The 72,089-nt window shown below is 40.3% G+C and overlaps 1 protein-coding gene across 1 annotated transcript; it reads left to right on the forward strand.

Moving 5' to 3' along the window:
- Nucleotides 1-10,564: 10,564 nt before the first annotated feature.
- On the forward strand, nucleotides 10,565-54,617 carry LOC125467218 (vacuolar protein sorting-associated protein 4B). The gene is made up of 11 exons (XM_048562756.1): nucleotides 10,565-10,716; nucleotides 15,600-15,711; nucleotides 21,638-21,785; nucleotides 26,219-26,280; nucleotides 28,465-28,584; nucleotides 29,506-29,662; nucleotides 30,469-30,617; nucleotides 33,780-33,861; nucleotides 39,769-39,988; nucleotides 45,255-45,395; nucleotides 53,851-54,617. The coding sequence occupies exons 1-11, from the start codon at nucleotides 10,690-10,692 to the stop codon at nucleotides 53,950-53,952; spliced, it is 1,320 nt and encodes a 439-aa protein (XP_048418713.1). The 5' UTR covers nucleotides 10,565-10,689; the 3' UTR covers nucleotides 53,953-54,617.
- The last annotated feature ends 17,472 nt before the right edge of the window (nucleotides 54,618-72,089 follow it).

Raw genomic sequence — 72,089 nt, forward strand, 5'->3', positions numbered from 1 at the left:
TTCCTAGCCTGTATCCCTCAAAACCTATCCCATTCATGTACTTATCCAAATGTCTCTTAAATATTGTAACTGTATCTGCATCCACCACTTCCTCAGGAAGTTCATTCCACACACGAATCATCTTTCTTGTAAAAAAATTTACCCTTCATGTTCTTTTTAATTTTCTCCCTTCACCTTAAAACTGTGTCCCCTAGTCTTGAAATCCTCCATCCTAGGTGCAGGAGCAAAACCACTGTCTTGGGACAAAGAGGCAGGCAGAATTCAGGCATGAGACAGTCTCTATTCTTATTTGAGCCACAACCAGTTAATGCAGGGAGAGGACCAAAGACATCCCCACATCTGGCATCAATGTGAGAACCTAGTCATTCTCTTAATTTTTGGCTCAGATCAGAAGACAGATCAATGACAGAGTTTGGTTTTTACAGTGAATTGCAATATTTTTATACAAATTGTGTTACAATAATCACATACAACATTGTCACTGTGCCCTTCCCATTATTCCATACATCCAATCCTGTGAAACACCTAATCAACGATGGCAATCCTGTGGACAGACCTAGGTTCCCATGGTCTCATGATGTTTAAAGATATTGTAATCGCCAGGTTTTGGGATCTTTCTATTCATCTTACAAATTCAAATTCCAAAGTTACTGGTTACACTCCTTCGAACACTTCCTAAACTTGCTTATCTCTAAGGACTGCTTAAATTCTATTGCCCATTGTATTCCTCACTGTTTCTATCAAATTCTGTTACTCCTCATATTTTCTCACTACTAACTGCTGTAAGATTCGCAATATTAATTTATACTGTAAAGTTAGTTGTATGTAAGGTTTTATAATTACATCTACTGTTAGCAATTTTTAGCTAATAGGTTGCAAGCAATTTGTTTCTTGCAGGGGATAGTAGGAACTGCAGATGCTGGAGAATGAGATAACAAGGTATGGAGCTGGTTGAACACAGCAGGCCAAGCAGCATCAGAGGAGCAGGAAAGCTGACGTTTCGGGCCTAGACTCTTCATCAGAAATGGGGGTGGGGGGAGGGGGGAAGGAGGTTCTGAAATAAATAGGGAGAGAACGAGAGGCAGATCAAAGATGGATAGAGGAGAAGATAGGTGGAGACGAGACAGACAAGTCAAAGAGGCAAGGATGGAGCTGGTAAAGGTGACTATAGGTGGGGAGGAGATAGGTCAGTCCAGGGTGAACGGACAGGTCAAGGGGCTGGGATGAGGTTAGTAGATAGGAAATGGGGGTGCGGCTTGAGGTGGGAGGAGGGGTTAGGTGAGACGAAGAACAGGTTAGGGAGACAGGGATGAACTGGGCAGGTTTTGGGATGCGGTGGGGGAAAGGGGAGATTTTGAAGCTTGTGAAGTCCATATTGCTACCATTGGGCTGCAGGGTTCCCATGTGGACTTCACAAGCTTCAAAATCCTCATCCTGTCCCCTTGACCTGTCCATCCTCCCTGGACTGACCAATCTCCTCCCTACCTACACTCACCTTTACTGACTCCATCCCCGTCTCTTTGACTTATCTGTCTCCTGTCCACCTACCTTCTCCTCTATCCATCTTCGATCCGCCTCCCCTTCTATCCCTATTTATTTCAGAAACCCCTTCCCCTCCCCCATTTCTGATGAAGGGTCTAGGCCCGAAATGTCAGCTTTCCTGCTCCTCTGATGCTGCTTGGCCTACTGTTTCTTACAGGACGTGCTTAAGGTATTCTGTCTCTGTGATTACCTGAAGAATCTTTAAGTAGAACTGATGTTTTAAAATCGTGACTAATTTTAAGAAAGAATCTAATTACTGCAAAATAAGTTCAGCTGCTATTTCCACATCTGCATGATGATTTAGGCTAACTGCCTTATACACTGTGATTTATTGTCCTTATTCTGACTAATTCTTTTCACCTAATGAGACAACATTCTTTCATTATTGAGGCTGGAATCAATCACTTGTCGTAGATTAATAAACTTGTTTAACCTTACAGATTTTTACAAGCCACAGTCTCGTGAGTTCATCAGTGTTTGTTACAAATTTTCAAACTGCCTGCCCTTGAACATCCTCTTATCAAACTGCCTCTGATTGCTGTCTGTGCAAGGAGCACAGACCTCACCTTTCGCCTCGAAATAACCACTTCTCGAAGACACTATTGTTTCACTTAAATGCTGGAGCAGGCACTTAATTCTGTTTTAATCACTTGTCTGCTATTTTGTGCCTAAATGTTGGAGCAGGCATTTAATTCTGTTTATCCCCTTGTTGACCATTTTGTGTCTTTCAATTATAGGCAGCTCGAATGCTGGGGAAAAGACAACTACCATTAACTCTATCTATTACCCTGGTTATTTTATAAACTTTGATCAAGTCACCTCTCAACCTCCCAAACTCCAGTGGAAAAAGTCACAGCCTATGCAGCCTTTTTTATAGCTCAAATCTTCCATACCCGGCAACATCCGGGTGAATCTCTTCTGAACCCGCTGCAGCTTGATAATATCCTTCCTATAACTGGTCAACCATCACTGGCCACAGTATTCCTGAAAATGTCCTGTACAACCTCAGGATGACTCTCCAACTCCCATACTTAAAGGACTGAGCAATGAAGGCAAGCATGCCAAACACCTTTTTAAGCACCCTATCGATGTGTAATGCAAATTTCAAATCAGAACTAACCAAGGCCCTATCATTAATCGCATAAGCCCTATCCTTGTTTGCTGCACCAAAATGCAATACTTCACATTTATCCAGATTCAACTCAATCTGGCATTTCTCAGCCTGTTGAAACATTTGATCAAGGGGCCCTTGTAATCTTAGAAAACCTTCTTCACTGTCCACTATAACACAAACTTACTAACCATGCCTCCTGTATTCTCATCCACATCACTTATATAAATCACAAATAAAAAAGGACCCAGAACCAATCCCTGTGGAACACTGCTGGTGACAAGCCTCCAGTCCAAAGAGCAACCCTCCACCGTCACTCTCTGTCTCCTGCCATTATGCATCCAATTGGCAATTGCACCCTGAAACCCATGTGACCTAATTTTACTGATTAGTCTACTACATGGAGCCTTGTCAAAGGTTTTACATGTAAACAATGTCTACAGCTCTGCCCTCATCAATCTTTTTGGTAACTTGCTCAAAAAACTCAATCAAATTTGTGATACACAATTTTCCACGCACAAATACTCCATCAGAAAATCAGCAAGACCTGACTTCTAAACTAGCAACTGAACTTCAGTTTGCCTTCCCCAATGACAACTCTGTCAATACGGTCAACTATAAGAGCTTCCACACTCATTGGCTACTACAATAATAATAATAGCAAAAACAGTATGACTTGCAAGTTCTTGAGAAATTATGTCAACAGAATAGAAAAATTGCTGCAATTTATTAGAGCAAACGGGGTAACTCTTGATTCTTTGCTTATGATCAAGTTAATGATGCCAGATATCTTTGAGCATATTGGCTTGAGATGTGCAACTTGAAGAAAATATCCTAGTATTAGTAAAGAATTACTGGTTATTGACCAGTAACAACAAGAATATTGTTTCTTTCAGACTGTACTTGACTAGTTACTGAACAGAAGGTTCACCGTAACTTTCTCTTATTCATTCATGGAATGTGGACATTACTGTCTAGGCCAGCATTTATTGCCCAGAGCATAGTTAAGACTCAAACACATCACTGTGGGTCTGGAGTCATGTGTACCAGACCAAGTACGGAAGGCAGTGTCCTTCCCCAAAGGACATTAGTGAACCAGATGAGTTTTTCCTACAATTGACAATGGTTTTATGGTCATCACCATACTCTTTATCCAAATTTTTATTGAATTCAAGTTCCAGCATCTGCCACAGCAGGACTGTGGTCCTGACATGAAACATCAGCTTTCCTGCTGCTCTGATGCTGCCTGGTCTGCTGTGTTCCTCCAGCTCCACACTGTGTATCTCTGACTCCAGTATTGGCAGTTCTTACTGTCTCCCAGTGTCTAAAACTCACTTTGAATTTGACATGTGATAATGGGAACTGCAGATGCTGGAGAATCCAAGATAACGAAGTGTGGAGCGGGATGAACACAGCAGGCCAAGCAGCATCTCAGGAGCACAAAAGCTGACGTTTCGGGCCTAGACCCTTCATCAAAGCTTTTGTGCTCCTGAGATGCTGCTTGGCCTGCTGTGTTCATCCAGCTCCACACTTTGAATTTGACATAGTAACTAGTAACTAATTCAACGGTCCACTTCTCTCTGAAGCTCTGAAACTAGAGGCTTGAGCTGCAAGTTTATCAATGCATCTGTATAACACCTTTGACATAGTAAAACAACCAAGGTGTTTCACAGGAGCTTTATCAAATAAATCTCATAAAATCTGACACCAAGCCCCTGGAAGAGATTTTGTGCGGGTTTCCTCTCACAGTCCAAATATGTGCAGATTAGGTGGATTGGCCGTGCCAAAATTATTCATTGTGTTCAGAGATGTGTTGGGTAGGTGGATCGACCATCGGAAATATGGGGTCATGAAGTTTTTTTGGGGGCTGGGTATGATTTGGAAGGGTCAGCATGGACTTGTTAGGCTGAATGACCTACTCCCTCACTGTAAAGATTCTATGACCGCTGTTGTTGAGTGGGAGCGCACCAGGGATCTTAATTGTGCAAACTGGAGCTGGGATGTGGAGGAGATAACAGTTGTGAAGTGGAGGACAAATAAATGTGTAGGGATGGGAGAGATGACTTGCATGGAAGGGAAAGGGGTGACGGATGTAGGGTCATTGACAGTCAGGCATACCATGGCTTTCACAGGGAGACAGTGCACTGATATTTCTAGCATCTTGACTCAATATGGAGTTGAAGTTTTAAATAGATAGGTTCCTAGGAAACATGAGGAAATTCAAAGCTGATAGGGAGGGCTACCAAGAAAAGATTATGTACATTTTCAAGCTGAATAAAGGTAAGAGGTGTGAACTTGAGAGTCTCTGCATAAAATAGAGTTGTTATTTCCCCTCATCATGATGCAAAAACAAGTGCATAGTGGAATTGAAAATGGGTGCCACCACCCCCACACAAAAAAGAGACAAGGTAACTGCCTTGTTCTGTGAGGGAATGAGCTTCATGTTTAAGCAATGTGAAGCCAATCAAAGAGCAACGGCATTACACAGAAAGCCAAACAGTAGAGCTGAAAGATACCCATCAAACTACAAGCTATGTGAACTTGAGATGATAACTTCTACAAATCCTGTCCCCAAACACTCTTAACCACACTGTGCAGCATCAGGACTCAGTCCCACTAATGACCTGAATCACAGGCAATGTACTGCAGCGCTGAAAAATGCACTGTCATTGCAATCACCTTCCATGTTCCCATAGCCTGCACCTGGTACATGAGCTGCTTACTTTACACCTTGGAGTATAAATCTCTCATGTAGTCCATTGATCACTAAGCTCTGCTACTTCATTCTTGTATTTGCAGCAAAGTAGACATTTGGTCACACAGCTGATGATTAAAACTGAACATTGATTGATTGATTTATTGTTGTCACATGTACCAAGGTGAAGTAAAAAGTGTTGTTTTGAGTACTATACAGGCAGAATGTATCGTACAAAGTGCATCATTGTAGCAGAACAGACTGCTGAATACAGTGTTACAGTCACAGAGAACGTGCAGGGAGAGAGACATCAGAGTTATGAAATGATAGGTCTATTCAAAAGTCTGATAACAGCAGAGAAGAAGCTTTTCTTGAATTTCTTGATACACATTTTCAAACTTTTGTATTGTCTGCCTGATGGAAGGAGGTGAAAGAGAGTATAACTAGGTTGGGTGGGGTCCTTGATTATGTTGGCTGCTTTCCCAAGGCAGTGGGAAATGTAAACGGAGTCAACGGAATGAAGGCTAGTTTTCATAATGGACTGGGCTGGTTCGTAATTCTTTGTAATTTCTTGCAGTCTTGGGCAGCGCTGTTGACATACCAAGCTGTGATGCATCCGGATCAAATGCTTTCTATGGTGCATCTATAAAAATTGGTCTGAGTAATTGTGTATGTGCCAAATTTCCTTAGCTTTCTGAAGAAGTAGGGGCATTGGTGTGCAAGATTGTTGGTGATATTTACTTCTAGGAACTTATAGCTCTTGATTACCTCAGCACCGTTGATACAGATGAGGATGTGCCCTCCACTCCAGTTCATGAAGTTGATGACCAGCTCCTTTGTTTTACAGACATTGAGAGAGAGATTGTTGACTTGATACCATGCCACAGAGCTGTCTTTTTCCTGTACTCTGTTTCATTGCCGTTTGATATCCAAACCACTACAATGGTGTCAATGGTTGTAAATGGAGTTAACACTGAATTTGGCCACACAGTCATGAATATATAAGGAGTATAGTAAGGAGCTGAGTAGGAGCCTTGCAAGGCACTGGTGTTGAAAATTATTGTGGAGGAAACATTGTCACCCATCATTACTGATTGCAGTCTGCATGTGTTCATCTAAACATTTTCAAAGCAATTGAAGTTTTCCTCTTCTACCCTCAACTTTATCCAGGATAGTGGTAATGACAGGGTAGGCAGCGTTCTGACACCTGAGCCGGTTTGTTTTTTCCTTTCTTTTTACTTTTCTTTCTTCTTTACTCTTCAGTCTTCATTTTTTCCTTCTTTTTGGCATGATGGCTGCACGCAACCTGGGGCAGCAGCAGGGTCAAGGTTGAGCCCAAAGCAGGGGATATTGAGCCCTTGTGAGGTATCTGAGTCCAACCTGTCTGGGCATTTATGGACTGTGGTCTTGAACTGTTAACTGTGTTTCTTTATTTTTCTACTTTTTAACTTTGTTTTCCTTATTTTCTGCTTTATGACTAAGTGGCGACTTATAAACTTTTCTCTGTACTCATGTGAATATATGTGACAATAAACCTAATTCAAATTACTCTTTTAGGCAGTGATTTCCAGATATACATAATGTTTTGGGTGAAAAGAAATTCTTCAAATCCCCTGTAAACCTCCTGCTCCTTACCTTGACCCCTGTTTCCTGCCCCTCTGAATGAGTTTTTTTCATTTCTACCTTGTGTATGCCCCTCAGAACTTTCCACCCCTCAATCAGATTTCCCTTCTGCCTCTCTGCTCTAAAGTAAGTGACCACAGCCTATTAAATCTATCTTCATAGCTGAATCATTCCAGCCCAGGCAATATCTTAGTGAATTTCTTCTTCACTCTCTCCAGTGCTATCACATTCTTTCTATGTTATGATGACCAGAACTGCACCAACCATGGCCTAACTAATGTTATATACAGCTCCTTCATTACCTCCTTGATCTTTTATCCAATGCCTTAATTAGTTAAGGCAAGTATACAATATGTCTTCTTAACCACCTTATCTACCTGACCTTCAAAGATCTATGGACATGCATACCAAGGTCCCTCTGATTCTTTGTACTTCCTAGGGTCCTACCACTTGATGTATACTCCCTAGCCATGGGTTCTAAAGTGAACAGAAGCCATGCATAGCTTTAATTTAATTAAAATTGCTATATTGTGTGTGAAGAAGGAAGAAAACAGTTTTAGCTTCATTAGCAAATTTGGTAAGAATCAGTTTGTTTCTTCTTCCAAGTCACTAATATTGATTGTAAATAGTTGAGGCCCCAGCACTGATTCCTACAAAATTCCAAAGTAACAGTTTGTTAGCCAGAAATGACTTTTTTATCCTATCTCTGTGTTCCCTGTTAGCCACATTAACATATTACCCCTCCACAGCCCAAACGCTTAACTTGTGTGAAAGCACCTTATCAATAAGTGTTGGAAACCAAACTACATTATACTTATTGATTCCTCTATATCCACCCTCACTTATTACATCCTCATCAACTATTGTAAATTTATCAAACACAGTTTCTTCTTCATAAAAACATACAGAGTCTGCTTGATTGAACAGACCAACAAAACCCATTTGTTCTAAACGGGTTAAAGGAAAATTTATTGCAAGTTATTACTGCAGGTTCCTGAGGGATAGAGTTATTAACAACAAAGTTTAGGAGCCTAGGGTTCAAGACTCATCTGCCCTAGGAGTGTATTTCCGACCAAATTGATTCAAAAAGATTTAAAACAAGTACAGATAAAGCAGAAGAATATGCAAGAGTCTAAATAAGTCGCTGTAATATAATATGGCTTGTTTCTGAAGTTGGGATTACTGCTTGATATATAATCCAGCAGTGTAATAGCTGCTGTTATTGAATAGGTTGTGTTAACTTGAACAGGTCATTTTTTCAGAACAGTATATTTATGAGAAGAATGAATCCTAGATTCCAGGGTGGGCATGGCAGTTTTAGCAGACTACCAGATGTTTCAGCATCTCTCTTTCTCCTTCACAATCTCCTGGAGAGGTTTGTGAATGGCACTTTTATCTCGCTCATTCAAAAATCCCCTGCCTCGTTATCAAAGTTGCTGCAAGAACTCTTGAACAATGGCTGTTCTTGGCTGGGTTTCTTTATACAGCCAGCAGAAGAAAGGAACAACAGTAGACCATTCAGCTCTTTGACCCATTTTCACCATTTAATACGATCACGCTGATCATCCAACTCAATATCTTGTTCCCACTTTCTCCCTATGCTTTTTGATACCTTTAGTCCTAAAATTTGTATCACCATATTTCTTGGAAGTTTTCAATTTTTTGGCCCCAGCTGCTTTCTGCAGCAGAAAATTCCTAAGGCTCACCACTCTCTAACTTAAGAAATTTCTCCTCATCTCTGTCTTAAATGGAGCACCCCATATCCTTGAACTGTGACCCCTGGTTCTGGACTCTCCCATCATTGGAGACATCCTCCATGCATTTAGGTTACTGACATTCTACACCCGCCCCCCTCAAATGCTTCAAAACTCCATGAATATAGTTCTATCTGATCCAGTCTCTCACCATACGTTAGTCCCACCATTGCAGGAATCCCAGGAAGGTAAACCTTTTTTGCAAAGACTTAATAACCAGAATATCCTTCCTGAAATAAGACCTAAACTGAACACCCTACTCCAGGTATGGTCTGACCTCGGCAAAGACATCTTTGCTTCATGCCCTAATTCCCTTCCTCTGAAGGTTAACATTCTATTTTGCCTTTTTCACCAACTGCTGCAGCTACATACTTATTTTGAGTTACTGGTATACAAGGACACAGTGGTCTCATTCTGCATCTGTCACGAATTTGCCCACTTGTGCAAATCGCACTGAAACCTCTTCACATTTTTCTAACGGCATACCCTCCCATGGAGCTTTGTGTTAGCTGCAAATTTTGAGATATTACAATTAGTTCCCTCATCTAAATCATATGTATATTGTGAACGGTTTCCTGTCTGCCAACCAGTTCTTAATCTATTTCAGAACATGACCCCCAATCCCATGTGCTTCAATTTTGTCTGCTAATCTCTTACGTGGAGTCTTATCAAAAGCCTTCTGAAAATCCAAGCAAATCACATCCACTGGCTACTCCTTATCTATGCCACTAGTTACATCCTCAAAAAATTCCTGCAGCTTTATTAAGCACAGCTTCCTTAAGCTAAGCTGACTCTGTCTCATTCTGTTACAATCTTGCAGTTCAAAAATGCAAAATGGAAAATTTTGGGCAATCAAGTTTTCTGCAAAGAATTCACTTCTGCTGAGTCCCCGTGAAATTCTTCCTCCCACCTACTGTTTGTTTCTGAGGCTGGAGTTCTTGCATTTCCATTGTCTGTTTGCAAACCTTGGGAGTTCAAGAATCTTTATGTCATTTTTATGTTATCTGGGCAACCAGTAGGAGAGACAAGGACTCAAGGTCAAGGTCTCAGTGAACCTTTTAGAACTGACATGGCATTTCTTCAGCCAGAATCATAGAATCCCTAGTGTGGAAGCAGCTTTTTTGGTCCATTGAGTTCACAGTGACCCTGCAAAGAGGGTCCTACCAGACCCACCAACTTCCCCTATCCAGGAGAAAACCAGAGCACTTGTGGAAACCCAAGCAGACATGTGGAGAATACACAAACTCCAGAGTCACCTAAGGGTGGAATCAAACCCAGGTCCCTGATGTCCCTGGCACTATAAGGCTGCAATGCTAACCACTGAACCACTGTGCAGCCCTAAAGGGTGGTGAATCTGTCGAATACATTGCTGCAGCAGGCTGTGGAGGCAATGTCAGAGTTTAACACAGAGTTAGTTAAGTTCATTATTAGTAAGGGGATCTGAGGTTACTGGGAGATGGCAGGAGAATAGGGCTAAGAAACATATCAGCCATAATCGAATGGCAGAGTAAACTCCTTGGGCTGAATGGCCTAATTCTGATCCTATATCTTGTGGTCCTATCAGAAATGTTTAAATGTGCTGCTCTTGTTTCTTTGGTAGCAACCTTTTCCCAAAGGTGAGATAACAAGGTGTACAGCAGCATCAGAGGAGCAGGAAAGCTGATGTTTCGGGCTTAGACCCTTCTTCAGAAAAGGTGCCTGGTTTACCAACAGGAGGCACTGCTGCTGCAGTTTTGGAGACAATAGGAGTTCAGGCACGGGAAAGGGAGCGGGACAAAACACCGGAAGTGTGCCGCCGTCATGGCATCTTGTGCTCGAGTCTATCGGAAGTGACGGAGGTGCGTTTTGGCCGGCCGCTCGGAGGCGGAAGTAGGGTCGTGTTTGTTTTAGCAAGTTCGGAGTCGGGGCATCGGCGTTTTTTCTGTCACCTCCTGGTCAACACAGTCAGCGTAAGGACAGGGCAGATGGCCGCTCACAGTAACAACCTGCAGGTAATCACTGCCGCTGAGGGTGGGCGGCGGGAGCGATATCCTCCCTTTGGGGCTCTCACATCAACTGCTTCTTATCCAGGGCTGGGTCCAGAATTCGGGGGCGAGAGTGGGATAAGAGCCCGAAATTAAGGTTCAAACACAGGGGAGAGGGGAAGGTGCCCTACAGCTAGGACAGGCTGAGTTTCTAGTTCCCTACATGACGTGACTGTTAAAGGGCAGTAGCCGGAAGAAGGCAAGGCGAAAAGCAGCATCAGCCAGCCCCTCCTTTAAACCTCTGAAGCATTCACCAATAGAACTTTGTAATACATAAGCAACATCTCCTCGACAAGCAATCAGCTGCTGTTCTCTGTTTTGTTTCTTAGCTTCTCACATTGGGACTGGGAAAGAAAATATTTGCTTTAAAACAGGACACTGTTCATGAAAAAAGCGCGACTTTGGAGAGTGTACACAAATTTGCAGAACTGTGACAATCAGTGTTTATCGCAGATGCAAATAATCCCTGGTACTGAGCAAAATCATTTTAGATATAAATGGCTAACTGCCTAACAAGACTTTATAAATTGCTAGGACTGTAAAAACAAGCCAGGAGTCATAACGATGAAATCCTTTCAATTATTGCAAAATCTTCACAACAGACTAATCAGTTTTTCAGTCCAACAGGTTATGCTTTGTCTATGTGAGTCTTCTCCCAGCCTAATCTAAATCCTTTCTCACTTGTACTTATTCTACTTCCTCTTACATTTCTGCTGTTTTCCTCAATGCCCTTGTTCCACATTGTAACTGCTTGCCACTGACTTCTGTATAACTGTCTTGATCATGATGTTTTTCTTAAATTCCTCTTTTGGTTTTGATTTTCTTGTCATGTGTACTGAAATACAGTGCAAGGCTTTGTTTATGAGCGGTACAGGCAAATCACAGCAAGCAAAGGATGTACAGATCAAAAAGACTTACAGGCATAAAGGTTACATTGCAAGTTACATTATTTGAGGCTAGATTCCATTCGGTCTGTTAATGGCCAGAAAGAAGCTCCAGAACCTGCTTGTGCATATGTTCAGGCTTCTGTATCTTCTGTCAGATGGAAGAGGTTGTAGGAGGCCATTGTCAGGTCTGATGGGTCATTGACGATGTTGGCCACCTTTCAGCAGCAGTAAGTAGAGTCCATGGATGGAAGGTTGGCTTCTGCGATGGTCTGGTTGTTGATGCCCATTTTGTACTTGTGCCATCGCTCTGCTGTTGCCTACAGGTTGAAGCATCATCTTTGTCTAACTTATCAATTTCTTTCATAACGTCTTATCAGTTGTTTCTCAGTCTGTTCTAGAAAAAAGAGCCCTCACCTGTTCAATGTTTGTAAAGCCACAGTCCCCAAAAAGTTGCAAATTTATAACAGGACGTGGCCAGCTGGTCCAAGATGCCTGTGCTGGTGAAATGCATAATTTCATTATTCCCAATCATATAGTTTGCTTTTATCGGTTTACCTTTTTAAAATTCCTATCCGATAAACCTCTCTTCCTTACCGTTATAAAGTCTACAGCCTCCCAAATTCACAGATTATATCGGCTGTAAATGCTCATCACAGAAACGGAAGCCAATTATCCCATCAACCCCTCCACCCCGATCATATCCTGTATCGCTGAAATTTTTCCATAAGTATTTATCCAAGTTACTTTTAAAAATTACCATATCATCTTCTAGCACCTTTTCAGGCAGTGCATTCTAGGTCCTCTTCAGATTAATGTAAATGACTGGTGGATATTCAATTCTAACTTAAATCATAAAAATTGCTGTCTATTGGAAATGCCATTTGGAAAGTGGCTGCCATATCTGTTTAAAAGCAACTACACTTAAAAGTAATTCATTTGTAGGAAAATGTTTTGGAATTACCTGAAAGCTAGTATAGAATGGATGGAAGTGTATTATTTTCTTTCCAAACTAGTTCTCATTCAGCTACTAACAGTTCAACTGTTACAATTAACTGACACAAACTTAACGTTTTTTTACCTCCGACAGTGGCTGTTCCACAGACCCCTTATTTGAGTTCAGTGAAGGAATGGACCTTCCACCCTCATCACATTTAATATTGTTGTTGAGATGAAAATTTGAGTTTCTTGTTTAGAACTTTGGTTTCCATCTGTTTGGCAACCAATATTTCATGTGAAGGGTGACATTCATTATAAAAGTGTATCGAATATAATGCAAATATAAATGATTAACATATGGTGGCAAGATGGTCCACTGGTTAACACTGTTGTCTCTCAGCAGCAGGGAGCCAGGTTCAATTCCAGTGTTGGGTGTTTGTGTGGAGTCTGCACATTCTGCCCTTGCCTGTATGGGTTTCTGCTAGGTGCTCCAGGTTCTTTGCATAGTCCAAAAATGTGCAGGTTAGGTGGATTGGCCATGCTGAATTGACCGTAATGTCCAGGAATACGTGGGCTGGTTGGATTAGCTATGTTAAATATGGGATTGTGGGGGTAAATTGACGGGCTGGGTCTGGGTGGGATGATCTTCAGGGAGTTGGTGCAGGCTCGATAGGCTGAATGCTGTAGGGATTCTATGATATGTAGTAAGTTAGTTATTGATTGCTTAACATGTCCAATCACATTGGAACCACAATCAATGGGCAGTCAATATTTTGCTGTACAAATCTGAGTTTCCAGCTAAAACTGCGATATTCTGAACGTCTTTGGTCACTGATTCTCAAGGGAGACATTCACCTTCTGGAGATTCATTTCTGCAACAGAGAACAACATTGTGTAGGACTATTTGAAAAAGTAATCTTTTGATCAGGAAAGGTGGCAGCTAAATAGGCTTTCAATAAGTATCTATATGATAAAAGAAAAACCAGAAAATTAGTGAATAAAACCATTATAGTGAAACAGAATTGATGTTCAAATTTAGGCATGAAATACACTTCATACATCTGAACAATACATTTAACAATGGAATTCCAGTTGGTTAGTAAAGACCTAAATTGTGAATGCACACCTATATTTTTGATAGGACTTGGCCGTCTCATTATTCAGGCTATGATGTTTTAAGCCTTGACAATCACTTGATTATTTATGTAAGAAAAGAGGATAGGTTAAATACATTTCTGGCTCCATTGATCCCCTCTCTACATAATTATTTTATCCCAATGTTCAGGGATAACATTAATGATTTCTCCGCAACTTTCCCCCCACGGTGATCGAGAACGCCCTTGACCGCGTCTCCCGCATTTCCCGCGACACATCCCTCACACCCCGCCCCCGCCACAACCGCCCCAAGAGGATCCCCCTCGTTCTCACACACCACCCTACCAACCTCCGGATACAACGCATTATCCTCCGATACTTCCGCCATTTACAATCCGACCCCACCACCCAAGACATTTTTCCATCCCCTCCCCTGTCTGCTTTCCGGAGAGACCACTCTCTCCATGACTCCCTTGTTCGCTCCACACTGCCCTCCAACCCCACCACACCCGGCACCTTCCCCTGCAACCGCAGGAAATGCTACACTTGTCCCCACACCTCCTCACTCACCCCCATCCCAGGCCCCAAGATGACATTCCACATTAAGCAGAGGTTCACCTGCACATCTGCCAATGTGGTATACTGCATCCACTGTACCCGGTGTGGCTTCCTCTACATTGGGGAAACCAAGCGGAGGCTTGGGGACCGCTTTGCAGAACACCTCCGCTCAGTTCGCAACAAACAACTGCACCTCCCAGTCGCAAACCATTTCCACTCCCCCTCCCATTCTCTTGATGACATGTCCATCATGGGCCTCCTGCACTGCCACAATGATGCCACCCGAAGGTTGCAGGAACAGCAACTCATATTCCGCCTGGGAACCCTGCAGCCATATGGTATCAATGTGGACTTCACCAGTTTCAAAATCTCCCCTTCCCCTACTGCATCCCTCAACCAGCCCAGTTCATCCCCTCCCCCCACTGCACCACACAACCAGCCCAGCTCTTCCCCCCCCACCCACTGCATCCCAAAACTAGTCCAACCTGTCTCTGCCTCCCTAACCGGTTCTTCCTCTCACCCATCCCTTCCTCCCACCCCAAGCCGCACCCCCAGCTACCTACTAACCTCATCCCACCTCCTTGACCTGTCCGTCTTCCCTGGACTGACCTATCCCCTCCCTACCTCCCCACCTACACTCTCTCCACCTATCTTCTTTACTCTCCATCTTCGGTCCGCCTCCCTCTCTCTCCCTATTTATTCCAGTTCCCTCCCCCCATCCCCCTCTCTGATGAAGGGTCTAGGCCCGAAACGTCAGCTTTTGTGCTCCTGAGATGCTGCTTGGCCTGCTGTGTTCATCCAGCCTCACATTTTATTATCTTGGAATCTCCTATGTGGTAACAGCTTTGAACCCAGCTTGGTCAATATCAGAAATGATATCTTCAATGATTCTTTATTCTTAACTAAATATCCCGTCTCATTTAGTGATTATTATTGAGGATAGAAAATCTACATGATGCTGGATATTATTCTTAAAACTGAAGTACAACAGAAAGAGTTGACTGTCCAATCCCAAGACTTTCTACATTGATATAATACAGCATAAACAAAGACCCAACCCCTCAGGTCAAAAGGACTGAGTGCTCAATTCTCAAAGTGGTCTTCCCTGACAACAAAGGAAATACTTTTTTGCACTTGTATAAAATATAACGTGTTCAGAAAGACTGCTCAAAAAGCTGGTGCTTCTTAATTTGTCAGTTGTTCTTTCTTGAGTACAGAAGAGGATGCTGCAATGGAGAACTTTGAGGAATAACCATTCTGAAAGAACTAACCGAGATGGTTAAAATAACAGATTTCATGAAATTGTGACTCAAGCTAATCAGCTAAGATAAAGCCTAAATATGTGATGATTACTTGCTGTTCTCCTGTTTACAGAAAGGTATAGATCTTGCAAGCAAAGCAGCTCAAGAAGATAAAGGAGGAAACTATGAAGAAGCCCTACGGTTATACCAATGTGCCGTGCAGTACTTTTTACATGTTGTTAAATGTAAGCAATTTAAAAGGTCCTCTGCTCATTACATTTACTACAAATTTTACTATATTATTTTTTCTAACAGCATATCTGCAAAGCTCCAAAACAGTGATATAATTTTTAAAAAGAAAAGATTAATGTTATCTTGATTTTCAAGAATAGTTACTAGGCCATTGCGCACATTGTTCTTGCGTACCACTTGTTTAAAGATCTTTCGGTTTGAATGGACAATGTGAAACAGATTATGAATTTCATATGAATGTATTCGGAATTCACTTTAAAGAAAACAAAGATGCAATTTGGAGGAATTAACCTGGTCTTTAATAATTAATACTCCATTTACGTGTACACGATTGTCGCCATCTGGAAATAAACTTACCTGGTTTTGCTATCACCATTGTTCAGGAAGGCCTATCTTTTGAACAGGTCAAATTGGTACCTGACTTTATCCAAGCAGCTAACTAATAAATCTAACACCCTTACCATCAGGTTATGGTCAACTACATAACTTTTGTTTTGAAAGCTGATGGTGAGAGCAACAATTTTCTTTGATATAAAACTGCCTTAATTTGGAGAGTGACTTTAAATAATGCGACTAAGCTGCCTTATTAGTGAGAGGTCGAATGATTTATGAAATGGAAGTGACTCAGAGTAAGAGATGCAGGATCACTTCAGAAATAGCATTGACAGTGAAGCGAGATTTAAATTTTATTCAGAAATACATAAAGCCAAAGCGCCTGTCTGCAAATAAGCTTATTATAAGAAAATAAACGTAGACTAGTGAAACAAGAACAAGAGTCATGGGAAGTTTTTTAATGATCAGTTGACTGCAGAAGGAATATATTCTGCTAATAAACAAGAATTGCCTAGCCAATAATGAAATACTATGAACAGGCAAAACCAAAGAAAAATGAGCACCCTGATGATTCCTGTTGACTAGAAACCCTGAACTGGGCCATTTGTGTAGATACCGCACCAATAAGAGCAGGTCACACTTTGAATTCAGTGGTGAGTAATTTGCCTCATCACATTCCAAAGCCTGTCCACAAGTACAAGGCACAAGTTGAGAATATGATGGGATATTCACTATTTCCCCGGATGAGTGCAGCTCCAACAGTGTTGAGGTGTTGAATATCATTTTGGACAAAGAAGCCATTTGGTTGGGAAGCCATCCATCATCTGAATTTTTCACTCCCTCTACCACAGGTGCATAGTGGCAGATGTGAACTGCAATGCAGAGACTGTCTACATCTCTTTCAGCAGCATCTTTGAACCTTATCCTTTGAGATGGCAGTGGTCATAAGGGCCCAAGTTACATGGGAACACACCACTTGCAAGCTCCCCTCAAAGCTACACATCATCCTGACTTGGAAATTTATCACCATCCTTTCACTGTTGTTGGGAGACAATTTTGGTGTTCCCCTTCCTAATGGTATACTTCCACCCAATCTGGGTGTACAGTATGTTCACTACATGTAATGCAGTGGTTGAAGAAGGGGCCTCATCTTTACGTTATTGAGGGCAAAATGAACAACAAATGTTGATCTTGTCAGGAACACTGATCCAGTGGAAGATCTTATTTTAAAGAAGCTGACATTGAATATGCAGTCAGTAAAGGATGGGGTGAAGAAGTCCAGAAGTTATAAAATTAACTGATTGAGAAAGGAAAAGGAAATTGGAGTACTGTACAGACTGTCTAGGGATAGGATGACTGAAGATAAGCCCATAGGAGCTTGCAGCAAAATGGCAGAAATACTGCAAAAATGAAAACAAAAAGAGCTGCAGATGCTGTAAATCAGGAACAAAAACAGAAGTTCCTGGAAAAGCTCAGCAGGAACTGCGAAGAGAAATCAGTTAATGTTTTGGATCCAGTGACCCTTCCTTAGAACAGTAACTGCATATTTTCTTTATTTACCAAGCAACCAAACAAGGTGACTGGGACATTGCAAGAAGTGCCCAATAGAGATATTAAACATTTAAATTAGAAAGCTAGGGAGTAATTGATAAACTGATTAAATTTCGAGAAGAGAAAATTCATAGATTTAATGGATCTGTGTATTAAAATGAATTAAGGTAGCGTAGATGTTAGTAAAAGGAATAGTGCCAGAGAATGGATGGTCACCAAATGCAATTTGTATGTTTTCAAAGAGGACATGGAACAAGTCCAAGGAATTATTAGACAATTAATTTTATGTAGTAGAAAAAATTACGGAAGAATGGGTATCAGAATGGAGAGCAGGTTCTCTTTCTAAAAACAGAGGGCAGGTATTAAAGATGGTTACTCATTGGGAAATCAATGCAAGGGCCACAGTTATTCACAATTTATTTAAATTAATTTAACAATAAAACTAATAATTTGCGGATGACACCAGCTTGCAGGGGGAGTTGGGTTGATTGGCATCCTGTTAATATGTCAGTTGTCTAGGTAGCTCAGGTTGGGCATTTATGACACCACTGTACAACAGATTCTGAGATCAAAGGCAAGGAGAGACACAGGTTGTCCAGAGATTCTGAGGAATTGAACTTGACCATTACCAAAGGGGAGCATGAAGTGGAAGTAAGAGCTATAATCAAAGGATGAACGAGCAGAGAGATCTTGGTGTCCATGTGCATGGATCTCTGCAAGTTGCCACCCAGGTTGATTGGGTTGTTAAGGCGTGCGATGTGTTAGGTTTTATTGGAAGAGGGATTGAGTTTCGGAGCCATGAGGTCATGTTGCAGCTGTAAAAAAAACTCTGGTGCAGCCGCACTTGGTGTATTGCGTACAGTTCTGGTCGCCGCGTTATAGGAAGGATGTGGAAGCATTGGAAAGGGTGCAGAGGAGATTTACCAGGATGTTGCCTGGTATGGAGGGAAGGTCTTGTGAGGAAAGGCTGAGGGACTTGAGGCTGTTTTCATTAGAGAGAAGTAGGTTGAGGTGAATTAATAGACACATACAAGATGATCAGAGGATTAGATAGGGTGGACAGTGAGAGCCTTTTTCCTCAGATGGTGATGGCTAGCACGAGGGGACATAGCTTTAAATTGAGGGGTCATAGATATAGGACAGATGTCAGAGGTAGGCTCATTACTCAGAGCAGTATGGGTGTGGAATGCCCTGGCTGCAACAGTAGTAGACTTGCCAAATACAAGGGCATTTAAATGGTCATTGGATAAACATGTGGATGATAATGGAATAGTGTAGGTTAGATGGGCTACAGGTTGGTTTCACAGGTTGGTGCAACATCGAGGGCCAAAGGGCCTGTACTGCGCTGTAATGTTCTATGTTCAATGACATCTGACAAAATATAAAGATGTGACTAAAATTTGTAAAATGAGAAAGTCTGGAACGACCTCCAGATTTCTGGTGTGGGTTTCCAATTTTCAAGCACTAGTTTGAATCTAGTCTCCAGGCATTTCGCAACAGTGATGATTTAAACAGCCAATTGCATAGCTGATATCTCTGAAACCTCTCTGTCCTTCCTCGACACCTGTTTCCATCTCTGGCAACCACCTGGAAACTGATCCATTTCAAGCCCACCGACTCCCACAGATACCTAAAAAAAAAACCTCTTCCCACCCACATTCCTGCAAAAATGCCATCCTCTATTCCCAATTCCTTCGCCTCCGCCACATCTGCTCCCAGGATGAGGCATTCTACTCCTAACATCTCAGATGTCCTCGTTTTTAAAGGACCGCAACTTCCCAACTTCAGTGGTCGAGAACGTCCTCGACCATGTCTCCCGCATTTTCTGCAACTTATCCCCCACACCCCGTCCCCGCGATAACAACTAAAACAGAAACCCCTCATCCTCGTTTACCACCGCACCAAACTCCAGATCCAACGCATCATTGTCCGACACTTGCACCATCTACAATCCGACCCCACCACCAAAGACATTTTTCTTTCCTCACCCTTATCTGCTTTCCGGAGAGACCACTCTCTCTGTGACGTCCTTGTCCGCTCCATACTCCCCATCACACCTGGCACCAGTCTGTCTCCTCTCCATCTATTTTCTCCTCTCTCTATCTTCCATCCACCTCCCCCTCTCTCGCTATCCTTTACAGAACTCCCTTTCCCCTCTCCCATTTATGAAGAAGGCTCAAAACATTAGCGTTTCTGCTCCTCTGATGCTGCTTGGCTGCTCTGTTCATTCAGCTCTGCACCTTATCTCAATTAGATAGCTTTGCTGTTCTAGGCAGTAAAGCAGGAAGTAAAATGCACTGATTCCTTCTTGTTAAATTATATAGTGAATTGAGCAATTTGAGCATGCATATCAAATCAAAAAAACTGAAACATAATAAATTTCAAAAATTGTTTAAGTTTTTCGTGACAAAGTATTTGGAATTTGAGATGTGCCATTCCATAAATATAAAGTTGATTTTTCAACAGATAATTTGGACTTCATATACAGTTAAAAATGCAATTATACCTCAAAATAAAACGCAACTTTTCCAGGATTTTATAGCAAGGACAGTAATATAAAAGGGCACGTTCTTATCAATTTGGGTATTTCTAATCAATGTAGTTGGCATGAATCAGCAACATATTCGTTATGGAAGTGTAGAATTACTTGTCGATTTCCACATTTACCTGTATAAGTAGACAGTTTTTCTGTAGTTATTCTGTCTACAGATAGTTATTCTAGACAGTTTTGGTTTCAGAGGAGTAGTGACAGCAAAAGCTGACAATTTCTTTGCCATTTCTGCTGAAAAATCTAGATTGTAATATATCATTGTGATATACAAACACAAGTTGCTTTGGTTGGTAGGAAGGAATAAGAAGGCCACATGCTGTTCGAAAATTAAGAGGTACTAAACCAAATGGATATCAAAGTACAGGTACACATTACTAGTTGCAATAAAATAAAAAAGATAGATTTCTGGTATCATAGAATTGGAAAGCCTGGTAGATTAAAACTGTGCAGAACCTTGGTTAAATCAACTTGCTGCTTTGTGTATAATTCTTGTCTAAAATACTATAAAAATGATAGAGGCATCGGAGTAGGTGCAAAACAGATCCACAAAGATAATGTCAGAACTGAGAGGTTATACTTTTGAAAAAGGACCGAAAAGGGTTGGTGTTCTCTCCAAAAGGCTGAGGTGTGATTTGACACGCAGTCAAGATTTTTAAAGGGTTAGTCAGGGTTGCCATTCATTTTTGGGAAATCAAAATTAGAAAATGTGACGTGAAGGTGGTTATTAATAATTCCAATGGAAAATGCAAGCAAAACCTCTACCCAGTGTGTTAGAACTTTTGATTTACTGTCACATGGAATATTTTGAAGTGAGTAGCTTGGTTGCATTTGAAAAGAACCTGAATAATTATGTGAAGAAAAGATAGGATTACACATTGAATAGATTCAGGTGAAGTGGAGTCAAGTGGCTCATGTGCGGTGCTCCCTTAGCTGCCTTTATTTTGTTGCACAGCAATTGGAAACACTAGACAGAATGAACGCTCATATAAACAGTGATCCCTTTAAGATATGTAGTCACATGTCAATCTTAAAAGAGCCACACTCTGCAACAAACTAGTTGCAATTAACCAACAGAATTCAGAGGAATCTTTGCTGTTGAGAACCATAAACATTGGCAGGATCATTTGGATTGAAATAACTTTTTTTGCTATAAATTCCAAGTAATACTGAATATCCAATTTTGTATTGATTGGACGCATTTTTTACGTGTTTTTTCCTCTTGCCTAATCCCAGTATCTCAACAAAACTGAGATTTGTTTCAAAGAATAGTGGTAATTATTTAAATTTGCTTCAAGATTAGTCGAGAAGTGTTATTCTGTTTAGTGAATATTCTCGCATTCTTAACAATATGTATATTTATTTAAACAGGTTTACAGGATTGAATCAATCATTGTAGTGGAAGGAGTATTTATTTATTGTAGTAAAGCATATAATTTTGCTTTGTTTTCAGTAGATGGGAATTTAATGTTATATTTGCTTGTTAGATGAAGCTCAAGGTGTTAAAGCGAAAGAAAGCCTTCGAGCGAAATGTACAGAGTACCTGGATCGAGCTGAAAAACTAAAAGAATATCTGCAGAAAAAGCAAAATGTTAAAAAGCCAATTGAAGAGTCAAACACAGGCGATGAGAAAGGGTACGTACAACAGTGGCTGTTCTGAAATGTTTCTAATTGCATAACAAATTGATGTTGGAAGCCATGCGAGCTTGAAGAATATAAAATGTGAGGCTGGATGAACACAGCAGGCCAAGCAGCATCTCAGGAGCACAAAAGCTGACGTTTCTGGCCTAGACCCTTCATCATAGAGGTCTCTGATGAAGGGTCTAGGCCCGAAACGTCAGCTTTTGTGCTCCTGAGATGCTGCTTGGCCTGCTGTGTTCATCCAGCCTCACATTTTATTATCTTGGAATTCTCCAGCATCTGCAGTTCCCATTATCTCCAAGCTTGAAGAATAACAGGTTTCTAATTTTTAAAAATTCCTTCTTGAGATCCGGCAATTTCTGGCTGGGCCAGCATTTATTGCCCAGAGAGGATTAAGTGTCAACCACATTGTTGTACATCTGGAATTGCACGTAGGCCAGACCAGGTAAGGACGGCAGCTTCCCTCCCTAAAGGACTTTAGCGAACCAGATGGGATTTTCTGACAATTGACAGAATTGTCATCATTAGACTCTTAATTCAAGATTTTTAGTGAAATCAAATTTTCACCATCTGCTATGGTGGGATGCAAGCCTGGGTCCCCAGAAAAATTGTTCTGGATTAACAGTCCAGTGATGAAAACCACTAGACCACTCCTGCCCTCCCCGTCCACCAACATATGCATGCCATGGCTAGAAGTTCCAAATGGTAAGCTCTGCCTCCATGCTGCCAGTATTAAGGTCTTTGTGCTGGAGTTTGACTTTGAATGACAGCCATATTAAAACTGCAAAGTAAATAAAATGAGGAATGATGTTCTCCTGAGAGAGCTGAAATACAGAGCCCATAGGAGATTTGATTCCTGGTACACTGGCAGCAGCACAGAGGAAAGTTCTGTTGGTGTGAATGCCGCTTAAAATGGCTTAGGTTCAATATACTGATTATTTGAATGATTAGAGTTGTGGATAAAGCTTGAAATTACCAAATGTGAAATTACATGTGACAATTAACAAAATAGTTGCCCATAAAAAATCTAGACAGATAAAGCTATATCTAACTCATAGATAGTGATATAACCAAGCCCTGCCTCCCCAAAAAGCAATCCTCTCTAAATATTTCAGTGCTCCAATCCTGTTCTCAATGGTCCTCTAACCTCTTATCGCTTCTAATACTTGTAATCTCTCAAGATTGCCAATCCAAAGTTGATTTGTTACTTCCGTAAGATTCAGGCCATAGAGATCTACAGCACAGGAAAGGGTCCTTCAGCCCATCATGTCCACACTTGTCAAAAACAACCACGTAACTATACTAATCCCACTTACCTGCACTTTGCCAAGGTGCACAAACCAATGGGCTTTGTGACTGCACATCTAAATATTTCTTACAAGTTGAGGGTTTCTGCATCGACCATCCTTACAAGTGGTGAGTTCCAGATTCCCACAACATTGTGGGTGAAAAGGTGTTTCTTTCATATCCCATGTAAACCTCCTGTCCTTTTCCTTAAGTCTCTGCCCCTGGTCATTGATCCCTCTATTAAAGTAAACATTTATTCCTGTCTTTTCTTTTAAACACACTTTGTCTGTTTAAACTCTCTTCTAAGCTGAAACTCTCCAGCCCAGCAATATCCTGGTAAATTTCCATCCATTCTTTCCAGTGCAGCCACATCCCTCCTATAATATGGATTTCAGAACAGCAAACAATACTCAGCTGTGACCTAACCACTGTTTTTATACAGTTCCAGCATAACCTCTTAAACTCTTTATATCTTGACTAATACAGGCACATATGCCATATACAGGCTTAACCAATTTGTTCACCTATCCTGATACCTTAAGGGACCAGTGTACATGCACACCAAGCTCCCTCAAATCCTTGGTGCTTCTCAGGATTCTACCATTCATGTATTCCCTCACCTTGTTTGTCCTGCTGAATTCTATTTGTGACTCCTCAGCCCATATGGCCAACTTCTCTATACCCCCTGGTAATCTAGGGCTGTCCTTAGTATTTGCAATTTGACCAATTATTGTGCTCTCTGGAAACTTGCTGATCAACCCTCCTACATTAAAGTCTAAATCATTTATGTAAATCACCAGCTGCAAGAGCTCGAACACTGATCCTTTTGGACCTCACTGGATGTAGAATTTCAGAGAGAAAAGCACCCCTAACCCCTAAACCATCACCCTGTGCTTCCTAACTCGGCAAACTGTGTAGCCAATTTGTCAAATCTCCTTGCATCCCATGGGCTGCTTGCTTTGCTGTCAGCCTTCAATCCAGGACTTTATCAAAAGCCTTGCTGAAATCCAAGTAGATTACATCAAATGCATTTCCCTCTTTTACACATCTGGTGACGTCTTTGAAAAATCAAACAAGTTGGTCAGACATGACCCCTTAACAAAGCCATGCTGACTGTCCTTGATTAATCCCTGTCACCAAGTGCAGGTTAATTTTTTACCCCTCAGAATTGATTCCAGTAATTTCCCTACCACTGAGATTAGACTGACTGGACTCTAGTTTCCAGTTTATACCTTACTACTTGTTTTGAATAATGGTACCACATTAGCTGTACTCCAGTTCTCCGACACCTCTCCTGCGCAGAGAGGAATTGGACATTTTTGCAAGCACCCCCTGCTATTTCTTCCCTTGCCTCACTGAACAACCTGGGATACATTTCACCCAGCCCTGAAGTTTTAACTACTTCTAAGCCTGCCTCTCTCTTTATGCTAAGTCATTTAATTATACCATTGACTTTCTGCTGATTTCTAAATCCACGTCCTCACTCTCTTGTGAACGCTGACGTAATATATTCATTTTAGAACCATTCCTATATCATTTCCATCTACGTAATACCAATCATTGTATCCATTTGATTTGAGCCAAAAAGCAAGGGACATAAGGTAATACTGGGATTAGTTTATAAATCCCCAAACATTGGTGCCAAGTGGGGTGGAGTATGATTCAGTGAATTAGCAGCGCATGTAAAACTGGTAATATGGTAATTCTGAGGAATTTAATCTTATCGATTGGACAAACCATATTTGCCAAAATAATGTGGAGTAAGAATGCATTCAAGATGATATTCTAGGTTAAGGGTCCAGCTAAGGAACATTGTCTGCTTTCCAAGATGCTGCTTAAACTTCTGTGTTTCCAGATCATCTGTTCTGGTTTTGGGTTAGCAACAAGTGCTTTTCAATTTACCTAATTCTATAATCTTTCAGTGAGATCATCTGTCATTTTTCTAAGGTCCAGTGAGAAGAGTCTTAACCCGTTTAGCCTTTGCTCATAAGACAGTCCCTCCGTTCCAGAGACTATTCCTGTGAACCTCCTTTGAATTGCTTCCAATGAAATATCTTCCATTAAACAGGGGGACCAAAATTGTTCACACTATGCCGGATGTGGTCACACCAGCACTTTGTACTGTTGCAGGGAGACTCCATACTCTTATACTCCTATCGTCTTGAAATAGGGATACAAGTCTATTAGCCTTCCTGATTACCTGCTGCACCTGTATGCTAGCTTAGTGTGTTTTGTGCATAAGTACTCGCAGGTCCCTTTGTATTTCAGCTTTCTGCAGTTTTACTCCCTTTAAATGATATACTTGTTCTTTAGTTCTCCTTTCCAAACTGACCAACTTCACTTTTTGCAGAATATACACCATTTGTCAACGTTTTCCCCTCTTAATTAACATGTTAATATCTCTCTGTAAATTGTTTGTAACATCTTCATAACTTCTTTTCACCTTTATTAAAGAAGCCTTGTCGATGGATCTTCTTGTTCAAATCTAGTGTAGAGGAAGCATACATTTGTATCAGAAACTGGGTGACATCAGTGGAGTTGTCACATTTGGAATGATGAAATTAGAGAGTGCACTCCTCTTGACTGAACCATAAAATGTCCATACAAGGTATCTTGAGAACCCCAAGATACTGGTATTAAGTTACTCAGTTCTGTACAGGTGATTAGGTACCAACTAGGCACAAAAAGAAAATTTAGTTTTGGTTCAGTTGGACATCGGATTTGAATATTCAGACCAAAGTCATAACAATATAGTTGGCTTTCTATTTTTAAGTATTTAATGGCTTTCTAGTCTTTATAGTCAAGTCTTAACCAGTGGTTATGAAACATGCCATTTGTATCTGTAAATTAGATGGATTTGTCGTGTCATTTGCTGTTTTCTCCCTCATCAAAAGAAGCTACTTGATTGCTTACAAATGCTTCCCTACCACTTACAACATTACCTGTTAAACAAAATGGGCAATTGAGCCTGGATCACACTTTGTGGCAATATTACTTCTGGGATTTTTCATGTCAACACTTCCTATTAATTGATGTTTGTTTGTTTTAAAATATATTGTTGTATTGTTTATTGCATACTTTAATGTGAGCCATAACCTTTTGGGCTTTCAGTGGGTTTTATTTGCTGCTTTTTTTTGTAGGAATGACAGTGATGGAGAGGTTGATAATTCAGAGAAGAAGAAATTACAGAGTCAGCTCCAAGGTAACTGGCAAAATGATTTTTATACTTAGAAATCTGTTTGGTTGTAACTTGCTTGGATCTTCTTGTTCAAATCTAGTGTAGAGGAAGCATACATTAGAGTGTATAGAATAATAGAATTAAGTAGGTGGTAGATTCAGCTTTTTATGATCTAACAGTTTCTCAGTAACTATCAAGGTAAGTTGCTTGGATCTGTCCCAAGAATTCAATTCTTGTTAAATTCTCATATAGGTAGACATGAATGTCAGGGCTTCCTCTAGGAGCCTGTTGTACATCCAGTGTCAATATGTATGTATTCCTTCATATATCTGACGATTTGCACACCATCAATTTAAGCCATGGTGTTTTTATTTCATTGTTATTCTGTTCCCACTATTCCAAGTCCAATCTCCCTGAGAGCACATTACCCTTTTGTTGATTTGAATGAGGCCAGATAATTTGGTTTACTTTAGGGATGCTTGCAAGCTACCTGGTTTTGGTCTGAGTCATTCAGGTGGGGCAGATTTGCCTTCATTTCAGATCTTATTATGTGCCTAAAGGCTTACACAGCCTGACTTGAACCACACAGCATATGTTTAACTGAAACTACACACAGAATTGGACAACTGTATCAAACTCATTCGGAAGAGCCTGAAATCTCTAATTTAAAAAAAAATCTATGAAGAAACCATTTGAAAAGATAGCAATTTTTTGGTTTAAGCACATCATTAAAAATGTAACTTTGTGTATTGTACATAAACATTGTGACAGAAATTTCATTTGGGGGTGTTAAAAAGGGACATGTCAAAAGAATTTTCAAAAACTACTTTACACCTTGGTGCCACAAACTGTAATGGTTCTCCCCCCCCCCTCCCCCCCCCCCCCACCCGCCAATCAAAGACTAAATAAGTTATTAACTTATATAATGTTGTGCTGTCACAGGCATAACATAACTGCAGCAACAACAAAATTTAAATGAAATGTACCTTTGTTTTCAGCCGTACATATTATAAATGTTTACAATTTGCATGGCACCGGAACAAATGGGTGGTAATTATAAACTTCAGTTTATAAAGGACTGATTGCAGATGATTTTATTTTTGCTCCTCTTAAAATTGACACTCAAGTGCTTTCTCCCACTCAAAACCTAACCCTTCAGATGAAACAGGAATTATTTTTCTCATCAGACTTCCAAACAGGGCTCAGTTTTATTCCTCAGTTCTGTTATAAATGGCTGGAAATTGAAAGAAAAATTGACTTTTGTCAACTGTTCTGACTTTATCAATTCCTTATCTATTTATGATTATTAATATTACGGCATCATGTAAATTCTTGATAAAGTTACTTAGTGGGTAGAGCTCCACATGTGCCTTTTTTTGAGAAGAAAACTAACTAGTGAATAAGTCTGGATCAGTTTTAGTTCCTAACTGAATTTTAGCCTTTCTTCCATTGACATCTTCACCTATGCTTCATGCATGTAGTTTTTTACTGGACTGTATTACTCACTAGATTACCTACAACATCCACTGTCCTAACCCAAGCTGTGCAAAACACATCGTTCCGAACATTCACCAAGACCCAATCTCCCATCACCCCTTCCTTGGCCTAAATTGCTCAAAACTAATAAGTGTTAAGTTTGAAATTTATGTCTCAAACTTTAATTCTTTTCATGCCTTATGCTTCTCAATTTCTGTGACTTCCTGCTACCCTATTTATATTTTCTCCTTATTGTACCTCCATCCATTCATTCTGTCCTTTTAATTCCCTCTATCCTTTGTCCCACTATTGGTGGTCATGTAAATCTCACTACCAGTTTCTTTCTTGCTTTTCTTCCCTTTTTTTGATATTGTTTAAAAAGCATTGCTTAGCCAAGCCTCTTAACCTCTAATTTCTATTTCGACGGAACAATTTAGGGAAACCCGTGTACATTAAAGACACTGTAAGCCAAACTTTTTTGTTTCAGTCCTGTTTGATTTAACTTATTGAATAAGCACAACAATTCCATGTCAGCTTCCTAAAAGAATGAGGATCCTAAATTCTCAAAATTTGGAGCTATTGATGGCATTGAAGCTGGTAATCTAACCGTCAATATCCAAAGTGAAACAGGTGAAGGAAGAAATTAATTATTTCAACATTTTTATGATTACTAATATGCAACTACTGAACTTCTGCTCCTTGTATCTTTATAAATACCTTTTTATTGTTTAGGTGCCATTGTTATGGAGAAGCCAAATGTGGGTTGGAATGACATTGCTGGTCTGGAAGGTGCCAAAGAAGCTCTTAAAGAGGCTGTGATTTTGCCCATCAAGTTTCCTCATCTCTTCACAGGTTGACAACTACTTAAGTCTCTTACTGAAAATCTTGTAGAAGGCCTGAATTCTCTTGAAATTTGCTGTATAAATGTTTTTTATTGGCAATTCCATTGTCAACTTGGATCTCTGTTACTAATACTCAAAGTACTCAGGTAGTGGTTACATTCACCTTCGCACGTGAAAGAAGACCCAGGCATAACCAATCACAGGGGTACCCAACTGGGAAAAAGGAGAAAGAGAGACGTACAGAATCTGTAAGGAGCTAGTCCTCCAATCATAGCATGTCTTTCTCATGCCCACCCAGTCACCAATTAATGTGAACAGTGCGTGAGAAACAGTCTGGAGCAATGTGGGAGAGGAGCAGCAGCAGCTGGGAAAGTAATTAGCCGTGTGCATGTTGGCAGACTGCCATTAGCTGGTTTGGCTAGTGCTGTTAGCTGTGGGGAGAAGGGTGAAATGAAGTTACAAAAAAGGAGGCTGCAGGAGATGATCAGTGAGAAAGAGGCTGCAAAGAGACTGAGAAAGAAATTTTTGAAACGTGGGGAAGAAGGAGGTTGTAACATAAAGAATGTGGAAGGTTGCTGAGGGAAGTAGAAGGTTGTAAGTATGAAAAAAGGAGAAGGTTGCAAAGGATGTGAAGGAGGAAGAAGAGGTTTCAAGGATCAGGGGAGAAAAGGAGGAGATGGCTTCAGGGGTTGGGGAGAGATGAAGTAGGTGGGTCAGATAAAGACCATGGTTTCACTCTTGATTATTTTTTTAAAAGGCAACTTGGAATATTGTTCTTTTGAGTCTGAGTAATTTCACCCAGTGAAGTGACATTATTTTGTTCTTTGATTAGTATCTGATGTAGCTTCCATTTATTTTATTTGGTTTTGATTGTAAAGGTTTTTTTTAAGCAGGGTTTGAATTTGAACTTTTAAGATATTTATCTCTCCAGGCAAAAGAACGCCGTGGAGAGGAATCCTTCTGTTTGGTCCTCCTGGAACCGGCAAGTCCTACCTGGCAAAAGCTGTGGCAAAGGAAGCAAACAACTCAACATTTTTCTCAATCTCCTCCTCTGACCTAGTTTCAAAATGGCTTGGAGAAAGTGAAAAGTGAGTTTCTATCATGCTGACTTTATGGAACTTTAATATTATCTTGCACGGCTGTCTGTTTGTAGGAAACAAATGTTTCCTGCCTGTTCTTTTTAAGAGCTTTTTCTGAAAAATATTGCACTTGATGTTTTCTGTATGATTTCAGTCCAGGTCAAAGTGTTAACCTATATAAAGTACAATTAATGTTGTAAGATTGTTAATGCCACTTGGGTTTATGCGAATCTGTACAAAGTAACTGCCTTGATGATATTTCAGTCAACAGTCTGATGAAGATGGATGTTGATCAATAAATGGCATAAATGAAATTGAGTCCACTCAAGTTTCCAAAAATGCTGCGCTCCATGTCCATTAGTTAAGTCTTAATAAAGCTTGAGTGATATATCTGTGCATGCATGCGTGCATGTATATGGACAGTGCTGTGAGCCAGTGATTCCTGGGCTCAAGTCCCAACTGCTGTAAATCTGTGCAATAACATCTCTGAGCAGGTTGGTTCGAAAATATCTGTAATGTAATTGGACAAAAGTCTTTAGTAGCTCACCCTACAAAGTTGAGCCATAATCTGCAACTACATTGTGGGCATTGAGGGTAAAAAAATAGTGAGGAAAGGTTACTGGTAAATCGTAATCCAGAAATGTGATGATAAAATCTTTGAAAAAATGAAGTAAGATTTATGAATGTGAATTGGTTTCCAATATTTTTCAGATGTAAAATCTGTCTTAAACATTTGGTAGCTATATCACAGGAATGTTGTCACTATAAATACATGCATTTAATCACTTCTGTATTTCTACTTTTGATTTATTCAGGTTGGTAAAGAATTTATTTCAGCTTGCCCGAGAGCACAAGCCTTCAATTATCTTCATTGATGAGGTTGATTCTCTTTGTGGTTCAAGGAGTGAAAATGAAAGTGAAGCTGCAAGGCGTATTAAAACGGAATTCTTGGTCCAGATGCAGGGTAAGTATCATTGTTATGGCTAGTCAAATAAACAGTCTTATTTATGATTTGTATGGAAAGTTTTATTAAGAATCTAAGAAGCTGAAGAATGGAGTCATACAAATTCATACAGGTCACCAGACCAAATACCTCAGTGTAGTTGGCTAGTTCTTTAACTGGGAGCATTATCCAACCAAGTAGTCTTCTACAAAGAGGCTTTTGAAATTCTCTGGCTCCTTGCTTAGCAGCAAATGAAGTTGCGGAATATTATATCATTTGTTCTTTGGTTGTTTCCTATGACATGATGTTTCAGTGGTGTTAAAAAAAATATTGTGCATCACAGAACTATGATCCCTTTTTTATTTAACAAACTTCAAAATTGTTCCAAATATTTATGTAATTCTTATTGTAAAAGCTGTTGATCAACACAGCATAATAAAATGTGAGGCTGGATGAACACAGCAGGCCAAGCAGCATCTCAGGAGCACAAAAGCTGACGTTTCGGGCCTAGACCCTTCATCAGAGGTCTAGGCCCGAAACGTCAGCTTTTGTGCTCCTGAGATGCTGCTTGGCCTGCTGTGTTCATCCAGCCTCACATTTTATTATCTTGGAATCTCCAGCATCTGCAGTTCCCATTATCTCTGATCAACACAGCATAAACAGATTTTGCTGGGTGTCTGTTCCTCCCTGCCACTGTAATAGAGAGAGGCAACAAAATCCTAAATTTATTTGAGGCTCAATTTTGTCTTGACAAGTTCCAAATTCACAATTGAAGCCCACACCTGTATCATGCAAAAACAGAGAATTTTCATTTCTGTGAACTCTGAGCTGCAGAAAGTGTCCTAATGCATGAATATCAAAAGGTTTGTAGGTTTTGCAAGTACGGTGAGTAAATAGGAAAGCTAATAGAATATTGCTTAATAGGAGGATAATTGAATACAAAAATGAGCATATTATATTTAAATTGTACATGGCATTGATGAGATGACACCTGTTTCTACTTAAGGAAGGATGTAAATCTATTGGAAACCCTTCAGAGAAGGGTTATTAGACTGTTACCTGGAATGGATGGGTGCCTTATGAGGGAATGTTCGATGGGTTAGGCTTGTATTCACAGTTTAGACTAAAAGATGACTTGTTTAAAATGTGTGATCCTGAGGGGTCTTGACAGTGCATGTGGAAAGGATGTTCCTTCTTTTAAGAAAATCTACAAGTGTGGATCATTGTTTGAAAAAGAAGGTTGACCATTGAAGAGGGATAAGGATTTATTTTTCTCACAAAAGGTAATGAGTCTTTGGAAATCTCTGCTTCTACCACCTTCAAAGAGTCCTTTAATATTTTTATGGCAGAGCTAGTTAGATTCTTGTAAGGGGGGGAAATATTGCAAATATGTGGGCATGTTGAGTAACTGGATCAGTCATAATCTTGCTGAAGGATGCAGCAGGCTTGAGTGTCCTAGTCCAAATTCGTATGCTTGTGTTCAGATCTAAATTGATTTCTCTTTTTTTTGTGATGACCATTTATTTTAAAGTATGGATTTGAACTAATGGCATGAGAGTTTTGGTCTGTGTATGAAAGGATTTATTTATTACCTTCTGGGTACTTCTTTAGCCACAGTGATTTCTTTTAAAATAACAAGTCTGAGAGATTTCTTGAAAGCTAACGGGAGTTTGTTTTCATTGGGATATTTTTCACCAGCAAACAAAGTAAACAGTAGTACATTAGGAGATCAATTTGGAAGTTCCTGGAAATTATTTTTCTTTTGATTGGGGGAACACCCATAATGAGGGGCAAAAATGCTTTAGGGTTTTCAAATGTCTTAACAAAATCTGGATGTGCACAATGAATGCTCCTGAGAAAGGGTAATAGTTTAGGACAGTTAAGAAATTACTTACCTCAGTGTAATGAGTATAGTTTTAAAGTTCGATAACATTTTTTTGGTTAAGCCCTGAAAGGATTGTTTGAAGAATCTAAGTTCAATTGCATGAAGGCTCCAGGAAGATGTGATAAGATTCTTGTGACTGACTAAGTCAAACCTTGTATTTAATTGAAAGAAGATTCTCTCTCTAGTGTTGGGATTGTAGTTTGCCATTTGTTCCAAAATCTTTAAATGCATATTATATGTAAGTAGTTTGGTTTATTCTATTGTTTTCATATCTTTTGCATTATAAACTTCAGTTTCATTGTTAAACTCAAACATGCAGCACCACATGCTTGTGTTTCAATAAAAGACCACCTCATTAAAAACAAACAAAATCAAAATATGATCTATCAAGCCAGATTTCAGTCTGGGATTTGACTTGTCCAGTAAAAAAAACAACAGCTGGGATCCTTTAAAAATATATTAAATACTTCAGAGACCAAACAAAATTAGTATCAGTGGATGAAAGCTATTTGAAAGTTGTAATCGCCAGAATACCAAACATTGATCTTTTAAACCAATATTCATCTCACACAAGAAAACAAATTTGTGTATCTGCATCAAACGCAAGAAAAATACTTCATTAAACTTGCCTATGGCAGCATTTCAGTTTCTCAGAATCATGTCTCTATCCATCAGTTTTCCTGACCTGTCACTATTTCAAAATCAACAGTGTGTCTGAATTGAACACCTGTTGTGATTTCTGTTATTCGTGTTTTAGTGAAAAATCTTTAGCTCCTTCCTGTATTGATGAACATTTGCTACCTCATGAACTACAAGCTTTTTTCAATTAATGATCTGACTCCATTGCTGAGTAGTGAACCAAAATTTTAGATTAGATTAGATTCCCTATAGTATGGAAACAGGCCCTTCAGCCCAACAAGTCCACACTGCCCCTTGGACCATCGCACCCAGACCCATCCCCCTATAACCCACACACCCCTGAACACTACGGGCAATTTAGCATGGCCAATCTACCTAGCCTGCACATCCTTGGACTGTGGGAGGAAACCGGAGGAAACCCACACAGACACGGGGAGAATGTGCAAACTCCGCACAGACAGTTACCCGGGTCCCTGGTGCTGTGAGGCTGCAGTGCTAACCATGTCTAACTATACACGATGGGAATAACAGCCTTAATTTATTTAATCTAAATTAATGTTCTGTATTTTCCAACGATGCATTTCTGATTAAATTCCTTCTATGTCCTGTTATTTATACGATATACGTTACACAATATAACTACGAACAACTTCCGGCAGGTGTTGGAGTGGATAATGAAGGAATCTTGGTACTTGGAGCAACAAATATCCCATGGGTTCTAGACTCTGCCATAAGGAGGAGGTAAACTGCCACTTTTTTTAAAAGCTAATGCTTTGTAAATTAAGTAGCATATGTCACAAGATTACCCACACTGGTAAACAAATTATGACTCTCTATGATCATGCATGCATGATGCTGCTTCTTTATGGCTGACAAACCTGCTGTCAAGGCAACTGAATGTAATGTGTTATGAAACATTGCACTCCTAAGAATTACAGAGCAATTTTTCACTAAATAATTATCTCACATAACAAAAGCTTTTTTTTGTGCACATTTCATGTGTCTGTTGAATAATTTACTTGTACAAACAGCTGTGAATCATGGATATGCAACACTACATACAACCACCTGAGATACTTCGACTGTTTCAGAGAGAAGTAACTCACCTAAATGTGAAAGCCTGAACGCATACATCTAACTTATACTTGTATTTATTTGCGAATGATCAAGGCTGTCACTGACCACATTAGGAAATTGTTCTCATTTTATGTTATCATGAATTTCTGTTGATGTTGCAATTTATTTTAAAGTACAAATTTGTTGCAAGCTTTGGGGGATAAAAGGTAAGTACCATAAAGATTTATTTAATCATGAGAGAGGTACTTTCTGTGGAAGTCTTAAATTATTTTGGAGATATTGATGGTTTCTTAATTTGTTTTGGCCCCTCATTGATAATTAGATAATATTGTAGAATCGTAAATTGTTTTGCATTGTTTATGAATTAACTTATTGCCAATCCTTAATTACTTTTGAGAACATGGTGCTGAGCTGCCGCCTTCAATATCTGCAATCATATGATGGAGGTACACTATCAGTGCTGTTAGGGAGGGAATTCCAGGATTTTGATCCAGTAACAGTGAAGGAACAGTAAAATAGTTCCAAGTTAGAATAGTATGTTCCTTGGAGGCAAATATGGTGTCTACTGTCAGAGTCCTGGTATGTGGGAAATGTGACTGGTTTGGAAGATGCTGATTTGAGAGTCTTGGTGAGTTATTGTGCAATCTTCTGGAATCTACACACTGCTGTCACTGTGCATCAGTGTGGAAGGGAGTGAATGCTGAAGGTGTTTGGGTTACCAATCTAGTGTTGAGCTTCTAGAATGTTAGAGCTGCTTTCATTCAGGCAAGTAGACAGTATTCTGTCATGGATGAACACAAGACTCAGCACGAAAGCTGAAGGGTCAAGGCCCGAAATGTCAGCTTTCCTGCTCCTAAGATGCTGCTTGGCCTGCTGTGTTCATCCAGCTCTACACCGTGTTATCTCGGATTCTCCAGCATCTGCAGTCCCTATTATCTCTGAATATTCTGTCGCACTTACGATTTGTGCCTTGTAGATGGTGGACAGGCATTATAGAAATCAGAGATGCATTACTCACTGACCTCTTGTAGCCACAGCATTTATATAGCTGGTCCAGTTCAATTCCTGGTCAGCAGTAATGCCCAGAATGTTGATAACAGGGAATTCCGCAAATATCCAGAGATGATGGTTAAATCCACTTTTGTCAGAGATGGTCTGGCAAATGTATGGCTAAAACGTTGCCTGCCACTTGTTGGCCTAAGCCTGAGTATTGTTCAGTTTTTGCTGGATTTAGATGTGGATAGCTTCATTATCTGAGTAGTACTGAATGGCGTTGAACATTATGCAAACATCCCCACTTCTGACTTTATAATGGAAGCAACGCCATTGATGAAGCAGCTGAAGATGATTGGCCCTAGAGTACAAGTCTGAGGAACTCCTGCAGAGATGTCTTGTGGCTGAGATGTTTGTGGTTGTTAGAGGTCAATCATCTTCCTTTGTACTGAGTATAACTTCAGATTGCAGAGATCAGTGATCCTGAGTAATATTGGCTCCAGTTTGCCAGAGCTACTTCATGCCACACTCACTAAAATATTGCCTTAATATCAAGGGCTGTCACCTTTACTTTCTGTTTTGTTTACAGTTTTTTTGACCATGTTTAGATTGAAGCCATAATGAAGTTAAGGGTTGTGGCCTAGCAGAGCCCAAACTGAGCACTGCCAACAATACCTTCCATCGTATTGAAGATTGAAAATAGATTGATGGGATGGTAGCTGGCCTGTTCGGTTTGATATGATTTTTGTGGACAGTGCATTCATGGGCAGTTTCAAAATTGGTAGATGCTAGTGTTGTAACTACACTGGAGTAGCTTGGCTAGGAGTGCAAGTAATTGTAGAGCACACATCTTTAGTACTGTTGCTGGCATATTATCAGGGCCTGTGGTCATTGAAGTATCCATTCCTTTAGGCATTTTTTAATATCATGTAATGAATCAAATTGTTGAAGGCTATCATCAGTGCTGATGAATCATCAACTCTGTTCCTGTTTGAGATGCTTGCAAGTGCTTCAACTTTGTCTTTATAATGATATGCTGAGCATGCCCATAATTAAGGCTGGGGCTGCTTTTGGAGCCTTCTGGTGAATTGTTTAATTGTCTTCCATCATTCACAAAACTAAATGTGGCAGGGTTGCAAAGTTTTTATTTTTGATGTGCTAGTTGTCACTGCTTGACATACAAATCATCCTGTAGAAGCAAATTACCGCCAGATGCTGGAGAGCACAGAGGATCAGACAGCATCCATGGAGAGACAGCAAGAAAACATTTTAAGACTAGATCACTCTTCAATAATCCTGTATTGCAAGTTGACGGCTCATTTGTCAGTATGCATGGTTCTATTCCTGGCATAACCACCTGCACAATTCGTTCAACCAGTGTTGATTCCTTGGCTTAGTGGTAACGTCTGGGGATATGCCAATCCATGAAGTTACAGCTTGTGTTTGAATAGGATAACTCAAAAAAGTGTAATGGGGAAGAATACTAAATAAGCTAGCTTGTACTAGAAAATATTGCAAGAGTTGTTTTAGATATATAGAAAACAAGACAGAGGCAAAAAGTGGGTTTTGGACTGCTGGCAAGTGATACTGGAAAAGTCATAATGGAGAAAAAAGAAATGGCAGAGGAATTGAATAGATACTTTGCACCAATCTTCAATGTGGAAGACACCAGCAGCATATCAAAGTTTGAGTGTCGGGCACAGGTGAGTGTGGTAACCGTCACAAAGGAGAAGGTACTGGGGAAGCTGAAAGGTCTGAAAGTGGATAAATCTCCTGGACTCGATGGAAACACCTCGGGGTTCTGAAGGAGCTAGTTGAGAAGATTGTGGAGGCATTGGTAATCTTTTAGGAATGATTGAAATCAAGGATGTTCTCTGAGGACTGGGAAATGGCGAATGTAACACCCCTGTTTAAAACTGGAGAGAGGCAGAAGATGGGAAATTACAGGCTGGTTAGCCTGACCTCTGTTGTTGCCAAGAATTTAGAGTCCGTTATTAAGGATGAGATTCAGAGTACTTGGAAGTGCATGGTAAAATAGGGTTGAGTCAGCAGGGCTGTATGCACTTTTTAGAATTGTTTGAGAAGGTAACAGGCAAGTTAGATAAAGAGGAGTGAGTGTATGTGATCTATTTAGATTTCCAGAAGCTGTCGCACAGGAGGCTGTTCAATAAGATAAGAGCCTTTCGTATTAGGGTCAGGGTACAAGGGGCATGGATTGGCTGACTGGCAGAAGGCAGTGAATGGCAATAAAGGGATCCTTTTCAGGATGGCAGCTGGTGACTAGTGGAGTTCCACAACTAATCACGTTACACATTAACAATCTGGATGAAGTAATTGAGGGCATTGTTATCAAGTTTGTAGATGCCAAAGATAGGTAGTGGGACAGGCAGTGGTGAGGAAGTGGGGAGGCTGTAGAAGGGTTTGGAAAGGCTAAGAGAGTGGGAAGATATTAACAGATAAAATAAAATGTGAGAAAGTGAAGTTATGTATTTTAGGAAGAATAGGAGCATTGACCATTTTCTAAATGGGGAAAGGCTTCGGAAATTTGAAATCTTTGGAGTGCTAGTTCAGGATTCTGTTGAAGTTAACATGCAGATTCAGTCACCAGTTAGGAATGCAAGTGCAAATTAACATTCATTTAGAGACAAGGCCAGGGATGTACTACTGAGGATGTATTAGGATCTGGTCTGACTGTATTTGGAATATTGAGCAGTTTTGAAGCCTGTATCGATGGAAGGATGTGATGAAGGGTCTAGGCCCGAAACGTCAGCTTTTGTGCTCCTCTGACGCTGCTTGGCCTGCTGTGTTCATCCAGCTTCACACTGTTATCTTGGATTCTCCAGCATCTGCAGTTCCTGTTATCATCAATGGAAGGATGTGTTGGTTTTGGAGGGGAGGTTTATTAGAGTGATTCTGGGAAAGAGAATGATGGACTTTGGAAGTATGTTGGCAGGGAATCTCATGGAAACTTGCAGAATATTGAGAGACCTGGATAGAGTGGACATGGTGAAGGTGTTTTCCCTGGGAGGAGATTGGGATCCAGTGGCACAGCCTCAGTGTGAATGGGTGACCCTTTTAGACTGAAACGTGGAGTAATTTCTTAAGTCAGGCATTGGTGAATCTTTGGAACGCAATGCTGCAGAATGTTGTGGAGGCAAAATCATTGAGTGTATTTAGGACAGTTTCTTGATTAGTAATGAGATCAAAGATTATGGGGAGAAGGCAGAAGAATGGGGTTGAGAAATCTATCATTCATGATTGAATGGCAGACTAGCTGGTCTGAATGGCCTAATTCTGCTCTGATATTTTATGGTCTTAATATGATTCCTCTGCTGATGGTCCGCAGCAACACATGGGTCCTGAGTCTTGTGTTTCTCCATCTGTTTGAAGTCCATTCCATTTAGCATCATGGAGTTATCACGCAGCACAATACAGTATTTTCAATGTGAAACTGGATGTCCTTGCCCATGCTTTCTGTGGTGGTCACTCCTCCTAATACACTTACGGACAGATGGATTGAGAATGAGATCAAGTACACTTTTCCGTATTGTTGGTTTGCTTACCAGCTACTGCAGATCCAGTCTAACGGTTATGTCCTGGAGCACTGTCAGCTTGGTAAATATTGGTGTAGCTGAACCAGTTTTTGGCATTGCGGTCCCTTACCTAGAGGACATTTTGTGCACTTACCACCCTGAGTGCTTCCTCCCAATTTCAGCATGGAGGAGAACTGATCTCCTCAACTGAGTGAGAGCAGTAGGTAGTAATCGGCAGAAGTTGTCTTTGTTAATGTTTGTCCTGATGCCACAAGACTTCATGGGGTCCAGAGTAAGTGTGAATGATTTCCAAAGCAGCTCCTTTCCAACTGTGTCCCACTGTTCTGCCATACTTGAGATTTGTGATAATGTCCTAGACAGCACTACAGAACAATGCCTTGAGAATGACTGTCAGATTCTTGCTTGACTAGCCTGTGGCACAGCTCTCCCAATTTTGGAACAAGCCCTTGGATGTTGGTAAGGAGGACTTTGCAAGGTTAACAAAGCCATGTATGCTGTTGTCATTTCCAGGTGTCTTGGATTTTGCCATGTAGTCTATATTGATACATTTCTCTTATCAGACTTTGTCGCGAACTGATATAACTGAGGGCTACGCATCTGAAGTTCCATGTTGGCAAATCTAGGTAAAGGTGGTAGATTTTCTTCTAACTTTCCGAAAAGGTATTAGTGAACCTAATGAACTTGCAATAAGAATAAACAATGGTTTCTTGGTTACTATTGGATTAGCTTAATTGAATTCATATTTCATGATGCTGTGGTGGGATTTGAACTCATGGCCCCAGAGCATTAATCTGGCCCTCTATCTACTTTAAGAATGCTAGGTTGACTCCTGAACCCAACTTTTAACTTAGTGAGGCAGTGCTAAAATATAGAGTAATGCCATGCATGTGCTTATTCAGACAGTCAAAAAGTTTTGTATACCCAATGATCACCGTCATTATTAAACAAATTAAATTAATGCAGCTGTTCACACAGATGTCTTCGGTGTAACAACACTTCTTACACTGAAACTGTTGTTTTCCAGATTTGAGAAACGTATCTATATTCCATTACCTGATCAGGGTGCCCGTGCTATGATGTTTAGATTGCACCTTGGAACAACTCAAAACAGTCTGTCTGATGAAGATTACCGGATATTGGCAAAGAAAACGGAAGGATATTCTGGGGCTGACATCAGTATCATAGTGCGAGATGCTTTGATGCAGCCAGTCAGAAAAGTTCAGTCAGCTACTCATTTCAAGAAGGTAAGGTACCATTAAAATTTTTTAACCAGGTTTTGCCCATTCTATTGATGTTCAGATAAATGTAAATAAATTGCATTAACTAAAGCTGAAATTATATTTCACCCTTTTTTTTGAGTCTCCATGCATATTTGCTCTGATGCTAACCAGCTTCTGTGACAGCAGCCAAAATTTGGACAACAATATCCAGAATGGGGAGGCAATGTCCTAGTGGTATTGTCGCTGGACTGTTAATCCAGAGACCCAGATAACATTCTGGAGATCTGGGTTTGAATCCTGACATGGAATTTGAATTCAATAAAATAGCTGGAATTGAGAATCTAATGGTGACCATTAATTAATTGTTGATTGTCAGAAAAACCCATCTGATTCACTAATGTCCTTTAGGGAAGGACACTGCTATCCTTCCCTTGTCTGGCCTACACATGATTGCAGACCCGCACAATGTGGTTGACTCAGAACTGTCCTCTGGGCAAATGGGGATAGGCAATAGATGCTGCCTAGCCAGCAACGCCCTCATCCTGTTGATGAAGAAAGAAGGAAAAAAATGAGTTGTGCTCTTTTAAGGACCTGCCTTGCTTTCAACCCAGTGTCCAAGTTCTCTCCCACTTTTGAATGGTTTCATTTATGCTTGTTACAACAAATAGATTATATCTCCTTTCAAACATTTCCTTTCCCATACTACAGTATGTTGATCCCAATAGATTCTATTCTTTATTCTTTCTCTATCATATGCTTGGAGGAAGTTACAAGTTCCCTTTGGTCACATGATCCATACAAATCAGTGTTTCCAGGTAATTTTTTGACACTCGTTAATTCTATCTTCAATATTGAACTTGAGGCTGCTGCCAAGATCAAAATTACCTGCCAGTTATTGAGACCTATATGATTCAAATTCTTAGCAGGAAACTTACTGTTTTACTAAAATTGAATTCATTCTTTTCAATTCATACTCAACTATCTGTCCTGGTCTGAGTACTAATTAACTCTCTCTCACATCTTAGGCTAACTCTCGAGGTTTAAAGCCTAGATGTTTTACTCAGCTGAAGTTACATCCTCGCTAATCAGATGTAAAAACCTCCTTTCACCACTGAAATGTGGCCCTCTTCGTGGCTTTCATAGAAATGATCCTCTTTGTGCATTTTTCCTAACCCTGAAATCCATTAAGTTTCTGTTTTCTGGGTTGTTAAGTGTATTCGAGTCCTAATGTGTGCAGCTTTGCTTAATGTTTTGAGAAAGTTTAGGAAATTACAGCATGTTGTTTTAAAATGTTCTTTTATGTATGATTTTATCTGAGCTGAGAAATGTGGCATTTAGAATAAACATTTAATGGAGTTCTATGAAACACTACTAAAATGTAATTATTGAGTAAGCATATGAGTTTAATATTTTTTAAAAGAAGTTATGTGAAACTGAATGTGTTTTTTGCAAATTCAAACCCATGTTTGGCTAAGATTTCTGCCTAAGTGTTTGAATGCTCCTGTCAGTACTCAATATGTTTCTGTAGCAAGTCATTGCATTTCACTAATTATGTACATTATTTGGTGAATTATTTGGATTGCTAAGTTCTTTGGTTCAAATTTGGCATAATAAAAATTTACATGTTTACGACATAACAACCTCAGCAGTAAGTACCGGTCTGTTGTGAAATAGTCGCTGCAGCAGCAAAGTGTTTTAGTAATTGGTTATTTATAGACAAACAGCTAATTCTGATGAAGGGTTATCATCTGAATGTTAACTCTGATCAGATGCTGCAAGACTTGAATATTTCCAGCATTTTCTGCCTTTATTGCAGATTTCAAATGTTTAACTTGTGATTGGCTAGCAGATTTTTAGAAATTCATTCATGGAATGTAGGCATCATTGGATGACCATTTATTAACTGTCCCTAGTTAGACTTGAGCTGCAGCCTTGAACTGCGCCAGTCTACCTGCTGTAGGTTGACCCACAATGCCATGTTTCCTAGTCAGGATGTGTGACTTGGAAGGAAACTTGCAGATCTTCCCATGTATCCGCTGCCCTTGTCCTTCAAAATGGGAGTAGTTGTGTACAGGGCCCTGGTGAGACTGCACCTGGAGTATTGTGTGTAGTTTTGGTCTCCAAATTTGAGGGAGCACAGCGTAGGTTCACAAGGTCAATTCCCAGAATGGTGGGACTATCATATGTTGAAAGATTGGAGCGACTGGGCTTATATACATGAGTTTAGAAGGATGAGAGGGGATCTGATTGAGACGTATAAGATTATTAAGGGATTGGACACTCTGGAGGCAGGAAGCATGTTTCTGTGGATGGGTGAGTCCAGAACCAGAGGACACAGTTTAAAAATAAGGGGTAGGCCATTTAGAACAGAGTTGAGGAAAAAACTTCTTCACCCAGAGTGGTGGATATATGGAATGCTCTGCCCCAGAAGGCAGTGGAGGCCAACTGTCTGAACACTTTCAAGAAAGAGATGGCTAGAGCTCTTAAAGATAGTGGAATCAAGGGTTAAGGGGAAAAGGCAGGAACAGGATACTGATTGTGGATGATCAGCCATGATCATAATGAATGGTGGTGCAGACTCGAAGGGGCGAATGGCCTACTCCTGCACCTGTTGTCTATTGTGGTGAATTTCTGCAGCACATCTTGTGGATAATACACACTACTGCTACTGAGCATCAATGTTGGAGGGAGGGGACGTTTGTAGATATGGTGCCAATCAAGCGGGTGGCTTTATCCTGAATGATGTCAAGCTTTTTGAGTGTTGTTGGAGCTGCACTCATTCAGACAAGTGGGGAGTATTCCATCACATACCTGACTCGTGCATTGCAGATGGTGAACAGGCTTTTGGGAGTCAGGAGGTGAGTTACTTGCTGCAGTATTCCTACTCTCTGACCTGCTGTTTTAGCCAGTTGAGTTTCTGATCAATGGTAACCCCCAGGATGTTGATGGTGGGGGATTCAGTGATAGTAACACCACTGAATGTCAAGAGGCTGTGGTTAGATTGTCACTTATTGGTAATAGTCATAGCCTGCCATTTGTGTGGCATGAATGTTGCTTGCCTCTTGCCAGCCCAACCCTGGATATTGTCCAGATCTGGTTGCATTTGAACTTAGACTGTTTCCCATCTGAGAAGTTGCAAATGGTGCTGAACGTTACCCAATCATCGGTGAACATCTCCATTCTCTTACCTTACAATAGAAGGAAGGTCACTGATGAAGCAGCTAAAGATGGTTTGGCCTAAGATGCTGTCCTGAGCAATGCCTGCAAAAATGTCCTGGAGCTGAGATGACTGACTTCCAACAACTACAACCACCTTCCTATGAGTCAGGTATGACTCCAACCAGTGGAGTGTTTGCCTCCTCATACCCATGGATTCCAGTTTTGCCAGAGCTTCTTGATTTAACACTTAGTTGAAATCAGTCTTGATGTCAAGGGCTGTCCCACTCTCCCTCAGCTCTTAGAATTCTGTCTTAAGTCCATATCTAAACTAAGGCTGTAATGACATCAGCAATTGAGTGACCTTGGCAGAACCCAAACTGGGACTCTGTGAGCGGAATATTTCTGAGCAGGTGCTACTTAGTAGCACTGTTGATGATGTCTTCTATCCAATGATTTTGTCATATTCATTCATGAGATGAAGATGTGTCTGGTTAGGCCATTATTTAATGCCCGTCCCCAGTTGCACAGAGGGCAGTTTGAGTCAACCACGTTGCTGTGGATCTGGAGTCACTTGTAGGCCAGACTAGGTAAGGATGGCAGTCTCCTTCCCTGAAGAACATTAATGAACCAGATGGATTTTTCTGACAATCTACAATAGTTTGATGGTCACCATTAGACTCTTAATTCCAGATTTATTCCTCACATTTCACCACCTGCCATGGCAGGATTTGAACCCAGGTCCCCAGGACATTATCTAAGTCTTTAGATTAGTAGCCTAGTGATAATATCACTAGGCCAAATCCTCCCCTCAAGAGTAGAGAGAACTCTGTTGAGAGTAGACCGAAGGGGCCATAATTAGCTTGGTTGGATTTGTACTGTTTTTTGACAACAGAATGTATCTGGGCAATTTTCTTAATAGATGCTATTGCGTGTACTGGAAGAGCTTGGCTAAGTGAGGGGCAAGTTCTAGAGCACAAGTCTTTAGCACTATTGCTGGAATGTTGTCAAAGCTCATAGCCTTTGCAGTAACCAATGCCTCCGGCTTTTTCTTAATATCATGTGGACTGAATCAAGTTGGCTGAAAATTGGCACCTGTAATGCTGGGGACCAGTAGAGGAGCCTGATATGGATCATCTGCTTAGCACTTGTGGCCAAAAATTGTTGTGAATCCTTCAGCCTTATCTTTTGCACAGACGTGCTGGGCTGTTCCAACATTTTGAGGATGGGGATATTTGTGGAGCAGCCTCTAGTGAGTTGCACCACCACTCACTATTCAATGTGGCAGGACTACAGAGTTTGGATCTGACCTGTTGATTATGGGATCACGTGGCTCTCTTTATCAATTGCTGATAAGCAGGCAAATAGTCTTGTTTGGTAGCCTCATCAGGTTGATACCTCATTTTTAGATATACCTGGTGTGGTTCCTGGCATGCTCTCCTGCACTCTCCATTTATCCAGGGTTCATCTCCCTGGCTTGATGGTAATGGTTTAGTGGGGTGTATGGTAGGACATGTTGCAAATTGTGCTGGAGTACAGTTCTGCAGTTAGCTCACAGGGCTACATGGATATACTATGGAGGGTAATCACATTGTGAAAGCAAAGCTTTGTCTCCACAAGCACAATGCGGTGGTAACTTTTACCAATACTGCCATGTAGAGGCACACCTGTAGCCTGCAGATTGATAAGCATGAGATCAAGTATATTTTTCTCTCTCGCAGGTTCCCTCAACCCAGTCTGGCAGCTGTGTCCTTTTCGGAACCAACCAGCTTGATCAGTAGTACTGCTGCTGAGTCACTTTTGGCGGTGAACATTGAAATCCCCCACCCAGAGTGCATTTTGTGCCCTTGTCACCCTCAGTGTTTCTACTGAGTAGTGTTCAACATGGAAGAGTACTAAGTCATCACACGAGGGAGCTGTGGTAATCAGCAGGTTTCCTTGCTCATGCCATCGACTTCATGGGGCCCTAGTCAATTCTGAGGACTCCCAGGGCAACTGTCTTGACTGTATATATTAAATAGAAAAGTTATGTTATTACTCCAGCTGTTGCATAACATACATGTAAATTTTGCTATTGTTCGCATTGTTAACTTGCAACATGTTAGTTGAGTGCAGTTTGCCTTTACATTTTTAGGTCAGAGGTCCTTCAAATGCTGATCCATCTGTGATTGTGGACGACCTCCTAACGCCATGTTCACCTGGTGATCCCAATGCTTTGGAGATGACGTGGATTGATGTTCCGGGGGATAAGCTTCTGGAGCCTGTTGTGTCAATGGCAAGTGACCTCAATTTATGCACATTTTAGTGTTCCGTCTCAGATCTTCAGTTGCTTATAATTTTCCCCTGTTGGAATGTATCATGAGGATGAAATGTTTACAGCTATCTTTGCCTATCCAAAACAGTCATCGTGCAAGAGTTTAATGAATCTGTGCATGTACAATAAATAAATTGGCAGCTGTGGGTTTATATTTTGTTTTAACATTGGTCATTTAATACGGCCTTCGCTCCTGTTTTGGGTCACAAATTTTGTTTTGAAGTTGTTAGGTGCTAGTCTGTTGTAGGTGTACCTATGAATTTAAAAGGTAAACTGCACTTGGTGTAGATGGTGTTTTTATGGAGTGGCCTCTGCTGCTTCATGGCATTTCCTTTGGTCAGCTGTTTCATAACCTTTCTAGCTCCTACAACACCCTCTGGCTGTTGTCCTTCAGACTGCCGCTTAAACATCTCCCTAATCCACCCTCTAATGGCTGACTCTTTACAGCTCCTTGACCCTGTAGGTGGCACTTCATTTCGTCTATCACCTGCTTTCTGACTTGCTTCCCCCTCCTGAACTCTCACTGTCATCAAAGGATCTGGAGATCAGCAGTGAGTGGCTGTTCAGGAGTGGGGAGCAGCAAACAAAAAATTCAAAAACAGTTAGGAAACAGCAGAAGCCCTAGGTTCCAATCATCAATATCAAGAAGGTGTTTTAGGGAGTGGGAGAGGCCATGAGCTATAGAGTTGTCAGTTCGGAATAGAGTGTGAGACAAGTTGTGAGCTTGGAGGGTTGGCAGCAAAACAGATGTCAAGGAGCAACAGACGCTGCAAGCCTGAGGGTTGGTTACAGGGTGCACTGGGGAGTGTGCTGTATGACACACAGAAGATTCAAGAAGAGAATTGGCAGCAACCAGAGGTAAGCCAAAAGCTCCTGTAGGACTTTTATAATTTTTAACTTTTTAAATATAAACTAAAAAAAATTCATTGACCAACAGGAATTTAGCATTAAAATTTTTCATCTTGCACAGCAAAACATTTTTTTCCTGTGCTGACAAAGGTTCTATGGAGCCTAATTACAGTTTTTACTTAATGAGAAACTGTAATTAACTTAGTCATTTTACTTACAATTATGTTATGTTTAATTTTAACTGATGTTATGTAGTATATGCATCAGATGTCGTGTGCTAATTGGTTACTTTAGTAAATGTGAAAATGACACTGGAAATGCATTTGTCGCTATTGTAAAAATGATTTCACACATAAGGTACTTTGAGATGTTTTGAGATACAAAGCGCTGCATAAATATCATTCTGCTCTTCAAGTGAAACGTTACTAATCCAAATGGAAAGAACCACACTTTTAAAAAGAAAACTAATCTCTGGGTACCGTGAGTTTTCTATTTCCCTATGTTTTAATGCTTGTAAACAGGTGGCAGGGTGGCTCAGTGGTTAGCACTGCAGCCCCACAGCGCCAGAGACCCAGGTTCGATTCCAGCCTCAGGTGACTGTCTGTGTGGAGTTTGCACGTTCTCCCCGTGTCTGCGTGGGTTTCCTCCGGGTGCTCCGGTTTCCTCCCACAGTCCAAAGATATGCAGACTAGGTGGATTGGCCATGCTAAATTGCCCATAGTGTTCAGGGATGTGTGGGTTATAGGGGGGGATGGGTCTGGGTGGGATGCTTCAAGGGGCGGTGTGGACTTGTTGGGCCGAAGGGCCTGTTTCCACACTGTAGGGAATCGAATCGAATCTAATCTGATCTAAACCCACTGCCACTCCCCATCCCTGCCTCATTCTATGTATTCCTAATTTTGGGGACTTTAGATCTGAAAAATATTTTCTCCTTTCATGTTTTTTCTGGCTTTTTTGTCTTTCAATTTCTGTCTTGTAGTTGATTCTGCCATTGAATTTCTTTTTTTTAAGTTTTACTTACTCCTCCTTTCTTATCATCCTTTAGGCCCACTATACACATGCAGTTTTTGCTACGTATGTGTCAGATTTTACCATCAGTTTCATTTATCACAAACAAAATGCTAACCTGTTTTCTTAAATAGAGGAAGACAAATAGGAGGACGTCATGCTTAACAATAGTTTCCAGGTCAGACTACATCTTGAATACGAGGAAGTCTTTATTCCCTGAAAGCGTGACAGAAATATAAAATTCAGTCTGAGAATTTAAGGAATGAATTATGAGCAAAGGCCAAAGAACCAAATCCATCAAACCATGAAAAGAGTAAATTTGAAAGAGATCTTCGATATGCCATAGTATAGCTTGTGTAAGAAAGGTAAATCTGGGTTTCAGATCAGGGGAAGGCAGGTTCAAACTAATTAAAAGCTAATTTAGAGTCAGTGTTGGGAAGTTGTTCAAGTTACTGTAAAATGTATTTTTAATCAGCAAAAGCAAATAATTAAGTGGGAGAACTTTCAAATTGAGATTCTTTCTAGATGGATGATTTAGGACAGGCCACATTACCACCTTTAAGTGTAATTTGTCTTGTAAACTGTGCAGTCACACTTTTTTGCCCTAAGTTATATAATTGTCACTTGAGATAGTAAAATCACTCCTCCGTAACCCAACGTTCATTGCTCGTGTTTGCAGGTGTTTAACCCAATAATAATGTGCTTGCAAATCCTGTGGCTACTTAATTCAGATTTTGATTTCAACCATTAATTGATACCCAATGGAGCAGGAAGAGCCAATCAGTCTAAAAATCAACTACAAGACAGAAACTGAAAGACAAAACAAAAAGCCAGAAAAAACATGAAAGGGGAGAGAACAGATTTCACTGTTCAAGTAAATTGTCAGTGACCTGTATCTTGACTCTATCAATAACTCTTGGTATCCTTGCTGAATAAAAATCTTACGGATCTCAGTTTTAACATTTTGAATTAACCTAACTTCACTTTTTTGGGGAAGAAACCACATGGTTTTGACTACCCTTTGTGTGAAGAAATGCTTTGTATCATTATATCTGAACAATTTATGGCCAATAGTAAGGTTATCTCCCTTCTAGACTCAAAACCAATGGACACAGTTTCTCATCTACAAAGCCTTTGAATGTTTTAAAATCATCTTAAATGCCACCTTCACAACAGTTTAAAATACCATCTGTATTCATGGGAATACAAGTTTAGATTACGTAAACGGGCTTCTATTTTGGTATCATTTTGGTGAGGTTGCATTGCATGCCTCAAGACCAGTAAATTCTTTTTATTGTGCACTATCTCGAACTATGAATGCTGTATCTCAGTTGTGGTCTTGGCAGAGTTTTGTCATCTTCAACTGTGCCTTGATTTGAGATGATACTGACCTACTCGGGTTTTAATTCTGCTGTAAGTGTTCATGTGATTAAATAGGTTGATTCTCGACCCAAACATCTTCCAGCAAATGGGGCAGGATGCTCCATGAGTTAGTAGAATCCAGACTGCAGGATTTTTGTATCTTTCCTTTCCTGCCTGCCATTAAGGCATTTGTATCAAGCATGATGCATGTAGACAGACAAGTTGTTGCTATTTTGAATATTTGGTAGAGTGCTCTTTACACTCGTTAATGTCAATGATGCTATGCTTCAAGAAGAACTTCATGGTGTCTTTATAACATTCCCTTTTTTCCTACCTGGTTCACTGACAATTTGAGAGATGAGAAGACAAGGTCCATTGTAGTTTATTTTGCAAGAATTTTTCCTAATAGCTGGTAGAGGATGCTAGCATTTAATCAAATTTCTTCTCCTTTAATATACAGAATGTGGCAAAAGCACTGCTGGTGGAATTTCTCTAGAACTCGTGTGTTGCTGATGCATAGACCAGCAACTGCTCTGTACACCAGAACTTCAGATTTGTTAAGGTTTTTGTTATCAAACACTCTGTGCTATATTTTTTTCTAGAAGGCTGAGCTGATGCAGTGATTCCATGTTGGATCTCTTTGTTAATGGTTGCCTTTTGAGAGACATGGTTGTTAAGGTGTGAGAAGTGCTCAGTATAGTCTGAAGTCCCTCAAATATGGGAGATGGAAATATTTGGGTGACCATGTGTGGCTGGTATGTTTATTTTGACAATGTTCAAGGATGAACCAAGTTTCTTCTTAGCAGAATTGAAGTGATAGTGGATAGTGGCTTGCAAATCTGATGCACAGTGGGCAATGACACTATAGTTATCCAAATGCTGTTAAGCATTTGATGGTCCATTTAGTTTTGGCATGGAGGCAATTGAGATTATAAAAAAGGAATTCTTTTCTATCTGCAAGATAGGTGCACAAATCCTGATGTGAGGAAAAGCCCACCAGCTGTGAAGAACTGAGCTAGGATTATCATCCAGACTGTTCGCATTGGGTTTTTTGTTTGATTGTGTGTTGCAGCTGTCAGATAAATGATAGTTTATCCATAGATTCTACACTGGGTATGGGGAGAAAGCCTGGAGAATATCAGCTGCCACTGTCAATTCAGGATTGTATTGTCAGCAATGTTCTTTCTGGCATTGTCCACTTAACCCTGTTTTATTGATGTACCTGAATCTGCAAAAGGCTTTGTATGGCATATTGTTGGATTTCTCTAGTTTTCCCTTTGCACCATTTGTCTTTTGTGTTTCAGATTTGTCTTTAGGTTTTAGCCTTGAACTGTTTGAATGTTTCCTTCTTGAATTGAAACCTTTCATTGTACTGCCAGGGAATAAAGGCTGCTTGTTTCTGTTCGAAGAGGTGTTGTGTATTCTACATTGTTGGTCAGACCGGTTGGATGATCGAATCCAGAAATCTGTGCACTGTTGCCTATTACACCTGTCCTTATTTGATCCCACTGTTCTAAAACTAAGTTGTGTGTGTGAAAACGTCTCTACGTTGTTTGCTTGTGAGCTGCTTTTTGAATTTTTCTCTTTGGTAGGGCTGCTTTAGGGCTGAGAGACCAAACCAATTCCTCTTGGACTTTCGGTTCTTACAATAGCTCGGTGTGCTAGATGGCAGTGCATTGCCAACTGAACAAGTTTTTTAAAAAAAATTCTGTCCAGCATGTTCCCTGCATGAATCAAGTGATATGTTCATCACTTTGTCATTGTTTGAGTCAATGATCTTTATCCAGAAATTCCAGTGTTTTTGTCATTCTGGCAATGTTATAATGAGGCCATGCTAAGCACACTTTCTTAGTAGGGGTAACTTCACATCCATTGGCTTTCTTCACTCCACTTTTCCTAATTGTCTTTCTTCTGAAGTTGGCCAGCCCTATCCCCAAGAAGGATGGTCTTTTGGCAGTAAGGACTTTATCAAGGTCAGAAGTGAACTTTTCCTCCACTGCTTCACCTGAGTAAAGGGCTGGAGCATATTGATTATGGCACAGACACCAAGATTGTTGTGATTGCATAAAATGAGAACTGTTGATCTTTGAATCCAGTCTGCCAGTGTAATATCTGAGACTTTCATAGTCTCAAGTGGTCTTAAAAACAGATCAAAAACAACTGGCTTAAAATGATCATAGACAACATCACACCCCATAAGTTGCCAGTTTCAATAAACTTTGAATTAAACAAGACAGTCTGAGCTGAAATTAACACTTTAGCAAGTGCAGTCAGCCACCCCATTTGAGGCATGAAAAGCCCATCTCTTATTTAAATTTACACGTGAGGTTCTTCACATGTTGAAAATGGAACCTATAGTTGAGCCTGAAAATGTAACTTCAGACAATGTACAAGCAGCCTGTATTTCAACGAGCATTTTTGGCAGAGCAGCGGAGAGGGATTTTGGATTGCAGAACTAAAGACAAACTGGAGAAAGTTCACTGTCAGATGTGGTCAGATTGAAACCAAAGGATGCCAAAAGGACTCCAGACTCTGTATTCTTTGATTTCCTTTCATACTGGGTATTATCTCCTTTTACCTTTGTACCTGTGTTTGTGCTCTCAAGTGACAGCCCAAAGGCCTGCATGCTTGATGTCGTATCTTTATTATTTTTTTCGGGCTTAGCAGTAGTAAGCATGCGCTTCCCTTTAAGTCAAGAAAACGTTGATATTGGCTTTTTCCTACTGCAATAAAATAGGAGCAGGTTCACACCTGACCTGGTTGTAACAGAGTTTCTGTCTGCCTTATACTTACAGTAGAAGGGATATTCTCTGTTTGTTCTTTCAGCTGCTGTCTTGACGAAAATTTGTCTCGGCACAAGTTATAATTTCGAGTTTTGATATTTCACGTGATACGATTTCGGTTCTTTCTGGATAGCATCTCTTGAAATTATCCATGGCCATTTTAAGTTGCAAAATATAAAGTTTTCTTCCTTACGCCATAAGGACAATGATACTGCAGGATGTGATGCCCTAACAGAAGTGGAACAGTCTATTTTTAGGACACCTTTTCAAAGAACCTTTCCATTTGGGGCCAGCAGTGGGTATCCTTAAGAGGACTGCTTAGTTGCAAATACAATTGCCCAAATGCAGGTGCTTAAAAACCTTCAAGCATCTAAGTTCTGAAGAACAATTGTATTGGACTCAAAGTTAACTATTTCTGTCTTCACAGGTTTCCAGACCTGCTGAATTTCTCCTGCACTTTCTATTTTTATTTCAACCTCCATGCATCATTGCTTGTATGCAGAGTCTTGACTCCCAGGTTCCCAGCACTGCCTCCTTCACTAACTCTCCAGCCATAGGAATTGTCAAGTAGCTCCTGGTAAATGGAGCCATGCACATGACATGTTTAATGTGAGCAACCTTGGGTTGCCATCATTGTTCTCACGATCTTGACGAGTTGGGAGTCAGATTTTGGCAACTTATCACGTGATGATTGGGAACAACTTGTTGCTGTGGCCTTCTTTCATCTTTTCAGCTGGTAAGATGCATGGTCATCCTTTGCCTGTTCTGCTGTTGAGAACTTTTTGGACCTCACTTTGTCTGCTACCACTGATCCCCTTACCAGGAGCAAGGTATTCCTGACTCTGTCATTCAAGGGTTTATCAGAACACATAGTCATACAGAATGGAAACAGACTCTTTGGTCCAACTAGTCCATGTCAAACATAACCATAAACTAAACTAGTCCCACCTGCCTGCCCCAACCCATATCCTTCAAACCTTTCCTGCTCACATACTTATCCAAATATCTTTTAAATGTTGTAATTGTACCCATGTTGACCACTTCATCAGGAAGTTCTTCCCACACTCTGTTTTAAAAAAAAATTGCCACCATGCCTTTTTAAAATCTCTCCTTAAAAATGTGTCCCCTAGTCTGGAAATCTCCCATCTTAGGGAAAAGACACCAAACATTGACTCTATCTACACCCCTCATGATTTTTATACACTTCCATCCAGTCACTCCAATTCAAGTTGGCATTCGATATACTGAAAGCTCTATACAATGATAGCATAGTTATTTCTTAACTCTTGTGATGAAGGCCACCTTTCCATTAGTCTGTCGTCTTATTATTTTGTACCCATTCCATATGAACAAGCAAATTACATGAAGTAGGCCATTTGACCCTATGAGCCCACTCTGTCATTCAGTAAGGTAATGGCTGATCCGTTTGTTTGAATTCCACATTCCCGTCTACCCCCATAACATTTAATTTCTTGCCTAACAAGAATCTATTTATTTCCGCCTTAAAAGATTTTCAGTGACCCTCCCTGCACCAACGTCTAAAGAAGTGTTCAAAAATCCAAACGGTTTTTGCAACTCTGCACTTGAACCCTTATTACTTCTGCTTCAAAGTATTTAAAATGTATTCCTTTTAGGTCCAAAATGGGTGATCTCACATTTTCTCATCCTGAATTTCCATCTGCCACAATTTTGCCCACTCATGTAACTAATCAAATGCTATTTGTTTCTACCTATACACAGTAAGAGTATTGAGCTCTGAGAAAGGGTCACAAAACGTTAACTCTGGTCTCCATAGACGCAGCCAGACCTGCTGAACTTTTCCAGCAATTTCTGTTTTATGTAAGAATATTTGTTTATCCCTTGGTGCTGGTCATACACTCAGCAAGGAATACAAAAGGAATTGAAATCCTCTTAGTTCCCGTTTGTAGTGTTTATCATAGCAGTGTCAACTTGGGAGAATAGAGAAAAGCCAGTTATCATGAAGCATACTCCTCTACATTTTTTTAAAAGGCAGAGAATATTGTAGTTACAGGGGTTAACTTTTACAAATGAAATATTTTTACAAATAATTTCTTATATGGCAATAGAAATATTGTTTTCCCTTTAGATGAAGATGAACTTTATTTTAGTGTGACTAAAACTTAAAGTATTGGTTCGTATCTTAAGGAAGCATATTGTTGAGTACTTTTTAAAAAGTCAGTTGCAATTAAATTTGTAAAAGAGTGTGTTGGAAATATAAATGCTTTACAAAGATGTAGCAATTTAAAATACAGAAGAAAGTGAAAGTTTCTCAAATGTTGCCAATTAATGATAAGATAACTTATGAAATTACCTTTTTTTACAATCTGTTCAGATTTTTACATCCCAGTCTCTAAACTATATGTTAATATTTTTCATTTCAATCTCTTTCACAGCCTGACATGGTGCAATCATTAGCAAGTATCAAACCAACAGTTAATGACGAGGACTTGGAAAAGTTGAAGAAATTCACAGAAGACTTTGGTCAGGAAGGCTAAACCATTAGTCTTAATTTGCACAGCAAAATATTTTTCTTTCCTTGTACATCTCTCTTTCTATTCACAAATCAGTTGCATACAATAGTAAGTTTATTTTTATCATTTTATTATTGTAAAGTCAAGCACTGTTATTTCAGGTCATGGAACTTTATTAAATCCAACTTTATATAATCTTAATTTCTGCATTTGCCTATCATAAAACTACTTCTCATAAATATCTAAAGAGGTTCCAGACTTCTTCAAGGGCTTAGCATGATATTTAAACATTACTGGAATAATTGAGAATTTTTAAAAGAACTAAGTACATTGTGCATATAGTGTGCTGATGTCTTTAAGGAATGTAAAGTAATCTTGGGTATCATTGAAATATACTAAATACCCTGTGAATGGGGCATTTTAAATTTGCACATAAGATCTAATACATGTACTACCCATATGATTGGATCATTTCATTGTACTTCAGGTAGACTCTAATTTCTGACTGTAAAATATAAACTCGAAGCTTTGTATTGGAGAAATTGGGATTACTTATTCATTTATTTGTATTGAAAGAAATATGAATGAAGTAAGCAACTTCTATATATGTAGATTTTTTTTATAACGGCAACCTTGTATTTTCTGTTTAATTTCTGTTTATTTGTAAATAAAACTTGTGTCTACCCAATGGTGATTGTTTTAAATTCTCACTGGAAGACTCTTTATTTCAATTGATTTTTCGAAGTATTTTTGCTTGTCCTAATCAGTAACTAGACACATTATAGAAATCTAAGTCTGCTTCAGTAATAGGTTACGGATGGTGGGTGTTAGGAGTTAGCTTTATTTCAGTACAGATTTAATTCTTCATTGCATTTGCTTCTGTGCTGCATTCTCTAGGTAGAGTCCTCTTAGTCTGCAGACTTGCACCTGTCCCCCAATTGGATAGCACCATGACCATGGTTCTCCCTCACCGGCCCTCCCCCCACCAAAAAGTGTCCTTTTAACCTGCCTTTGATTACTTCATTGAGAACTGTCAGTGACCTCAAATGCTTTCATTTTTCTGTCCCCTCACCCACACTGACTTGTGTCCCACTGAAATTGTCCTCTGGCCTAATTCTGTTATCTAACCTGCTGACAATGCTGCTGTTGTCTCCTGTATGGGCCTTGGCAGAAGCTACTCTCAGACACTGCTTTCAATCTGCTCTCGACTATGATCCCACCAGTGAACATCAGGCTGTTGTTTCCAGGACAGTTATGGATGTCAGTGTCTCAAGATAACTTGCCTTGTCAGTTTCCCAACTTACAGTTCCCAGCCCTGTACAGTCTGCTTCTAAGTGTTTTCCAAAATTCACAAAACCCATTATTTCAGCCTGTTCCTACTGTACTGAACTTATTTCTTCCTACTTTGACTCTGTGTTCTCAATTAATCTCCTCCCACCTACAGTTGTGATTCTTCTGATGCTTTACACTAGTTCCATGATTTACAATTTCCTAGCCCTAGCTGTCTCTTCATTATAGAAATGCTGTCCATACTGCAACTCTATCCCCCTCATTGGTGCCTGCTATTTCCTTGAAATGACTTTTATCTTCTAACACCGTTCTCTGTCTGGCTGACCTTGTTTTCCTTTTGAATGATTTCTCTTTCAGTTGTCTCACTTTCTGCAAATAAAAGGTGTGGGGATGGGTACATACATGGGTTCCAGTTATGCCTGTCACTTTGCCAAGTACAGTTGGTTCTGCTATAACGTGACAGTTGCATTCCTGTGCAGTATCACGTCATAGGCTGCATTATTTCTATAGGTGATTTTCTATGGAAAAAGCAGGGTTGGGGGACATCACTGAAAAATATCACTTGGGCTTTCAGTGGTTTTTGTGTGATTGTAACACAGGGTAGCACAGTTTGAATAAATGCTTAATTCATATCTAAAAATTAAATAAAAGTAAACTTGACACCTTACCTTGAAAAAAATGTAAGATGACTTTATGGAGGATGATGTTTTGAGGTTGCTCTATTGCTAATGCAGGAGCTGAAGGTAGTCATCATCACCTTCAGCGCTTTACTACAAAGTCTGCAAAATGATTACATGATGCCGGTGAGACACTCAGCCCTAACGTTGTGCATGCTCAGGACAAAGCCTGTGAAACAATCATGTGATGTCAATGCATACTCCGCACACTGATGAACTTGTGTTGGCTATAACACGATTCCATGTTTTACAAATAGTGCTCCTCTTATTCGTCCATTGCATTATAGTTCATTCGCATTGCTGGAACATGCACTATAGCAGAACCCACTGTAAATGGAACCCCCTTGTTTCGGTCCTACTTGGAAGTCTCCCATAACTTTCTCCAGTAAAACAGTGACTAACTTGGTGCTACTTCCTACTTTCATCTGGAATTGGAGAAAATTTTGCTTCCAATTTCCATTCTACCTTCACCTGGTCCATCTCTCATTCTTCCCTTCCTTGTCTTCTCTGATTTCGTTTCTGATGATAGGCTATCCATTAATCTCAATTACAAACCTATTGACTCCCAAGGTTACCGAGACTGCACTTCTCTCACCCTGCTTCCTGTAAGGATTTCATTCACCTCCTTTCTCCAAATCCATAATATCTGTTTCAATAACTCACGAGGTGCTTCTGGCATGTTGTCTTTTTCCCCTCAGCCAAGGATTTGCCTCACTAGTTGACAGTGCCCTCAGCCATGTCTGATGCATTTTCCATACTTCTTTCACTCATTGCCTCCTTTCAGAACAGTAATAGGATTCCCCTCATTGTCACTTGCCACTCCAACAGCATCTCCATCAAAGGATTCATCCTCTGCCATTTCCACCAACTTCTGCAGGATGTCAGCAGCAAACACATTTTCCATGACACCCTTACCCACTCTTCTGTCAGTCCTGATATCACTTAACTATGCTCTTGTATTACTTTCCCATGCAATTGCAAATGATGATATTTTTGTCCCTCCATCCTCACTATCCAAGACCCCAAACTCACCTTCCAGGTGAAACCGATTTACTTCTGTTATCAATCCAGTCTACTATATTCCTTGCTTACAATGCAGTTTCCTCTGTATTAGTGAGACCAAATGTAGACTGGTGGCCACTTTGTGGAGTACCTCCACTCTGCAAGAATGACCCTGATCTTCCAGTCACTTGCTATTCCAAATACCATCTTATTCTCAGTAATATTTCTGTCCTCGACCCGGTGTCACATTCTAATGAAGCTCAATGAAAGTGGGAGGAACACCTGATTTTACGATTGACATTTTACAATCTTAAGAATTAAATAATGTGCAACAATTTCAGATCACAAACTCTTGTCCTTGTTTTTTTTTAAATCCCTTCCTTCTCCTCTCCCCATACACGCAGTCTCATCTAGTGTCATGTTTTCAGCAGAGGTGGTGACATTTTCTATTAATACCTACCATTAACATCTATTGTTCACTGCCATCTCTTCTCTACTACCATTAGCACTCCCTTTGCTTTCTGCTTTGAGCAACCCTACCATCAGTTCCACTTGCTGCTCATCCTGTCTTGTTGAGCGTAAAGCTTGTCACTTTCCAGCCCTCTTCCGTTCTGACAAATAGTCAGACCTGGATCAACATTAATGCTTTTTCCATTGATGTTTCTGTGAGAACCTGCTGAGTTTCTCCAGCACTATTTGATTTTGGAAGTAAGGCTATTCACTTTGGTCATAAGAACAGAAAACCATTTTTTTTGAAATGCTTGTGACTTATAAATCAAATACAATAGCGATAACAGAATGAGTGATTTTGTTGTTGCAACATGTGGATACCAATTGGATCCACAGCAAACATATCTGTGCTGAATGCAGCCTGATGAACTTTGGATCTGAGTTGAGGAACTGAAGTATGTTCTGTAGATAATGCTTGCACCTTTGAAGGGGAAAGTTACTTTTTTTTTTGCTCCTTTGCTCCAGAGGGTGGTCACAATTCAAACTAGGCTATTTAAAATTGGTCTGTGCTCAGAAGAAGGCATAACTGCAGGTGAGGCATGTGTGAAGACATGGGAGTTAAACGAGTAGCTTCAGCATCTACAATTGCCTGACGATGAGATATTTGTCAGCTGTGCAGATGAGAGCAGAGACAGCAAGGAGGATGAACAATCTGACCATACGGGTCTTGGTGCAGGGAGCCATTCAAGGGAGGGAAGAAAATAAGTAACCTTGTCATGGTAGGGAGTAACATAATCAGGGAGATAGATATTGTTCTCTGCAGTTGTGAGCTGGAGTTCTGAAGGCTGCATTGCCTGCTGGTGCCAGAGTCAAGGACATTTTGGGACTGAAGAACAACCTGGAGAGGGAAATAAGGGGTCCAGTTGTCATTGGCTGTGTTGGTTCCAGTTACGTTGGTTGGACTAGAAAGGAGGTTTTGAAAGACTTTGAATAGTTTAGGAGTTAAATTAAAAAGCAGAACCTCCAAATAATAATCTCAGAACAACTCCCTGAGCCATGGGTAAACTGGCAAACTGTGAAAAAAAACATGAAAGTTTAAGGAAGGCTTAAAGTGACTCAAAAATTGGTATGGGTGGAATAGGTTTCAGGTTGTGCATTAGTACTGAGGTAGAAGGAAGCTGTTCTGGTGAGATTGTCTTCACTTGAACTGAGCTGGGATCAGTGTCCCAACAAATCAAATATCTCGGACTGTACAGAGGGGGGCTTTAAACTAATTAGAGGGGGGAGGGTTTGGGAGAGGTAAAATGTATGCTTCCAATAAGACCATGAGACCATAAGATAAAGGAGCAGAATTAGCCATTTGACCCATTGAGTCTACTCCACATTAAATCATGGGTGATATGTTTCTCAACATCATTCTCCTGCCTTCTTCCTGTAACCCTTGATCCCATTACCAATCAGAAAACCTATCATCTCTGTCTTAAACAGGCTCAATGACTTGACCTCCACAGCCTTCTGCAGCAATGAGTTCCACAGATTAATCAGACTCTGGCTGAAGAAATTCCTCCTCATCTCAGTTCTAAAGGGTCAACCTATCACTCTGAGGCTTCACACTCGGGTCTTAGTCGCTTTTAATTGTGAAACCATTTTCTCTATGTCCACTGTATTCAGACCTCTCAGTATTCTGCAAGTTTCAGTAAGATCCCTCTCATTATTCGAAATTCCATCAAGTACAGTCCCACAGTCCCTAACTGCTCCTCATATGACAAGCCCTTAATTCCTGGGATCATTCTTGTAAATCTCTTCTGAACCCTCTTCAATGCTAGCACATCCCTCATCGGATTCAGGGCCCAAATCTGCTCTCAATATTCCAAATGCAGTCTGGTCAGAGCTTTACACAGTCTCATCAATGTATCTTAGCAGATGTATTCTAGCCCTCTTGAAATGAATGTAAATATTGCATTTCCTTCCTAACAGCCAAATGAACCTACAAGTTAACCTTAACAGAATCCAGTACTAGGGCTCTCAAGTCCCTTCATGTTTTGGATTTTTGAAGCCTTTCCCCATCTAGAAAATAATCTATGCTTCTATTCTTTCTAGGAAAGCATGTAATCTCACACTTTTCCATGTTGTATTCTTTCTGCCACTTTCTTGTCCATTCTCCAAGTCCTTCTGCAGCCTCCCCACTTCAACACAGTTGTCCCTCTCGCTGTTTTTATCATCTGCAAACTTAGCCACAATGCCCTCAATTCCTTCATTCAAACCGTTAACATTTAATAAGAATAGTTATGGTCCCAAAACTGACCTCTGCAGAACTTCATTAATCACCAGCTGCCATCCTGAAAAAGACCCTTTTGTCCTTACTCTCTGTCTTCTGCTAGTCAGCCAATCTTTTATCCATGCCAGTACTCTGCCCCTTACACAATGGGCTTTTATCTTATTTAGCAGCATCCTTGTCAAAGGCCTTCTGGAAATCTAAACAGATCACATCCACTGGCTCTCCTTTGTTTAACTTGTTCATTACCTCCTCAAAGAATTCTAAAAGATTTGTCAGTCATGACCTCCCTAGATGAGGTTATGCTGATTCTGCCCTATTTTACCATGCACTTCCAAATACACCACAATCCCATCCTTAATAGAGGACTCTGAAATCTTACCAACAACAGAGGTCAGACTAACCGGCCTATAGTTTCCTATCTTCTGCCTCCCTATTTTCTTAAACAGTGGTGTTACATTAGCCAGTTTCCTGTCCTCTGAGATGCCTCTACAATCTTCACAGTGCCTGATTTATCTACCCACAGACCTCTCCGCATTCTTGTCATCATCTTCTTGGTGCTCGCCACTATCCTTAACCCGACTCTCTCGAAGTTCTGGTATGCTGCTGGCATTCTGTGATGAGTGGCTGTGTTATTTGGAACTTACTCTGTGGAGTATAAAAGAATAAGAGGTATTCACATTGAAATATATAAAATTCTGAAGTGCCTTGGCAGGGTAGACACTAAGAACTTGTGTTTCTCTACAGGAGAAACAATACAGGCACTGTCTCAAGACAAAGGGGTGATCAATTAGGAATGAGAGGAGAAATTTATTCTGAAAGGGTTGAGTGTCATTCGAATTCTCTAGATGCTCCATAATTAAATCTATTTAAGGCTGATTCAGATTTTTGAGTTTTCAGAGAAATCAAGTTAAAAACAGACAGGAAAGTTAGGAAGAAAGATCAGCAATGATTATATTAAATGGTAGAGCAGCCTTGAGGGACATTATGGTCTCTGCCTGATCCTATTTTCATGTTTGTTTATGTGAAGGTGAGCTGGAGGGTGATTTACTGGTATTAGTGCTGTAGCTTAGTGGCATGGTCACTCGACCAGCAACACAGGTGATCTTGAGGTCAAATCCCGCTTGGTAAATGTATGAAATTAAATTAGATGATTTTCATATCTGGTGATTTTGCAAGAGGAAACATAACCTTGGAAAACAGTCAGATTGTTGCTCAAAATCATCTAGTCTGTCAGAACAGAGAAAAATGCTACTTCAGGGAATATGGGACATGTACCTTGAGGACCATGATCACTGTTGATTCTGTATTTGGATGGAAAATCTTTCTCTTGAAGAAGGCCATTCTCACAGTGATGGAATTATACTTGTTAATCAGTTTATTACCTTTGTGTTTTTGGACAAAAAGAAAGCAGTTACTGTTTAGCTCAAACAATCCTTTGTGCATTTCATATGTTGTTGGTGTGTGAAGTGGGACCTGCAGAATGCTTGTTTATTTTAAAGTATGCCAGTGGATGTGGCTTCTCTCGCTGAATGGAGGTGGCACCGACATCATCAGCAGCAGCAAGAATGCAGTTCCTCCAGGCAACTGATACAAGCCTTGCAGGCTGACCGAAACTCAAGCCATGGCTAGCCTCAGGTGCCTGCATTGGAGGCTGAGCATTCCAAAAACCTTTATGGAGATAAGACTTTAGACTTTAAGATGTTTTTCTTACTTTCGGCTTTTTTAAAAAAACATTTTTCGTTTTTTTTTGATTTTCTGGTTTTATAACCAAGATGGCACTGGAGAATGGTAACTTTGTACACTTTTCACTGTACTCATGTATTCCTATATTTGAGTTAATGTGACCATAAAATCTAATTCTAATTCAAAGTGTTTTCTGGAATTAATTGGACAGTTCTGGTCGATCAGATGTTTGAGATGAACTGTAGCTGGGCCTGCTTGTGCTCAATGCCCTGAGCAACACAAACCAATACAAGCGACAGATTCAGTTTATGATATTTGCAAAACCGGCAGAAAAAATTCAAGGAAATATTTCTTCATGCAACAGCAGATATCAGTAAGGAGTAGAGGTGTCACAGGCAGATTACAGGATGCCCATCATTAGGACTAAGAAAACCAAAAGCACGATGAAAGAATAGACAAAGGACCAGAAGGACTACAAATAAAAGCCAGTCAGAAAACAAACAGAATAAGGTATTGTTTGAACAATCTGAAATAGTTTTGATTGCCTGGCTTCATTTTTGCCATTGCTAATGGTTCTGATGCTCACAGAATCTTGCAAATTGAATAATTTAGTAATTAATCCCAGGAGGCATCATGCACAAACATATGTGGATGTGCACACTAGATGTGATTTTTCTAAACATTTTTTAAAAGATGTTTTTTAACTCTAAAATACATGTCAAAATTGCAAAAATAAAAGCCACATTGGATTTGTAGAATTCAATTTACCTCCAATTGCTAGTGCTCAGGGTGGCTAATTTCATTTTCCTTTTCTAATCCAATGGTGGTAATACCAAGTGTAATGGCACAATTTTTCTCTGGCTCAGATGTTGTGGTAATATAAGAGGAAGACAGCCCTTCTATTTCTCGCTCCGAACCAAACAGTTCGATGGGCATTTGCAGTGTGTTTCTGTAGTTTTTTTTACATTTTTAGTATATCAGTATTTCCTTTTATTTAAAATAGATACACATTTTGCCTAGATCAGATTACTTTTATTCACATTGGCTAAGCATTCTCCTGGGAAACATATCTTCCTGGCAAACAATGTTATTCACTAATAAACTGCCTTGTAGAGTTATAAATTCTGAGCCAAAGTATGTTTTTTCTAAATCAAAGCAAAAATTAAGTAATGTAAGTTTATCCACAAATCTAACATGATAAAATGTGTTCTAATAAGATGAATTTTGAAACTGAGGAACTTAACCGAAGAAAAGATAGAGCTAATTTCCTTTTTTAGCATATATCCCTGCTGTATAAGTAGGAACCTTAGCAATGCTAACATATAAATTCAGGAATGTTATAATCTGCAGCTATGTTTTTTCAAAAATGATAAATTTCTTTCAGGATTCCTCAAGTTGATTTTTTTCTTAATCCTTAAATTATTAACCCTTCCTCTTCTCCTGTTGCTTTTGTGTTTTTCCCTTGTAAATTAGAAAGAAAATAGCATGTGTCAATCACTCAGAATATATCATAAAATAATCAAGCAATGCAAAATTTCACTTGCCACATCTCATACTTTTAAAGGTTCTTGCTAAAATAAGCAAAATGGAATATAAACAATAGTATTAAAATATTTTGCACACATTTTTATCAGTTCTAACAATGACTGAAGGCTCAATGCATCTTTACTGGTAATGCTACTGACTACTTATTTGAAACATTAGTTAAACTTTCAATGGATCTGCAAAGTGTAGTATTCAGATGAAAGATGAGCAGATTGTGGGGTATAACGTGATTTGAGGACTCTTGTAGTGCAGTGGTAGTATTGGCTTCAAATCCCACCTGTTCCAAGGTGCGTAAAAATACTTCTGAACATGTTGATTGAAAAGTATAATGTGCCTTGAACATAATAATGCAATTTGCTAGACCAGACTCCCACAAAATACTTTAAGAAGGTGGCCTAGACCCTAAATTTTTCTTATTTTAAAGGCAGTTGGGAAGTGCATGTTCCAGATATCTGTTTGTAATTTTTATTAATGACTTGGATGAGGGGATTGAAGGATGGGTCAGCAAGTTTGCAGATGACACAAAGGTCGGAGGTGTCGTTGACAGTATAGAGGGCTGTTGTAGGCAGCAGCAGGACATTGACAGGATGCAGAGATGGGCTGAGAGGTGGCAGATGGAGTTCAACCTGGATAAATGCGAGGTGATGCATTTTGGAAGGTCGAATTTGGAAGCTGAGTACAGGATTAAGGATAGGATTCTTGGCAGTGTGGAGGAACAGAGGGATCTTGGTGTGCAGATACATAGATCCCTTAAAATGGCCACCCAAGTGGACAGGCTTGTTAAGAAAGCATATGGTGTTTTGGCTTTCATTAACAGAGGGATTGAGTTTAAGAGTCGTGAGATCTTGTTGCAGTTCTATAAAACTTTGGTTAGACCGCACTTGGAATACTGCGTCCAGTTCTGGTCGCCCTATTATAGGAAAGATGTGGATGCTTTGGAGAGGGTTCAGAGAAGGTTTACCAGGATGCTGCCTGGACTGGAGGGCTTATCTTATGAAGAGAGGTTGACTGAGCTCAGACTCTTTTCATTGGAGAAAAGGAGGAGGAGAGGGGACCTAATTGAGGTATACAAGATAATGAGAGGCATAGATAGAGTTGATAGCCAGAGACTATTTCCCAGGGCAGAAATGGCTAGCACGAGGGGTCATAGTTTTAAGTTGGTTGGTGGAAAGTATAGAGGGGATGTCAGAGGCGGGTTCTTTACACAGAGAGTTGTGAGAGCATGGAATGTGTTGCCAGCAGCAGTTGTGGAAGCAAGGTCATTGGGGTCATTTAAGAGACTGTTGGATATGCATATGGTCACAGAAATTTGAGGGTGCATACATGAGGATCAATGGTCGGCACAACATTGTGGGCTGAAGGGCCTGTTCTGTGCTGTACTGTTCTATGTTCTATATGATGTGATCGGTCAAACTACTTGGCATTAAGCAGAACACAATTTATTTAAACACTGTAGTTAAAGTACAAAAAAAGAGGAATTTAGAATAATTTAACAACTGGAAAACTTAACTGAAAAATAATTAACTCTCCCAACATAGTAACATCCCTTGAACACACGCCTTGGCAAAAAAGGCACATTCAGACGCAGATCCTTACATGTAGTTCTCCGTTCCAGGAGGAAACAATATCAAGAAAGATTTCAGAGAAAGTAGCAGCTAGGAATCATTTACTGAAGCTTCTTATTCTTCTGGGACCTGAAATAGCTTCTGACTGCTAAACAAACCAGAAAGCCCAGTCTGTCAGAGCTGGCCGCTCCCCTTCCATTGTTCCAACTGCTTTAAAATTAACCTAAAGGCTTCCTAAGTTATTTACTTAAGCTGTTTTAGTAGCTAGTTCTGAACCTCTGCCTTCACAACCTCTCTTCAAGAAAAAACCCTGGACAAAAATGACCTTTTAAAATGACGACATCATGACACTTGCCACCTGGATCGTTCTCTGCTGTATAGGCTTGAAGAGCTTAAAACTCTTCAAGAGCAGTGTGCCACAAATATCAGTGCTGGGTCCACAGCTTTTCATCATTTATGTAAATGATTTGGATGTGAAGATCAGAAATATGGTAAGTAAGTTTGCAGGTGATGTTAAAATTGAGAATGTAGTGGACAGCAAAGAAGGTTACCTCAGAGTACGACAAGATCTTGATCGGATGGGCCAATGGGACGGGGAGTGGCAGATGGAGTTTAATTTAGATAAATGTGAGGTGCTGCATTTTGTAAAGGCAAATCAGGGCAGGGCTTATACACTTAATGGTAAGGTCCTAGGATGTTGCTGAACAAAGAAGACCTTGGAGTGCAGGAAAGTGGAGCCCCAGGTAGACAGGATAGTGAAGGTGCTTGGTATGCTTGCCTTTATTGGTCAGTGCATGGAGTATAGGAGCTGAGAGGTCATGATGTGGCTGTACAGGACATCGGTTAGGCCACTTTTGGAATACTGCATGCAATTCCACTCTCCCTGCTATAGAAAGGATGTTGTGAAACTTGAAAGGGTTCAGAAAAAAAATTACAAGAATGTTGCCAGAGTAGGACGGCTTGAGCTATAAGGAGAGGCTGAATAGGCTGGGACTATTTTCTCTGAAGTGTTGAAGGCTGAGGGGTGACCTTATAGAGGTTTATAAAATCATGAGGGGCATGGTCTTTTCCCCAGGGCAAGTCCAAAACTAGAAGGCATAGGTTTAAGGTGAGAGGAGAAAGATTTAAAAGGGATTGAAACGGCAGCTTTTTGATGCAGAGGGTGGTGCATGTACGGAACGAGCATCCAGAGGAAGTGGTGGAGGCTGGTAAAATTACAACATTTAAAAGAAATTTGGATGGGTTTATAAACAGGAAGGGTTTAGAGGGACATGGGCCAAATGCTGGCAAATGGGACTAGATTAATATAGGATATCCGGTCGGCATGGACAGGTTGGACTGAAGGGTCCCTTTCCATGCAGTACCTCTCTATAATCTACTGAGATAGATTTATGTTGTAACTTTCCAAAGTTGATTATATCAACAACATGTAATTGAGCCCATCAATTATAAGTTCTTGTAAAGTTCAGCAACTGCAGTTCTTTCTCATTGCTATTTTCATTTCATCTTTTCTGAAGTTTCTATCAGTTACTTCACTTATTTTTCCATTTGAATTCTGTTTTCTTTAATCTGGCAATTTTTAAAAAATTAGATTCCCTACAGTGTGGAAACAGGCCCTTCGGCCCAACAAATTCCCACCGCCCCTTGAAGCATCCCACTCAGACCCATGCCCCTATAACCCACACACCCCTGAACACTACGGGCAATTTAGCATGGCCGATTCACCTAGCCTGCACATCTCTAGACTGTGGGAGGAAACTGGAGCACCTGGAGGAAACCCATGCAGACACGGGAAGAATGTGCAAACTCCACACAGTCGCCTGAGGCTGGAATCGAACCCGGGTCCCTAGCACTGTCAGGCTGCAGTGCTAATCACTGAGCCACCGTGCCGCCCCAATTTAAGCTGGAGAACTTTTTCCTCAAATTTTTATAGAGATGGAAGGTTGTTCACCAACTTAAAAAGAAATTTAGCTCGCATTGGAAAATTCCTACATTTAAATCCTTTCTTAAGTGGAGAGATATCTGTGCCTCTGCATTTGTGTGTTTCCAAACTATTGGTATAGAAATAATTCTTATGGAACTGTGAGCTTTGTTTTTTTTTATTAGCAAAAGGTAAGCTGGTAGTTACTTGTTAGTGTAGAACTTTAATAGTGCTACAAAAGAGAGACACGTTGACAAAGCTTTTGTCTTGTACACACCAAGAGAAATGCAAGAATGTCAAATCTCAAACCATCATTACAGTTTATACCATAGGAGAAAAGGGTGCAGAATGGTTACAGTGCCTTGCCAACCAATTCATCAGCCATGATTTTGGAATAATCTTTTAAGATTTCAAACAGCAACTTCAATGCTTCAATCCACTTTTTTCTCACATGCTAACTACTCCATTGGATTCACTGGTCACCTCTTGAAAGAGCAATCACTCCTGCTGTTATGCCCTACATAGCAGGCTAAGGTAGAAACATAGAGGTCTTCAGCACATAAAAAGCCCTTTCAGCCCATCAAGTCTGCATCAGTCAACAACAAACACCTAACTACTCCAATCCCATTTTCTAGCATTTGGTCAATACTTTTGCAAGCCTTAGCATTGCGAGTGTGCATCTAAGTACTTCTTAAATGTTATAAGGGTTTCTGTCTTTACCACCCTTATAGGTAGTGAGTTCCAGATTCCTATGACTCTCTCACATCTCGTCTCAACTTTTTGTCCCGTACCTTAAATCTATGCCGCCAGGTCATTCATCTCTCCACCAAGGGAAAATGTTCCTTCTTCTATACTCCATGTATGTCCTTTTTAATTTTATACATCTCAATAATGTCCTCCCCTCAGTCTCCTCTGCTCCAAAGAAAATAATTCCAGGCTATTCAGTTTCTTTCCAAACATAGAACTCTCCAGCCAAGGCAAAATTGTGACAAATCTCTTCTGCACTCTCTCCAGGGGGATCACATCCTTCCTATATTGTGGATTCCAGACTGCACACAATATTCTAACTGTGGCCTAACCAACTTTTAATTTAGTTCCAGCATAACCTCTCTCTTCTAACTCTAAAATCTCAGTTAATAAAGGTAATTACCTATATGCCCTCTTAACTATTTTACCGACCCATCCCACTACCTTCAGGGACTGATGGACAGGCACATCAAGGTCTCTCTGATCCTCAGTTCCTCCCAGGATCCTACTGTTCAACATGTATTCCTTTGCCTTCTTTGTCCTGCCCAACGCCCCTCACATTTATCCAGACTGAATTACAGTTGCCACTGATCAACCTATCTGACCTGTCAATCTAGGAGATAATGGGAACTGCAGATGCTGGAGAATCCAAGATAACAAAGTGTGGAGCTGGATGAACACAGCAGGTTTCTGATGAAGGGTCTAGGCCCGAAATGTCAGCTTTTGTGCTCCTAAGATGCTGCTTGGCCTGCTGTATTCATCCAGCTCCACACTTTGTTATGTCTTGACCAGTCAGCCTATATTCTCCCATAATCTAAGGCTATCCTCTTCACTATTTACCAACCCACCTATTTTCATATCATCTGCAAACCCACAGATCAATCAGCCTACATTCAAGTCTAAATTATCTAAATATACCACAAATTGAAAAAGCCCCAACACTGATCACTGTGGAACCCCACTGGACAGTTTTCCAGTTGTAAAAACGCCCCTCAAACATAATCCCCTGCTTCCTGCCACTCAGCCAGTTGTGATCCAATTTGCCAAATTTCCTTGAATCCCATGGGCCCTAAACTTCACTGTCAGTCTCCTATTTGGGACCCCATCAAAACCTTTGTTGAAGTCCAAGTAGATTACATCTAAAGCATTGCCACATCTGGTCACCTCTGTGAAAAATTCAATCAAGTTGGTCAGACATGATGTCCCTTAAAAAAACAATGCTAACTGTTCTTGATTAATCTTGGTCTCTCCAAGCGCCAATTAATTGTGTCCCTCGGAATTGCTTCCAACAGTTTTCAAGCATGCAGGTACAGCAGGCAGTGAAGAAAGCTAATAGCATGCTGGCCTTCATAACAAGAGGAATTGAGTATAGGAGCAAAGAGGTCCTTCTGCAGCTGTACAGGGCCCTGGTGAGACCGCACCTGGAGTATTGTGTGCAGTTTTGGTCTCCAAATTTGAGGAGGGACATTCTTGCTATTGAGGGAGTGCAGGGTAGGTTCACAAGGTCAATTCCTGGAATTGCGGGACTATCATATGTTGAAAGATTGGAGCGACTGGGCTTGTATACACTTGAGTTTAGAAGGATGCGAGGGGATCTGATTGAGGCGTTTAAGATTGTTATGGGATTGTACACTCTGGAGGCAGGAAGCATGTTTCCACTGATGGGTGAGTCCAGAACCAGAGGACACAGTTTAAAAATAAGGGGTAGGCCATTTAGAACAGAGTTGAGGAAAAACTTCTTCACCCAGAGAGTGGTGGATATATGGAATGCTCTGCCCCAGAAGGCAGTGGAGGCCAACTCTCTGGATACTTTCAAGAAAGAGATAGATAGAGCTCTTAAAGATAGTGGTATCAAGGGTTATGGGGATAAGGCAGGAACAGGATACTGATTGTGGATGATCAGCCATGATCATAATGAATGGTGGTGCTGGCTCGAAGGGCCGAATGGCCTACTCCAGCACCTATTGTCTATTGTCAGTTTACCCACCAGTGATGTTATACGGGCTGGCCTGTAGTTTCCTGGTTTATCCTTTCCTCCCTTCTTGAATAAAATACCACATTGGCTGTCCTTCAGTCATCTGGTACCTTTCCTGTGGCCAGAAAGGAATTGAAAATTATTGCCAATGTCCCTCATAATTTCCTCCCCTGCCTCACTCAAAACAACCTGTGATACATTTCACCCGGCCTTGGACGTTTATCTACTTTTAAGCCTGCAAAACCACTCAGGACCTACTGTCTGTCTATGATAATTTCTTTAATTATATCAAAGTCCTTTTCCCTAATTTCTATACCCAGATTGCTCCTCTCACTGGTAAGCACCAAAACAAAGAATAAGTTTAGAATTCTATCTACATCCTCTGGTTCCACGTACAAATTACCACTATGGTCCTTAATGAAGCCCACTCTTTCCCTAGTTATTCTTTTAATCTTAATGTACTTTTAAAATTACTTAGGTTTATCCTGTATTTTACCTGACATAATCCTTTCTTGTCCCCTTTATGGTGTCCTGAATTTCTACTTAAGTTACCCCTTGCACATTCTGTACTCCTCTAAGATCATCAACATTGGTACTACCATCACACGTGAGTACACCACCCACCACATACATGGCAGATACTCATGTGACTCGGCCAATGTTGTCTATCTCATACACTGCAAGCAAGGATGCCCCAAGGCATGGTAGGTTGGTGAGACCGTGCAGACACTACTATAATGGATGAATGGACATTGTGCAATACTTGCCAGATAGAAATGTTCCCTCCCAGTGGGGGAACATTTCAGCAGTCAAGGACACTCAGTCTCTGATCTTCGAGTAAGCGTCCTGCAAGGTGAACTTGAGAATCACTGAGCAGAAACTGATAGCCAAGTTCTGTACCCATGAAGATGGCCTCAACAGTGATCTTGGGTTCATGTTGGGCCACATGTGACCCACCACACTGTTCTGTATCTGTAAAACCTTCATTACTGTCCTATTTTGACTTCATCTGAAGAAGGGGCTGCACTCTGAAAGTTTGTGGTTTCAAATAAACCTGTTGAACTATAATCTGATGTCATGTGACTTCTGACTTTGTCCACCCCAGTCTAACACCGGCACATCCACGTGGTGGCTATACAAGTCATTGGTAAGGCCATGTTTGGAGTACTGTTCAATTTTGGTTGAACAATTCTGATTGCCTGCTATCAGAAGAATGTTATTAAACTGGAAAGGGCACAAAAAAGATTTACAAGGACGTTACAGTGACTGGAAGGTTTGAATTGTAATAAGAGACTAGATAGTCTGGGACATTTTTTCCCTGGAACATCAGAGTATGATGGGTGACATTATAGAAGCTTATAAAATTGTGACGGCATTGATAAGGTGAATAGTTAAGGTCTTTTACCCAGGGTAGGGGAGTCTAAAACTAAAAGGCATAGATTTAAGGTGAGAAGGGAAAGATTTAAAATGGACTTCAGGGGCAACTTCTTCACACAGACATTGGTGCATGTATGGAATGAACTGCCAGAGGAAGTGGTTGACGGCTGTGAAGTAGGACCTCTGAACAGGAGCTCATCTGCTCTGTTCATTTCTATTCTTTCTTTCTCTTTTAGGATTTTGTTTTCCTTTTACATCCCATCCTTTGGTGGCATCAATGGTATTTGGAGTGAAAGCTAACCTGGCCTCGCCACCTCTGTGTGGAGTCAGACTCCTGGCACTCCCAGCCTCAAGGTGAAGCCCAGTGTGGTCTGGGTTGGAACGACAGTTATTCTGACCTCTTATTTCTCTATTTTTCTAATTTATTGCTGGACATTTATTTCTTTATTTTTCTAAATTTTTTCCCGAAAATTTGTACTTAAATTGTGTACTTAGGCACCTTGGTAACTAAGATGGCGCTGTAAGTAGCAACTTGTAAACTTTTTACCATACTCATGTGAGTACGTGACAATGAAGCCAATTCTAATTCTAATACATGTACAGTTACTATTACAAAAGACATTTGCACAGGTACAAGGATAGAGATATTTTACATGGATTTGGGCCAAATGCAGGTAAATGCAAATAGTTTAGTTTAGGGAAACTGGTCAGCATGGGTGAGTCGGGCCAAATGGCTTGCTTCCATGCTGTATGACTCTATAATTGAGTATGGAAGCAACAACAGTATGAAAAAGGTATTCAACAACATAGATGAGCTGAGATACAGATAAAGGGGCTGACATAGCCAGAATTAGTGATGGCACAAATACCAGAACCTCATTTCAGGATTAAATATGACACAAAAGTTACAAACTGGCTGCTTCACCTCAGACAGTTGCAAGCAATGAAGCTGGCAGTTTAAGAAAGGAATTTGGGACATGATTGAAAAGAATTACTTCATTTTTTCCAGTACAGTATTTAAAAGCATTCTGCTGATGCAGCACTTGGAGTAGGATGAGCAGCCTCATAAATCAGTACGAGTAAAGAATATAGACTTAGGTTTCATACATATGTACACGTTCACACTAATGCTGCTGTTTGGATGATGTTGTCGACGGATAATATATAGGTGAGAAATTAGGGAAGGGTGTGTGGCAAGAACTGATTTTTTTGAGGAAACCAGAGATAATGGTCTAAAAGCAGAAACAGAAGACATTACAAGAGATTTTCTAGCTACAGCGGATAAATAAAAATGGAACTGACCATAATGAGTGTGTGTTGGTGGAGGATGGTGTGGTCAACAATGTAAAAGGCTGAAGGCAGGCCCAGAAGAATAACACCATTTAACTTTGGTCTGCAGAAAACTGCATCATTGCTAGACACTATGCAATATGAAAAATGATCAAATGTGGCATTGTTTGCAATTTGTGCATTTAACTGTTTTCTGATGAGTTTTTGCAGAGTCCAGATTGCATTTTCATATTTGACCATTACAGTTTTGCAGGGTAACACTCAAATCCATCAGCAGGAATGTCATGGTCTTTAGTCTCCAGTAGCTATTCCTTTATCAAACAGATATTCAGTTTTTGGAACAGCTGAAGGGGATAATCTC

The sequence above is a fragment of the Stegostoma tigrinum genome, chromosome 2 (genome assembly GCF_030684315.1).
Source record: "Stegostoma tigrinum isolate sSteTig4 chromosome 2, sSteTig4.hap1, whole genome shotgun sequence".
NCBI lineage: Eukaryota > Metazoa > Chordata > Chondrichthyes > Orectolobiformes > Stegostomatidae > Stegostoma > Stegostoma tigrinum.

What these genes read in the sequence shown, in the direction of transcription:
- LOC125467218 (XM_048562756.1), top strand. Translation starts at nt 10,690, where the DNA reads ATGGCCGCTCACAGTAACAACCTGCAG. An exon ending in AACACAGGCGATGAGAAAGG is followed by an intron (nt 21,786 to 26,218) that starts GTACGTACAACA and finishes TTTTTTTTGTAG; the next exon opens with GAATGACAGTGATGGAGAGG. An exon ending in CAGCTACTCATTTCAAGAAG is followed by an intron (nt 39,989 to 45,254) that starts GTAAGGTACCAT and finishes TTACATTTTTAG; the next exon opens with GTCAGAGGTCCTTCAAATGC.